General features: G+C 38.0%; 2 protein-coding genes across 2 annotated transcripts; one reads left to right on the forward strand and one right to left on the reverse strand.

The window, feature by feature from the left end:
* Window positions 1-10,766: 10,766 nt before the first annotated feature.
* On the reverse strand, window positions 10,767-19,300 carry LOC139710979 (uncharacterized). Its single transcript, XM_071622894.1, has 6 exons — window positions 18,878-19,300; window positions 18,085-18,182; window positions 13,830-13,896; window positions 12,633-12,925; window positions 11,674-11,821; window positions 10,767-10,816 (listed from the first exon to the last, which is right to left on the reverse strand). Exons 1-6 carry the CDS (start codon window positions 19,101-19,103, stop codon window positions 10,767-10,769), a joined length of 882 nt encoding a protein of 293 aa, XP_071478995.1. The 5' UTR covers window positions 19,104-19,300.
* Window positions 19,301-24,521: 5,221 nt separating this feature from the next.
* On the forward strand, window positions 24,522-44,244 carry LOC139710982 (sorting nexin-2-like). The gene is made up of 15 exons (XM_071622897.1): window positions 24,522-24,599; window positions 27,101-27,149; window positions 27,805-28,016; window positions 29,192-29,212; window positions 30,361-30,430; window positions 31,831-31,874; window positions 32,493-32,634; window positions 33,255-33,415; window positions 34,853-34,966; window positions 37,643-37,736; window positions 39,693-39,898; window positions 40,397-40,540; window positions 41,223-41,303; window positions 43,471-43,542; window positions 44,194-44,244. The coding sequence occupies exons 1-15, from the start codon at window positions 24,522-24,524 to the stop codon at window positions 44,242-44,244; spliced, it is 1,539 nt and encodes a 512-aa protein (XP_071478998.1).
* The last annotated feature ends 27,845 nt before the right edge of the window (window positions 44,245-72,089 follow it).

Below are 72,089 nucleotides of genomic sequence, written 5' to 3' on the forward strand. Positions count from 1 at the left end.
TTCATTTTACTTATTGTTTAGTCATGTCATTACAAACATTCTTCAGTCTATGTTCATATCTACACAATTCAAAACATTGACACATTTATTTCATCTTAATACCTTTTGCTTACAATACTAGTACTTTATGGACCCTACTCTAATATACATGCATACCATGACAACGGTACTCAATGGCAACGAAAGTGGTTTGAGGCGCCTGATACGTTGTAGAGACTACGCGAAGTGCGAACTACGTCACAATCCCGAAATGTGCATTTCTGAGGTACTCTTCGAAGTCTCTAATGAAAAAACAAAAGAACAGAAATTATTCAGTCTTGAAGAAAATAACAAAATAATGGCTCCAATATCTATTTGATATTCAGCATGAAGATTAGAAAAATACAGATTTTGATAAACCCTATTTCAAAGGAAAAGGCAGAAACGAGCCTATCAGGCATCATTGTTTCGTCACACAAGCGCGTAGTGCGCGTTTACATCTCGCGCTATAAATGGAGCACCGTTGCAATGTAAACATTAGTCTATCGATTTTCGTGCGACTTCTCATGCTGGACTTTCCTAGCGTGCTTATTGCCTTTCGGTAAAACTAACTTTATCGACTGTTTTGCATTTCGAACATTCGAAATGGGTTGTCATCTATCAAAGACTGCCCTATTTCCATCACCATCTGGACATCGAGATGGCAAACAACGACAACGAAGACGTCGTCTGTGGTCGGGACGTTTGCCATTCACCAATCGAAATATGGTAGGTCTAGTGAACATTGTTTTATTTGACTTTCTCATATTTTGTTACATTTTGTGGTACATGTAAAAAAAAAAAAAGCCAAATGAAAAATATCAGTTCTAGAGTTATGAACAATACATGTGATGGAAGTTTGTTGTTGGTTTCAAAATTTTCTCTCATTTTTCAGGTGAGACCGATTCATCTCATTCAAGATGAATCTGAAGGCATTATGACGTCATCATCTCAAGTGCCTCAACCACGCGCATCCCCCTCACGCGGCATGTCATCACCATCACCCGTGATCCCCGCGATCTTGGGCAGCACCGCCAAGCCTGCTGCGCATGTCTGTGAGTGGGTAGAGAGTGTGGATGCACGGATGGAGGAATCCTCCAGGGTCGGAGGATGTTCTTCCTTTGGAATCGATGGATGTGCCGGCACCGTTGAGAAGAAGTACTCCCAAAGGGATGTAGACGATGCCATTGAGCGAATCTTGACCCATGTTCCAACAGGTAAATGGTCATTTTCCAAAGAGATCAAACTTCCATGTATGGAAATCTTATCTGACAGATAAATTTATACGGTTTCGCTCATGTTGCTCAAACAATGGAGAAAAAGATATCTTAGTGTCTGATGAATATTTTCAAAGTAAAGAATTGTATAGTAACAATGTGTATGTCCCTCGCAAGAATTGGAGTATTTGATATTTGATTTGAACATTCTTTTGATTCCTTTGTTGTTGGCAGACGTGTTGACATTTGACCACTCAGGAAGCGGTGTCACCACTACTTACCGAGCAAACCCCATCCCCGACATCCCGGGTACCGTGGTCAGCGCTGTCGATGATGTACATCCACCTGTCGAGCCATTCTACCCTTCTCGCGTCAGGACAACTGGACCTCCACCCAAACCCAGAGTCCGATGGCGTTCTTTCCACTATCCAGAGAAGGTTGGAGATATGGCGATTAGCCATAGCCGTGCTTCCGTCCTTAGGGATGGAGGATGCCAGACGCAGATTGAGCATTCCAACGTGATGGAATTCACCGCCAACTCACTAGGACAGCCTCAGGAAGACAAAAAGGTATACGATGTCATTGCAGGTGATCCTTCCTTCAGACATGAAGTCAGTTGTCTTTGCTAAAATTTTTCGAATTAAAGTAAACCTATATGAAAACCAGCATGTCATACTTTGTGTGACCAAGTCTTTCCTTGTTCTCTTTGCTATTGTACAGGTGGAAAGATGGGCAACCAGGAGAAAATTCTTCTGAAACAAGATTGAAAAGGATGGAGTGTCGCCCTCAGCCGTCCCTGTATGAGAGTGAAAGATGAATGAGAGAGTTAAGAAAAAAGGATTCTGGGAGAGGGTACGAGAACAGCACTTGAGTCGATGATTAGCAGACCGGGAAAACTTGAAGGCACAGAACACTCCTGGTCTTGGATGGCGATGACAGTGTTGTGAGGCAGGATATTATAGGGTATAAGACGAGAGAGAGAATTGATCACACACGCGCTGTGAGAAAATAGAAGAAGAATAATTGAATGAAAAGGGAACAGGAACTAATTGAAGAGGGCCGACGGACAGAAGGGCAAGAGACCAAACAATCAGGAGAAAATGTTCGTGAGCTCCTCAGCTCTTTGAGAACACTGGTCTTGGATGGAGATGAGAGAACACTGGCATAGATGGTGATGCTCTAGTGCTATGAGGCAGGAGAACGTAGGGCCTAAGAACAGAAAGAGAATATGGATCGCAAACATGCAGTGAGAAGAAAGAAGGAATGCAATTTGAGGAAAAGGGAACAAGAATTTGAAGATGGCCTTAGGAAAGAACAAGAGCACAAAAAGTCATGGGAGAATTTTCCTGCAGTCCTCAGCTCTTTGAAGAACATCTGTCACGGGCATATGAAAGTAGACTAGAAAGCTGCAAAGTGGTTGGAAGATACAATAAACTTTAATCAAAATTTTTATGCAAGGATGATTCATACACTTTTGTTGTGTTCTCCCAAAAGTTGTGCACTAACTGCTGAAGTATGTACGATTTATATTTTGAAACCAAACTCTCCTTTCAATCCTCTTCCATCTCTCCCTCTCTCTCGTTCTATGTGTGTGTGTGTGTGTGTGTGTGTGTGTGTGTGTGTGCTTTACAAGTACGTGTAGTCATGTTTTTGTTTGTGTAGTTTAGGTGCGTGCAATTGAGTCGCTGTGTGTATCAGTTTACAAACATATATATTTCTAGAATAAATCATTTCCTGTGAAACTGATTACAAAGTTCATACGAAGATTGAGAAATACACACACACACACAAACACACACGCACAAGTACACCATTTTCTCTGTTTCTTTCTCTTTCTATCTCTCTCTCTCTCTCTCTCTTCAAACTCCTCCAACAATCTTATGACAACCCGTATACAAAGTCCCCGCACATTTATATTGTGCAATAACAAGCTATTGTCAAGGCAATTTCATTTACAAATTGTTGTCTTTATTAGAAAGATGTGATGCATTATTCTACTGATTTTAAAAAAAAAAAATGTCTATTTACAAAGACTCGCATTGCAACTATCACAAGATTCATTCCTACACCTGGAGGAATAAATGCTTCATTTCTTCGTTTTCTTTTCTCGATGGGTAGCTGACTGAAACTGACGAACATGGTTACACACACACACACAAACACACATACACACACACACACACACACACATACAAACGAAATCCAAACAAGTGCAGAAATGTTCAGTCTAATTGCAAAAAAAAAAACACATTAAAAATCATACAGCAGGATACAGATTGCTAGAGAGTACTAGCATGCATCATCTTCCATAAATCAATTTATCTTCGTCTTCTTCTATCACCGTATGACATCAATTAAGTCATGATTACTAAAAAAAAACCCCCACAATATTACTCTACCCGCAAATCTTACGCTCTGAAATACAAAACATTTTTCTCCCCCCCCCCCCAAAAAAAGAAGAAGATATATTTCATGCGGTTTTTCGAATTCCTCCAATTCGTTGCGCAATCTTTTGTAATACGTAAGTATAGGCCTATACACGTATGACTATTATCATTTTTTTACGAATATTGCTTATAGCACATGAAATTTCCCTGTCGATAGTAGTCGTTCAGGTGGTTACTAAGTGAATAAATCTCCATGCCAAGTTAGTTTTAATCTAAACATTGGCAATAGGCAAATCATCCCTATGATAAAGAATTTTCAGTTTAGGCGATGGGTAACTATATGTATTATAGTAAGTAAGGTAATTCAAGAAACGTAGATTTCAGTGGAGTAATGACACCAACAATTCATTGAACATACGAGAAATAAGATGTGAAAGTTTCACAAAGCACCCACGATTCGCAAAATGATATAATCTATACATATCGCATGTATGGTTGATGCGATCTCCGGTAAAAGTCTAGTGAAGGTCTCGATAAAAATTTGAAATTTATGTCAAAAATAAGACTCATCCACACGACATCTTTAACAAAGGTGACTTTCCTCAACTATAATTATGTCATCGCATACATTGGGATGATAGCATTTATATCGACATCTCTATTCAAAACTTTAGACGGTAATACTACTTTCATTTATCGATTTATTAATTGACTTATTGACTCATAGCATTTGTTGATTCATGTATTCATTTATTCATTCATTAGTAATCTTTTATCAGGGTTTCCCATTCACCAATAAGTAGTGGTCTTCCATTAGGCCCTGAATAATATTTATAAACATGCTTACATTAAATACCAAAACGTATAATACAGACGAAATTCAAATAGAAGTCCATAATGAAATCTCAGAGATTAATAACAAAGTAACGTTAGTATGCCAAAACATGAGCTCAACAAAATGGCGATAGAAAAAAACAGAGAAAAACATTAATCAAATTGCTACCATGTCCATAAATCATTTAAATATCACAGAATATGCACTACTTGACGTTTAACTGTATCTACAAATTACAACTCTGTTTACACCCAACAATCTTTTAAATGAACCGATGGCAGAAGTTGTTCTGATCGAATCATCTAGCATTCTCCCATTTAAATAAATTGCTTGATATTAAACTACACGAGAGGATAGGTACTTATCTAAAAGGAGATCTTTCATTTTACTTATTGTTTATTTATGTCATTACAAACATTCTTCAGTCTATGTTCGTATCTACACAATTCAAAACACTGACACATTTATTTCATCTTAATACCTATTGCTTACAATACTAGTACTTTATGGACCCTACTCTAATATACATGCATACCATGACAACGGTACTCAATGGCAACGAAAGTGGTTTGAGGCGCCTGATACGCTGTAGAGACTACGCGAAGTGCGAACTACGTCACAATCCCGAAATGTGCATTTCTGAGGTACTCTTCGAAGTCTCTAATGAAAAAAACAAAAGAACAGAAATTATTCAGTCTTGAAGAAAATAACAAAATAATGGCTCCAATATCTATTCGATATTCAGCATGAAGATTAGAAAAAATACAGATTTTGATAAACCCTATTTCAAAGGAAAAGGCAGAAACGAGCCTATCAGGCGTCATTGTTTCGTCACACAAGCGCGTAGTGCGCGTTTACATCTCGCGCTATAAATGGAGCACCGTTGCAATGTAAACATTAGTCTATCGATTTTCGTGCGACTTCTCATGCTGGACTTTCCTAGCGTGCTTATTGCCTTTCGGTAAAACTAACTTTATCGACTGTTTTATATTTCGAATATTCGAAATGGGTTGTCATCTATCAAAGACTGCCCTATTTCCATCACCATCTGGACATCGAGATGGCAAACAACAACGACGACGAAGACGTCGTCTGTGGTCGGGGCGTTTGCCATTCACCAATCGAAATATGGTAGGTCTAGTGAACATTGTTTTATTTGACTTTCTCATATTTTGTTACATTTTGTGGCACATGTAAAAAAAAAAAAAAGGCCAAATGAAAAATATCAGTTCTAGGGAAACAATAGATGTGATGGAAGTTTCTTTTTGGTTTCACTATTTTCTCTCATTTTTCAGGTGAGACCGATTCATCTCATTCAAGATGAATCTGAAGGCATTATGACGTCATCATCTCAAGTGCCTCAACCACGCGCATCCCCCTCACGCGGCATGTCATCACCATCACCCGTGATCCCCGCGATCTTGGGCAGCACCGCCAAGCCTGCTGCGCATGTCTGTGAGTGGGTAGAGAGTGTGGATGCACGGATGGAGGAATCCTCCAGGGTCGGAGGATGTTCTTCCTTTGGAATCGATGGATGTGCCGGCACCGTTGAGAAGAAGTACTCCCAAAGGGATGTAGACGATGCCATTGAGCGAATCTTGACCCATGTTCCAACAGGTAAATGGTCATTTTCCAAAGAGATCAAACTTCCATGTATGGAAATCTTATCTGACAGATAAATTGATACGGTTTCGCTCATGTTGCTCAAACAATGGAGAAAAAGATATCTTAGTGTCTGATGAATATTTTCAAAGTAAAGAATTGTATAGTAACAATGTGTATGTCCTTCGCAAGAATTGGAGTATTTGATATTTGATTTGAACATTCTTTTGATTCCTTTGTTGTTGGCAGACGTGTTGACATTTGACCACTCAGGAAGCGGTGTCACCACTACTTACCGAGCAAACCCCATCCCCGACATCCCGGGTACCGTGGTCAGCCCTGTCGATGATGTACATCCACCTGTCGAGCCATTCTACCCTTCTCGCGTCAGGACAACTGGACCTCCACCCAAACCCAGAGTCCGATGGCGTTCTTTCCACTGTCCAGAGAAGGTCGGAGATATGGCGAGTAGCCAGAGCCGTGCTTCCGTCATCAGAAATGGAGGATGCCAGACGCGGAATAAGCATTGCAACGTGATGAAATTCACCGCCAAACCACCAGGACAGACTCAGGAAGACAAAAAGGTGAGATGTGATTGTAGGTGATATTCCCTTCAGAGATATAAAATCACTTGTCTTAGCTGAAGACTTTCGTATTAAAGTATATCTCTGAAAACTAGCATGATATTGTGTGACCAAGTCTTTGCTTGTTCTCTTTACAGGAGGAACGATGGGCGACCAGGAGAAAATTCTTCTGAAACAAGATTCAGAAGGATGAAGTGTTGCCCTTTTAGCCGTCCCTGTGAGTAAAGAATGACGGAGAGAGTGGTGACAAACAAAATCGGCGAAGGGGAGACGAGACCAGCACTTTTATGATAATTAGCAGACTGTCAAAGCTTGAAGACACAGAACGCTGGTCTTGATTGGAGATGATGGTGCTATGAGGCAGAATAATGAATACTTAGGTCCTATAAGATCGATCAGAAACAGAATGGATCGCACACCCGCAGTGAGAAAAATGAAAGAAGAACAATTTGATGAAAAGGGAACAGAAATTTTAACTGATTGAAGATGACCAATGGAGAGACGGGGCAAGACAATGAAAAAAATCAGACGAGAATTTTCGTGCGCACTTCAGCTCCTTGAGGACACACTGGTCTTGAAGGGAGATGAGAGAACATTGGCTTGGATGGAGATTATAGCGCTGTGAGGCAGGATATTATAGGGTATAAGAGCAGACAGAAAATGGACCGAACACATACAGTGAGAAAGAAGAAATACAATTTGAGGAAAAGGGAAAAGAACTTCAAGATGACCTTAGGAGAGAAGGAGAAGAGAACAAATTAAGGTCATGCGAGAATTGTCGTGCAGTCCTCAGCTCTTCAAGGACAGTTTGTCACATCACGCAGATTAAAGTAGACTGGATTTGGATCGAAAGCTGCAAAGTGGTTTGGGATGCAATAAAACTAGATTCAAACATTTTTGTTCTGCTGTCACAAAGATCTTTCACGAGCTGCTGAACTATGAAGAATTCATACATGTATTCTGAAACCAAACTCTCCTTGCTACCCCCTCCATCTCTCTTTGATCTCTTAGATCTCTCTCCCTCTCTGCATGTTTGTATTTGTGTGCGTGTGTGTGTGTGTGCGTGCGTGTGTGCGTTTGTATGTGTGGGTGAAGTGTTTTCAAGTCCGTGTAGTCATTTTGTTGTTGTGAAGGTGTGAGTGATTGAGTCGCAGTGTGTGTCAGTTTACAAACATATACTTTCCTGCAATAAACCATGTCATGAAAAGCAAATAACAAATTTCATTTGGGGATTGAGAAATACACTCACAAATACACACTCAAACATGCACACATACACACGCACTAACATACCATTTTTCTCTATTTCTTTCACTCTCCACTCCTCCTCTTCCAACCTCTCCCAAATTAAGACAGCTCATATACAAAGTCGTCCTACATCAAATGTTGTGCAAAAAAAAAAGCTATTGTCATGGCAAGTTCATTTACAAATTGTTGTCTTTATTAGAAAGATGTGATGCATCATCTACTGATTTTATACAGAAAATGACTATTCACAATGACTCGCATTGCAACAATCACAAGAATCATTCCTACGCCGGGTGGAATAAATGCTTCAATTCTTATTATTTTCTTTTATCACTGATGAGTAGCTGACCAAAATTGATGTACATGGGTTACACATACACACAAACGAAAACCAAACACACACAGAAATGTTCAGTCTAATTGAAAAAAAAAAAAATCACCTGAAAACTTAAGACAGCAGGATACAGATTACATGAGAACAGGAGAAGGCATCATCTTCCATAAATCAATCAATGAAGTCATGGCAACTCAAAAAGACAATTGGTCACTAATAGTTTAACCTTTATGCTCTTCAATGTGATTTTCTTTTGCAACGCATGGTACAAGAATTCAGCCACTGGCTACGCTTGAAGACCATTCCATGTGCAATTGGCATCTCTGTTCCAAAATTGGAAAACATCAGCAGAATCTGCAGAAACAAGAACCCATTTTTATGTGTTTCTGCCAGCGTGAGCTCCATTTGGCATTAGTTATGTTCGTCACGGATGAACTAGCTGACAAGATCTTTTTTCCCCCTAAAGTTCAAAAGGACAGTGAGCTTTGTGAGCCTAATGTCAGCCCAGGTCCAAAAGCAAAGAAGACTTACACTGTAACTGCTGTCAAGCAGCTTATCAATATTATCACGCAACAACCTGTAAATTTCCTACTGCAATGTACAGTAGTTAAAAAACAACAACACACATACACAATCAGAACCCCTAGTAACAATCTAGTGTCACTCAACCAAGACTGCAAACACACAAAAGTATCTTTAAAACGAGGCCAAAAGTAGAAGTTACAAATGAGGACATACTATCACTTCATTTCACACTTCAGCCTGAGATCAATACTGAAAGAAATAACACCAAATTGTTGAGCAAGATCATAAACATCAGGTTGGACGTATCTCTGTTAGGCTTGGAAAAGAAAAGAAAAAAAAAACAACAACAATGTTTGGCTCTCCAATCAACAGCATATGTGTGCCAGCCAAACATGATAATTGTACACATCCTACGCCTACACACATCTGGCCTTGGAACAGCCATGAAATGAGGTCAATTGTCTTGTAGAGCTTCCTTTTGAAAGCCATTTTCCTACTGGCCATATGGAAAGGAACATTATGAGAGTTTACAGACTATCAATTCTGAGCCTAATTAAGGCTGAACAGTTTGTCCTATTTGTCCTAGCAGGAATCAGTTTTACCCATGTGTCGATTAATGAGTCATTGAAAAGTCCCAGAATGAATCATTAATTTTTCCTAAAACATGGTCATTTTCCTAATTATGCATTTACAACCATGCTAATTCATGCATAGCATTTTTTGTGTATCAAATTTTAAGTTTTAAATCCCTAAAAAAAAGCTTCGAATGGGCTAACTTTTTGGCTGAAAACTCTTTGTAATATTATAAATGAATTTACGTATAAAATTGCCGTATCAAAATAATGTATTTCATTGTCTATAATTTCCTAGGTAATTCATTGTTTTTAGTCTATTATGCATTTCTCTGTTTTTTATTCTTTTTTTTCATCGAGAGTACTTGGTAACGAAATGGGATGTTCTCTGAGAGAAACAAGGATAAAACATTAATCTGACACTTCCTGTAAAACTCATATATTGTACACACAAAAGCCATTGGAGACTACCATTTTGGTGACATTGGTCACGAAAATGTGATATATTTCAGGGGGAAAAAAGAAATGTTTTACAATTATTGCAAAATAGAATTTTACAATAATAGTGAAAAAATTTTCAAGGGGGGGGGGGGGTTCATTTACCTTTACCCCCCCCCCCCCACCCACCTTCAATATAGAACTAGGTATTGCAACAAGAAACCTACAATGTGATAGTGGTTTGTTTGTTTGTTTTTAACTGCCAAGTGGAACAAACCAGAATGAATTTCCTGCTGCCAAAAAGAAATTTTACAGATGAATATGAAAGCATCTATGTCAAAGTCAATAAAATCATGCTGGCAAGTGCAAGTTTGAAAAGGAATTCAAGAAAAGAAACTCTTCAGTTCTTGTTCCTGTTCTCCTTGCCGACATCACCACGCACTCCTGACTTGCAGAAAATCTTGCCTGCAAGCATTGCTTCAGAGTTTGCACCTGATATGGCGTATTCCACATCAGGGACAATGATAACACAATGACCTTGTCCCTGTTGAACAGCTACCAGAATCAAGCTTGTCCTTAATATTCTGGCTGGCTGGACTGAAGTTTGAGCGCTGATGTCCTCTCTGGAGCATCTAGAGATCTTCCAGTCAATTGAAGATGAAGCTTCTGCTCATTACTAGTTTGTGATGGCAGACACTGGCCTACCCTTGTGAAAATCACACAGTCCTCGCTTCATTCGCATCATGCGAACGTCCGCCTGTTCATTCCATTCCTACCACACTCCACCTGTGATCATGACAGGAACACTGGATACCTCGACTGGCAGAGGAGCTATAGAATGGTCCAGACTCGGGAGGTCTTTGGGGCCCTGCAGGTTGTCAGCCAAATTATAGCTAGCACTGCTGCTCAGTGGCAGAAATCGTTGCTTCTCGCCCCGCTCACTACCAGCAGTGCGATGACGTCTCAGAAAAGTCTCCTTCTCATGGTGTACACCATTGATGTACTCCTAGCTGACTTGGAAGAGGGATAACATATGCTGCTCTATCACTCGCTGAACTGTAATGGTGAAAAAGGAAATAACAAATACATTGTATGGGGGATTGTGATATAATCTCACTAACTAAATAATTTCCAACATTGCTGGAAGAGGCTTTTTTTTTTTTCTGTGGGTCAAGTAAATCTTCAAGAATGTGGTGTCATGAAGTGCAGGGAATCAACTTGTCTCATGAGAGTGTACTCTGATCTGTACCTCTTTTCTCATTAGTCTATCGTAGTCCAGGTCTATCCTTAGCCCAGAGTACTGTAAAACGAGGAATGTACGCGCGCATTTTAATTTCACCAATTTCGCGAGAGCCAAGATTCGCGAAATTAAAATGCACACGAAAGTTCTTGTCTACACTATTTGCATCGAATGTTAGAGGCAACTCGCGAATATTTCATGCTGCGAAAAAGGCCATCGGCTCCAATTCGCAAAAATTTCATGCTGTAATTATACCGTGTTATACAGTATTCCCTAGCCCCTTTTCTCACTTGCATTCGCTGCCTTCTGAAGCTTTTAATCATTGCTGTTTACGCTTGCAAATTCTTATCCCTGTACACTATAATGATATTAATAATACTGATAAATGATGCATTGAATTTGCAGTACCCTGGTATATCATACACCACCCATATACAGCCCTAAAGATTGGTCAGTACAAATAAATGGATGGGTAAGATTAAACAAAGATACTAGACTACTTCAAGCTCCTTATTTCATTTTGAGTGCCACAAACACTATACCGGTAACAGCAGTTATACACCCAATGCAACACACAATGAAAACTGCTCAAGAAGTAGTCACATAAAAAAAGAAAAGAAAAGAAGAAATGCACACATTTCAAACTTCACTTTATTTGAGTTGCAATAATGACCTTGTTTATGTCCCAACGCCATGGCCAGACTCAGCGGAGTGTGTCCAGACTCCATCTCGACCGTCATGTCTGCTCCTGAATCAAGAAGTAGCTGGACGACCGCTGGATGGTTGTGGTACACAGCATAGATGAGAGGAGTCCCTCCATTCTGCAATGGTGAAATATTCAAATGCAACATCACTCTACAGTGTAAGGCTAAAATCACTAACGTTTAACACTAAACACTATACAAGTACTGAACACCAAATTACAGCATGCATCTCTAAACTAATATACATTACAGTCACAGACACAAATCATATCACAAATTACGAACAAACTCTTACACTTTTGTTTTAACCAGTACAATGTGCATGTACGTATATTGTACAGATAGACATTAACTTTAAAATTAATAAGATTAGATTAGGACAATTGCACATGAAACTGCCGGTTTTATTAACAGTGTGGATCATAAAGAGCGTCCACATTCAGACTGAACAGACACATTTTTTTTTTTTTTAACCAGACGAGAGCAAGTAAAAACACAAATTTAAGCTATCAGAATGTGTACACACAACCATCACACTTTCCCCCAACCATAAGTACACTAATTGCCCATTTCTATGTTGTACAACAAAAGGAAGTGTACAATAACAGTGATCCTTTACTGTCATTATCTCTGATAAATTCATGACTAACCACACCAGTACAACATCATTATCTCACTTAGAAGATTCTTACAATTCTCAAAGCTTCTCTGCTAAGTGTTAGGTTATCTGTGCAGCAAGTAACAGCTACTTTTTTTTCTTCTTTCTTTTTTTTTTTTTTTGCAGAAAAAAAGTCAAGTGGCCATTTATAATCAATCTTATTTCAATTTGTACAGAGTGCATACATTCAGGGTTCCTAACACTTGCTCTCAGCAGCTGGTTGTTCCTGAGACTGATATAATTATACAAATCCACGCATCAAGTACTCACATAGTCGTAGACATCTACAGAGGCCTTCTTACTGAGCAGGACGTGCACCATTTCCAGGTTGCCGATGCTGCAGGCGAAGGCCAGAGCCGTCTCCCCGTCTGTGCTGGTCTTGCGCGGGTCCGCCCCGTTCTCCAAGAGGAACCTCACAGTGTCCGTCTGGTGGTGTTGACACGCCCACATGAGTGGGGTGTGTCCCTGTGAGTCCGCCTCATCGATGTCCATGCCTGCCTCCAGCTTGTCGGCTATCAGGGTCTGCTCGCCCTGGGCCGACAGCTGGTGAATGTTCTGCTCAACTGCATGAAACAAGAGGTGGGTGGTGAAAAGTCATATAGACAGCATTTCAACAATTTAGGACTGCAGTTGCTGTGGCCACAGCATCTACACATGCCATACTCTTGACGTACGATAATCTTTTTCTGCATGAAATGCTCTTGGTCTTCTTTTTACTCGTGTCCACATGTGTGTTCAAAATTACAATCTTGGTTTTGCACATTGACTCATAATATGCAGACAATGTATACCACTGAGACATCTATTCTGTTTTGGAAATTTGAGCAGTGGCATTTCTTTGGCCAACTGCATTCGCATCTATGTATGCACTAAATTTACGGTGATGTATTTTCTATTTTAAAGACTTGTTACACAGTGTTTGCTACCATTAACTATTGCACACCATACCAAATTACTACAGCTCCTACTACTTCTACTACTTACCACATTACTTCACTATAACTTCTAATTAATTTACGCTGCTGAGATAGCATACTCAACGTCATGCCAAATATCTCTGCCCATCATAACTGTTTGCATACATTAAATTCATGCCTAATATCTTGTGTTAAAATGCAATCAGATTTATACAGGTTCTGGGATATAAACCTATGCAACGCTATGAAGTACATAGCACACAAAGCACGGCTTGGAACTCGCGGTGAGTGTATGTCAGGAAACAAAATGATACATGTACATGTAATGAGTATTAGCATTTCCCATCTCAAAATTTGAACATATTGTTGATAAAAGTTGACAATAATATCCACTCCCTTACATCACAGCCCTGGTGAATGATATTACATATACATGACACTACATCATCAATGATTTGGAACTGAACATAATTCAAATGATCAAAAAGGATTACATTAATGCATAGTATTGGTAGCACTGAAGTGTAACAGAGTACCTGGATCCACTTACCGAGAGTGAATGGTGGCGTAGTGGTCTGTGTATTGCCTCGCTTTGTGTTGGTAAATGTGGTAGATTGCTGCATGGTAAGATAAAGGGGGAAGGATACACAGAAGCCGTAAACTTACAGAGAATATCAGTGAGACTGTTATGTGAGCTTGTGTATACCTGGTAGCCTGGTTCCGACGGATGGCGTACTGAAAACTATACCACCACAGCTGCTGGCAGCAATGCTCCAGCTTACCTGTGTCCTTGGTCCCCATTGAGGGGGCTCCCATTACGGCATCAAACTCCCTGACAAAGTATCAAATTTGACACAAACACACAGGAATAGTGCTGGTGGTACTTTGCAGTACATTACAGACAGTACTGGTAAGTAACCCTCACCTTCATGGATCAAAAAGAAATGACCTCGCTCAGGCAAACAAAGCTGTCAGAAATATTGTACCTTTTATTTGGGGCCCAAAATTAAATTGATGGTAGATATCTAACGTCACTAAGAGTACAGCTATATTTGAGGGCTTCGTTACTGAAGAGCAAATAGAAGACCAATGTGATAAGTGCCAAGTTGATAAAATAATATCTTTGATAACTGTATCAAAATACACACTACAATGGCAGTTACACCCAGTCAGGAGGAGAAAAAAGTTTGTTGTCTCCTAGGTTGTTGCAAAAGCTCTAGATACCATACAAGTTTAAAACTAGCACCGGTCTGACTGTTCCAGACCATTAAAAATTACTGTCAGGCCAGTAACTTTTGGGGAATTGCCAAATTTACTAGTCCGACATGACCAGTAAAAATAAATAAATAAATAAACAAATAACACTGTGTCAAGTCCAGTTGAAAGAAAAAAGGTCTGGTAATTTTTTAATTAAATGCAACTGCTTGACAAATTGCCCTATATGATACTACATCTACATATTATAAGCACCAAATTAATGAGTATTAATCAATTCAACATTAAAGTTTCATGAATTTGAAGGACCAACTGGTATACTTAAGGTTCGGACGAGTACAACAATTGAAAACCAGGTTATCTTCTGGTCTGACAAGGACAGGTCGGACCAGCAGAAAAAAAAAATGACTACTGTGCAGCTCTGCATACAGTAGTTTGATTTGTCTGTGATAAACATCTGTACAAAATTACAGAACAAAATCCTTCAGGTAGAAAGCTCACAAGCAGACCCTCAAAAGTCAAGCTTTCTGTGTGTCAAGGCAGAGCAAGGGAGGGCGCTATCACCAAATGTTAAAGAGAGCTAGATTTTTTTTTTTTTTTAATGATACATCTTAACAATAAATTTGAATGGAATCCGTCAAGGGATGCATCCCATATATCACACACAAAATGACATGAATATAATGACCTTTGACTGTATAAAAAAAAAAAAGGCGGAAGTGTTGGGGGCAGAATCATCAAAAACACTAAGGGAGTCCAATTTAAGTTTCATCATTATGCATATATCCATGAGAGTTCTGGAAAACAAGGGACCCAGGGGTCTCATGCTCACTTGAGTATCTGAAGTTCACTTTCCATATATTTTTACAGACTGTTACCCAAGAAGAATAAACAGTAATGTAGCAAACCTGGGGAGCTTTAGGGGACCTCCAGGAGGGCATGGTGTCCATTTTAGAAAATTTGACAATGCATTTTCAAGAAGATTGAAATGTGAAAACTGGCCCCAGTGGCGGATCCAGGGGGGGGGGGGGGGGCGCACCCCTTGGTTTGTTTTTTGTTAAAGCAAAAGGAATAAAAAGAAAATGGGGGGGGGGGGGATTGGTTATTGGAGTTTCAGATTTGTTCATGGAGGATCCAGGAATGCCCCACCATGGTCGAGGGACCTCAAGTTAAAGCCCCAAGCTGAGTCCTAATTTTTACATCGTATCATCCACTTCTTGAAAATGCATGATCCAATTTTCACCATACGTGGTAGGACTTTCAGCTAGGATGATAAGACTTTGCACAAACAGGCACTATGCCCCACTTGGGGGCCCCCATTGGCCAAAAAACACCCAATTTGAGAATCTCTTATTAAAAAAAAAAAAAAATCTTAATCATAAAACCAGAAATACTGTGAGTACAAGTAAGTGCAAATGTATGTGCACATGAGTGAATAGCACTTTCTGTGTGGAGTTTTTTTCTTTCAGGCCCAGGGGTGGCCCAGCTGGGGTCTGGGGGCTTGGGGCTTCAACTCGAGGTCCCTCGACCATGGTGGGGCATTCCTGGATCCTCCATGAACAAATCTGAAACTACAATAACCAATGTATTTCAAAGCGTCTATCCCTTTTGGTTCAAGTGATTAAGATATTTTTCAAAAGGACACCATGCCCCTCCCCACTCCTTAATGGGGGGGGGGGCAGTTTGACCAACAGGGGGCCTCCTAGGGGGTGTAGTGCCAAACAAATTAAGATCCTATCACCTTGGGAATGCTACCTTCCATGTTACGTAAAAATGCAGTAATTGAGTTTTCATGAAGAAAACCCTGGATCTGTCATGAACAAACTTAAGACTAGGAAAAGTCACCAATGTACTACTCACTCATAGCACCAACTATTACAACCTCCAACACTTCTGGTCCTTAAGAAAATTTCGAAAGATTCTTAATGCCAGGGGGTGGGGGTAGGGTGCCCATTTGAACAAATAAAGTTCCTATCCCGCAGGGGATGCTACCTGCCAGGTTTGGCGAAAATCTGTCATGGGGTTTTCAAGAAGTTAAATATGCACAATGGACGTCAGACGATGAATAATCGCAATAGCTCACTTGAGCCTTTGGCTCAGGTTAAAGGCTCAAGTGAGCTAAAAATCCATACAGAAATGTTGAAGGTACAGTTGTAGGGCATACAAAAGAAATATTGATGGTGGCAACCTTTGACCCTGTAAAAGGCAAAACATTGGGAGCAGCACTACCAAAATTACAGAATTTTAAGATATGTTTATGAAAAATATCTGTACCACAATTTGAACAAAATCTATTGAGAACTGTTGCAAGTAGAGCGAACAAAAGCACACCCTAAAAAATCAATCTATGCCTGTATACAAACAGAACAAGGAAGGGCACCATCACCAAAAGATATGATTTTTCACAAAACACACCTCCATATGAATTTGAAGAAAATCTATCAAGGGAAATGGCCAGTATCATGTACACAAATGTGGCACCGTGGCAGCATAAAAGCTGCGTAACATTAATAAAGCCCTTTTTACACTTTCACGGATCGCATCACAAATTTTCACGGATTGTCGATCCGGGATCATCCGTACAGTTTCCGGCATGACCGTGTTTACTCCATGAAGTCATCAGGCATTATCCTTGATCTTCCAGCATGTACATATGGAAAAAATCAAGCTTGCTTAATTTTTCATCCTGGAGATCACGGATGAAAATCAGTCCGCACTCTTCATTGTAGACACCGTCTACTCAGTGTTGCCTCTGTGTTCATTTCGGGACAATCCATATAGACACAGTGTTGTAGGGACGTCCGTACTAGCATTGGCTCTGTCTGGGATAAGAATTATATGTGTTGTCAATGCGAAGGAACATCTGACCATATACATTGGCATGTGACAGGCACAGTACTTTGAAGATAGCAACAGACGTGTCAAGATGTCCACAACCAGAATGGCCACCGAATCCATCTCCATCTCATCTGTGAGTGAACAGGATGATGGAACGGATGAAGAGGAAGAACCCACAAAACAGATAGCGACGGAACAGCCAGCTGCAAGTCACCCTTGTAACAGATGGAAAAAGACACTACCCCTGTTCCTTTCCGATGTACAGGAGCAGGACATCATACAATGGTTCAGGTCAAATGAGATGTTGTATAACAGGCGGATGAAGGAGTACAAACACTTGGGACGTGAAAAATAGATTGTACAAGAAGACTGCTGGCCTGGATTCTCCATGCACCTCAAAACAGCTAAGAATGTGGCTTAATTCAATGCGTACACACCTGGGCAAATCGACAAAAGAGAAAGTCTGGACAAGGAGTCAAAGACTACACAGATAGAGAGAAATGGATTCTTGAGAACTCTGGATACCTCACAGATCACATCAGACGTAATGACTCGAAACAACAATCCTCTGATTACTTAACTAGTCAAACTTGAGCATGTATGTCCTTGATTTTTTTTTTCATGGCTACTATTAAAACACTGAAGAGGGCAATTTGTCAACCTGTTCCAATAGTTTATACATGTCAAGAGTCTGTAACAACATGCATAAAAAAAAAAAAACTGCACTGATCATTATTCCAAGAAAGACTTACCCTCATTGGAGAATAACTAGATTTGCTGGAAGCTTTGCTCGAAGATGATGACCTACTTGGGCAGATTCTCTTCACCGTTGGGAGCAACCCTCGGCTCTCTGCAGCAGAAAATGACAACAAATTCTGGTAACTTTATGAATTACGATCTCACAGACATTGTAGTGACACATTCAAGTATGTTGTGTGTGTCTGTGTCTGCGTGTGTGTGTGTGTGTGTGTGTGTGTGTGTGTGTGTCATTACTGTTGTTGCTGTTGCTGTGTTTGTTGTTGTTGATGATGTTTATTGTTGTTGTCATTTTAATATAAAGGGTTAGGAAAATGGGATGTTGGTCTGGTGATACCTTTAGCTTTCACTTTCTGAAATCTTGGACATTCATTCAGCTGCACATTTATGCCATTTGGGGCACTCAGAAATGAGTGAACTAGTAAGACAAGCAACTGATTTAAGGAGACATCAAAGGAAGAAACAGAATGTGGATTGATTGTATCAACGAACATGAAAAAGGAGTATGCCTAGTACATGTAAAGGCTGGTGATGGGCAAACAGGAGGAAAAGTTGACAAAGAGACAAGACCTCCAACACTGATGGGGTTCAAAAATTGATAGCATACAACCCACACCTGCAGCTACACAAATGCTGTGTAGCAAATTCTTTCTACGAATACCAAGCTTAACTTGATCATAAACATTTTTTCCCCTCCTGAAGGAACACTGCTACAATATTCACTGGTGAAATCAGTCTTGGTCTGGGCAATTAAATTGTATTCTGAAGTCCAAAATTGCAACTACAAACCTGGAAACATCACAGCCTGGACCTCCAGATCCATGCTTGCCTGGTCTTGGTCAGAGAACGAGTTGAGCACACTGGAGTACTGGGACATGTTCAATCTGGACTCCTCTTGGTGGCTCTCGCTTAGATCTGCATCCCTCCTTGTCGCCATGACAAGTGATGATGGATTCCCCCTCTCGGATATCTGCTGGATGGGGGTAGTCGTGCCGGCATCTCTTGTTGTTACCATGACTACGTTGGCTGGGGTGACCGACTCTGATGCCAGCTGAATGGTAGCAGCATTGGCATCGGCTTGGATGTTCCCTTGCGTTGTGATGAAGACGCCCGCTTGCTGGATCAAGTCGCTGGACAGGTGGATTGGGTTGGTGGGACCTCCGTGGCCAACTGATGCGGGGTTGAAAGTCAGCGTGGTGCCAGTGACCACTGGGATTGCTGCATTCAATTTCTGGATGGGTGAGTGGCTGGTCACTCCTCCCAAGATGGGGCTTGAGTTGGCTTGGACTGGAATGTATGTTATCTGAGTGGCACTGTTCTGAAGTTGTGCTGTATCCATGGTGCAGTCTGCATGGGGATATGTGAATATTAAAATTTTTGAAGAGCCAAAAACTGTGGTATGATCCAAGCTTCTCAAGGGAAAGTGTTATGTACAGCCATCTTTAGCAGTATCAGAAAAGTGAAGACTGTTTTGTGTCAACATATTTAGAATTTTCCATCTTTTCTACCCACTGTGACTTTACACATTTAGAGTTCATTTAAGAAAAAAATTAACATGTTAAGGATTGTTTCATAGATAAGTTGACATAGACAAAAGCTACACGTATCAATGTAGCATAATCAATGATATCCATCGTGATCTAGTTTCTATCATCATTGTCATTTTGTATGAATTCAAATTACAAAATAAAATCTGCCATGCACTTTCCTGCTTTACAATGTAATCAATCCAAACAAGCTACTTTGAACACCGTCTGTATTTCATGAACCACGCAGTAAGAATAGACAGCCTAGCTCAATGACATATCAATTGTTAATATCCTTCCAAAGAAGGTAGGGTCTAAATGCAAGGCTGGGACTTCCCTGGCTTGGAATCATTTGTGACCTGTCTGAACACAAAACCAACAAAAAGTTACCAAGCAGCATTTTTGTTGTTGTTGTTGTTGTTTCACTTTGGTTTGATTTTATTAAGATTTTCAGCTTAACATTAATCAATTGACTTAATGTTCTCAAGTTTCAACCGTAGGCCCCTACTAATTGAGTTAAACGTATAACTTATAAAACATGTGTGGTACAAATAGGCCTAACGTTAGGACCTAACTTGTAACAAGTTATTTGTTGTAAGTTAAATCTCATGTCAAAGGGCAATGAAATGTTTCTAACCCTAGGCCTAGACTAGTGTAAGTTTAGTGAGTAGTGTAGTAATTAATGTAGTAACTAGATCTAGTATGACATCAAAATCATCAATCATCATCCTGATCATATCAACCGTTTGAATAACCATGATAACGTTAGCTAGATTCTATAACAATCAATGCAAATGTACATCTGCAGAGGGTCTTTAGACGGACTTTTTAAAAGTTTTAATATGGGTATTTATTGTACCACCAGCTTGCAGTATGAAGGCCCCTGCCCCGGGGCCCTGCCTATCGTTAGGCAGCGTGGGCCCTGGACGCCACCCTACCTGGCAAAAAGTGCTAGGTGACAGAGCAGAGGTGTGCAGCAGAAATCGCTACTTGAATTAGCTGGACACCTGCACGTACCTTGCAAGTCTACTTTGTTTTTCTATAACCATGATAACTGTGGGTTAGTACATGTGGGGGCAATTGTAGGCCTACTAGTACTACTTACCATCAGTTCGATTGGTTGCTGGTAACAGAGAGATCTAAGCCAACTTCTAGCCTGGGAATTCAGTTAGTACCGTACCGACGTTACAGGAACATGATCACGCGACTCATGTTTCTAAACATGCAATCTCATAGCATCATCATGCTACCTCGAGCGAGAGAGCCCTCTCGCGGTAGCGACCCTCAAACCCGGTTGAGCCGGGACAAGTCCACATCAAAACAATTCGGCATTATGATTTCGGCGCATGAGCACAGGACACAGAATGTCAGATCAGGTGCGGATCCAGGAATTCTGTAAAAAAAAAGGGGGGGGGGGGGGCGCAACTATTATTTCTGGTGCTACTGCCGGGTTTCATTTTCCTTTTTTTTTTCTCTCTCTTGTTTTTAACGAAAAATAAAGGGGAGCATGCACCAGTTGCGCCCCCATCCCCCCTGCAGATAATTCCCCAGCTAACATTTGGACGTTTTCTGAACGTTCTTGAAATTAATGTTCCAAATTCGTTATTTGGACATTTTATCAAAACGTTTTCTGAACATCTTTTTGTGGAAGGTTTTCGACGTATTTAAACCGTTTCAAATGGACGTTATAAAAACGTTTTTTAAATGTTTAAAAAACCAATAAAAAACCTTTCGGAATTTTTAAGGACCTGCAGAAAACCTTTTGGACGTTATAGACGTCAGTAAAACCTTTTAAGAATATTCAAAACGTTTTGTGGACGTTCTGCGGACGTCCAGAAAACCTTTGAAAACCGTCTAGAACGTTCAAAAATGTTTTAAGAACGTCTGAAAAGTCTTGACCCGTTCCAGAACTTATAGAGAACCTTTTATATCCGTCTAGAACGTCCAGAAAATCTTTTAAGAACGTTGGTACGGGACTATAGCCCACTTTCTGTTTGCACTCGTTTTGCCAAAGTGGGCTAGCCCCACCGATAGTCCGGTACTATCTGGCCCTGCAAAATAGCAGGGTTAACACCGCAATTGCGGTGCCAAGCAAGTGAGTGTAAACAGAACGAAAAATAATCCTGGGCTAAGCGACGGAGACGAAGTCCGACCCTCACTGACCAATCAGAAACGAGGTAATGAAGTGCTGCCGGTGCGTGCGTGTACGTGTACAGTACACAGCGTAATCATGAATAATGGTTTGGAAAGTACCGGACTAAGAAATACGAGTGTAAAAAGGTCAGTTTTCTCCTTAGCCCCGGACAAGAGATAGTACGGGACTAATTGGCCAGTGTAAAAAGCTGAAAAAATTGGTACGGTATAGTCCTGGGTCAGAGAAAGTCCGGGGTTAAGAAACACAAGTGTAAAAAGGGCTTTTGTGGAACCCATCTACCCTGAAATCTTCCTACACACATGCATATGCCATGGGGGGGGGGGGGGGGGGAGCTTGACCGCTCAAAGGTCTCCCTGCCCCGGCCTCCCCTCGCCCCCGCGGACCCGTATTTGCGTGTATGTGTGTGTGTGTGGGGGGGGGGGGGGGGGGGGGTGGGGAGCAGGGGGCAACATAGGCCTAGGCTGGTTCAGTGCCACGCCCATAGAATACAAAATCATTTTTGAAGTCTTGAAGGCACAATCTATTCACTTTACAGAAAAAAAAAATACAGTATAGGCCTACTTTCGTTCTGTTTTTTAAACACTGGTGAAAAATATGTTTGTCTATAATCGATAGGTAGATTATTACAAAAATTTAGTCGACTCAGTCAAATTTAATTCCCGATCCAGCAAATATACTACTCACTCGCCCTTGGTGACGTAACCCGCTATATCCACGTGTAGAGGCCTATAATGTGCTTTAAAAAAAAGAAGAAGAAAGAAATACACACACACACACACACACACACACACACACAGACGGAAACGAAATACTAATTTGTGCATTTCTGCATGTGCTCGACGTTGTGTCTGATGTGAGATATTCCAAATCATGCATATAAAGCGTTCCCAACAAAATTAAGTTATTGGTGCAGGGATACTGCAGCTCCCTATTTATAGATGCTGAAATCCAGAATGCAGGTAAATTTTTTAATACCTCATGGGCCAAACCTCTCGTAAGTTTTCTGATTGCATGTACACATGAGGTTTGATTATATCGTTTTATGGATTACATTTTGTTGCCTGCAAACTTCTTTATGCAAATCAGCAAATCAGGGAAGACACAGAGGCCGGGGAACAGGAGGTGGGAGCCTGCAGATCTAGACCCCTACACAATAGCAGCCCCCACCCCGACTTTTTTGGGTTGTAAAAAAAAAATGGGGAAAATCAGGAAATGAAAGAAAATTATAACAACACCCAAGAGTAGTTCAAAAGGCTTCGCCTTATAGAAAGGGAGGGGTAGGCCTAACATACCTTGACCACCACCCCCCCCCCCGTCCCTCCTCCTCCTCCCTCGCCAACACACACACACACACACAGACAGTTATAATACAGTGACTGAAAGACTTTCCGCGGCCCCCGAATATTTAGCTTCCCGGGACCAGGGGCAGATCCAGGAATTCTGTAAAGGGGGAGGGGGGGGGGTGGGGTGCAACTATATTTCTGGTGCCACTTCCGGGTTTCATTTCATTTTTTTCTTTTTATTTCTTTTGTTTTTAACAAAAATAAGGGGGCGTGCGCCGGTTGCGCCCCCCTCTGGATCCGCCACTGTATAATGTGACTTGAGTTGTTCCTGCAGTAGGGCCTAATACACTACTTTTGATTTGCAAAAAAGTGCCTGAAATCCGGGAAAAGCTTTCATGGATTGTTTTTACCAATTGTTCTTCAAGAATAGGCCTATATCGGGACTCTGGATACGCATCGTCACTTGAGCTGGACAGTAACCACAAAACAATGCCAATACACAGGCGGCAAAGTCATGTGACAAAAATCTTTTGGGCTTGAGAGTGTCCACATTCAATGAGTAGAAAAAAAAGTTATCATAGCCAGTCCAAAAAAAAAAAATAAATAAAACCGATTGAAGCTCTGTTTCTTGTTATTGTTGTTGTTGTTTTCACAGTTCTTTGAAATATGCAGGCCCTAGGTAAAGCCTGATGACAGACTTTGAGAGCTAATAACCAGGACAATAAACAGTTAAATTGCAAAAAAAAAAAAGAGATAAACAATATTTCTGCATGGTTAAAGTAATGTCATCATCAAAGAAAGAAAAATATAATTTTTCAATGATACTGCATTCTATAAGGTCTGCTGGCAATAAATATTTTATCACAAATGTTTTCATTATTTTCATTATTTTCCAGCAGCTTTAATCTCAAATATTTGAAATTGGTACATAATTAAGGGGCCTGTGTTTTTCTAATTCAGACTCTTCAAACAGTTTGCTACTATTGGGCCTATTCATCCCCGCGTTATCACGCATTCGTCTGACAAAGGCTTTTGATTCAAATGTCACTACGTTTGAGCAGTGCCGATGTGTTTTAATAAAGGCCGACAATTTGGAGGCCGACTGGTACGGCATCTTCGCGATGGATAACTATCGGATTTCCACACAGACACGCATTACACAGCAGCAGCACACATTTCTGCACTAAAGGTGAGGCATACACACATACAGTACACAGAAGTGTTGTGTAGTCTCATCTGACACATACATTAAACCATATCTCCATCATTTGATTTTGAATTTAATATAGATGCACCTTCATGTGCTCATAATATTTTTTTTTATTGCACTGAAGTGGAGTATTCATGCGAGTACGAAAGGTACATTTTCTAATCCAATTTAATCAAATATTTGTACAGGACGACTGTAATTAGACAACGCCCCCAATCTTGCCTTGTTCTTGTAGAATTGTCACATACTCGTGAGCAACATGGCTGACGACAGGGAACCTCCTCCCCTTTTCGACGACGACGAAAAGAGTGAAGAAAAAGTGGCAGAAACAAACAAGGTTTGAAAACGATAACCAGCATCAGCAACCTTTTGAAATTATGAGATTGTAAGGAATGTATGTGCGTTTGTAAAACAATATGTTGAGGTGCGCGGTGCGAAGTGAAGTGCAGTGGAGTGCAGTATGACTGTGTCTGTGAATGATGAGGTGAATCATTATTGCTATTCATTGCAACTGGCAGCGCTGCGCTGCTGGTGCATAAGTAGTAACGTTAGACAAACGAACGTTAACTGTAGGAGTATTAAAAAGTTGGAAGAATTTGTCCAGATTTTGTAAGATAATTATGTCGAAGTTTGACTAGAATCATTTTTAGTAGTGTCAAAACTGTGAAGTGTGTCAGTTCAGTTGACACAGTACACTAGACCTCTAATATGCTCTAACCTATTTGTTGTTAAATCTTACCGATATTACATGTAATATAGGCCTATTGTTAGACTAACGTTAGAGTAAAATATCCCGTTTGCGGCAGTTTAAGCATTGTTAAGGGTTTTTCCAGCTTGTAAACAAATCAGGCAAATTATTTTCAACCATTTCATATACCATAGACAAGATTATTTATTAACGCAATCGTTTTCATAAAAGAAATTTACCATCGACCAACGCAGTTTTCATGATTTACCAGGGCAAAACCCGGCACAATTTTCGCCAATAAGGGCGATATGCGACGTAGTATTTCTGCTTACGGCACGATGTACAATCCCTATGCAATACACGCGTGCGCTGCGATCTTTAGCTGAACGCCTTCACATGTCTCGCGAACATTGCATAAGCGCCATTTCCCATTGCGAAAGCACGTGAAAATAGCGGGCGCACATGCATTGGCCGCAAACAAGATCGCAATTCTGGCGGTGTTGTTGATGTCTTTCTCGTGTTTTTCTGAATTTTTTCGATGGTAACATCCACTTTCCGAACAAAAATGGCGGCCCACATCGGCTCGCGAAAGCTCAATATGTGAGGATATGTTTTCAAAATCCATGAGCATCGGGAAAACGACAAAAAAATCAAGTTTCTTGGACCATTATTTCTTAATTGTTATGTTAAGAAGTACCGAAAATTTTATTTTGGATGCGATATGTTGTCATTTAGGTGAGAAAATTTCACTTTCGTCAGAGATCGTGCCCATTTTATCGGTTGGTTTTTGTTGATTGCTAGTGTGTTAGTATATGTGTAGTGTGCATGTAACAGTGCAATGCTGTGTTTAGCAGTATATTACCGTGTATGTTGTAGTTAGAATGTACCTGCCGCGAACGGCTGCACGGCCGCTTACTGCCGCAGTTACTCTATGGGCCTAGCAGTTAAACTTAAAGTTACATGTTATTGTATTCAAATTTTATGTGTTGTGACTGCCAAAGATTTAATCTTTCTTATTGTGTGTCTTATACTGATTTTATTTCTTCCATGCCCCGGGAGGGGCGTTTTAAGAAATAAAATTCGTTGTCATTGTCATTGCCACATTATCATGACATGATTATAGGTTTTGTCCTGTATTCCAAATGAGTGGAACTGTTGTAACGTACATTAGTGTCTGCAATTTTGTACTTGTGTAACGTTAGTAGTGTTGTCTTATTGACGTAATAATGGTAGGGTTCCAAATGGAAAAAGACTTCCTTACTTCCCCCATCCCCTACTAGTGTCTACTAAAAGTGGTAATTTTTGTGGTGTGGAAATTTTGCGCTTTTTGCGCAACCAGAGCCTTCCTAGAGGCAGAACAGAAATATTGTTGTGCTCTTTTTTATTTTTGTGCTATAAATAGCATCTCTGTGGAGATGCTATCGGAGATGCTATAGCACAAAAATAAAAAAGAGCACACAAATATTTTTACATGTCATGTTACAGTAATCAACATCCTGACTCCATAAAATCAATGTAGAAATTCATAGTCAATAATGTATAAAATTATGTGATTTTACATGCGATGCTTATTGTTATGTTATTATTAGGATGCCAAGGTAGATACAATTGATACAATCTACACTGTAGCCCATCACCCATCATGGTATAAATAGAGCCATATAACGTTTGTTAGATGTTCAACTTACCTAACAACTAAAAACAAAAAAGGCAATTGTTGGATTTTTAGGTCAAGGGGGTAACAGAAAGGAAGAAACACAGTGTTACATATATAGTACTATTAGAATGTTTATTCTCACATTTCAGCTCCTACACTGTCCATTGTCCAACTTTGGCATTCAATAATGGAATTGTAGATGATAAAGAGGCTAGATAGTTAAAATATTTCATTATAGAAATATTGTAAGGTCATAATTGTCGAACAACTTCTGAATTTCAGTCACCAAAATGTGAAACAATGTTCTATCATAATGTCATTCCCCCCCCCCACTCCCATTTTGAATAGAAAAGGAAGAAGGGCCTTGAACAGAAATGTTTCTCTGTAAAAGTATTTTCATTTACATGTACTTCGTTTCTAAATGTAATCTAGCTTTTCCTTTATCAATTTGGACATTATTTGTATCTTCTTTTATCCTTTTTGAATTTTCAAGGAGTCTTCAGAACCTGCAGCTCTCGAAGAAGATGATGATCTCTTTGCAGGTGTGTACACCGTGTATGTTATTAACCCATTGAGGAGTGGCTGATTTTGCTACAACAAGCATTTCCCATCTATAGGCACCTGCCCGAGTATACTCGGGACTCGCTCTCAACGGGTTAAACTGCTGAATAAGATATCTTGAGCCAAAGCAAAAGCAGCAAGTGACATACATGGTACAACGTACAGCAGCTGTATATATATGTAAATATACTGCATCTAATGTACTGTGTGTTGATGGAATTGAGATCAACAAAAAGATTACTCATGTTTACAATCATTCTAGGGACTCCCCCCCCCCCCCCCCCCCCCGAACAAATTCAAAATCATACAAGTGTTTTATGCGGTCTTCATTGTGTCAACTTTTGTCACTGAGAAAAATTTTTGTGTGTACTTGATAAGGGCTTTGATGTTCTTACTGGACATGACTAAAGATGTCAGACTTTTTGAATACAGATGCCCTATCATTTTATATGATGCTATAAAACGATATTCATATCTACATGTACAGTATCTCTTCTGATCTCTGTATACAATGTTGAGAAATATCAATCGGGTGTTTAAACTACATAATTCTGTCACCACACTATCATTCTGGGAAATGAAGGAATTCTCATAACTTACAAGAAATTGTCAATGATCCTTTCATTCTGTATGAAGGTGGTGGAACTGAGGTTTCCCTAGATGACCCCCCAGAAGGGGACTCGTCGGAGCCAGCCAAGCTGGATTCCGAACCAGCCAAGCTGGACGCGGAGCCCTCGTCTCCTCTCGCCAAAGACACGGAGCCATCTGACGCTGCTGCAGTGAAGGAGCCTGAGGGAGCTGCTGGGGGAGATGGAGATGGTGGCCAGACCAAGATGGAGGAAGAGGATGTGAGTTGTGCCCTTCTTCCGGTGTTTTCTGTCCTTTCAAAGGAGCATGAACCATGCACTTCCATCTGCATCAGTTGGCATTGCTAGACTTTGCATTTTGAACCTGATTAAGTAGCATTACTGTATCCAAATATTGGACACTTCCACTCCATTTTTTGTTCATTTGTTTGGTATTTTTTTAAGGTCATGAACCATATTATGCCTCTCTTTGCATAGACATAACAATTTTCACCTATTTCAGTGGCATTACAATCCAAATGTGGACTCTACCAGACTGTAGTTTACATGTACAACATACCTTTTTTCTCTTGCCCTTTTACAAGATCATGAAATGTATGCTTCCGTTTGCATTGTTGGTGAAGTTGGTGAAGTGAGATGTTACATTTCTTCCGTGATAGAGTGGCATTATATCCAAATTACCAATGAGAATGTTGCACTTAACAAAGTCACACAATAACATACAGTTACAGCAGGGCTCGACACTAACGGTGGCCCGGTGGCCCAGGGCCACCAAAAATGAAAGTCGGGCCACCAAATTTTTAAAAAGGGCAAATTTGGTGGCCCGCCTCGGGCCACCAAAATTTTTTGAAAAGTATGTCAATAAATTCATAACTTTTTGCGCCGGAAATTAGCAGTCAAATTTGTTTAAAGGATGGATGAAAAGGACTGAATGAGTGCCTGAGAGTGAGTGTTGCAAGTTTGTTGAAGTTTATTTATGAGTAGATATGTCTAACTTCTAATTCTTACTATCATAAAACTTAAATATTTGACTCATTAAAAAAAGAAGGACTTTTAATGTTTTTTATTGTTTTTTTTTCCAGGACACCAAATTTTTCTCTCGGGCCACCAAAAATTTGAAATTTAGGATTTTGGTGGCCCCATCGGGCCACCAAACAAAAAAGTTAGTGTCGAGCCATGGTTACAGTACCTTTCACACAAACAGCATGCACAATATATTCACATTATATTGTACAAGTATACAGTACCTGCGCAACCACCTGACTTGTTCAGACATAATCTGTACAGAAGTCTTATAGTTTCCCCAGTGTTTCATAAATTTATCAGATAGAACTCAGCATTAGATTGAGAGAAAGTAGTCTTTCAGTACTGAATTAAAAACCATCAGAAAAAAAAAAACAAATACATTTGTAATCAACTCTCCTCTCTTTCTTCAGAAGAAACCGCTTGCACGCAAGGTAATGTATCTTTGCTGTGTGTAAGGAACAATGCAGGAGTGTATGGTGATGGTTAACACATGCTAGTGCTGAGTCACAATACAGTTTGTGACTCTGGGATATATTACTGCAGTGCTGTGGTATTGAATCTGACACATTACTATGTTGACCTCTAGAATAATGCTTAACCTGTGACTTTACTCTAAACATTTTCTGAAATGTTGATAATTAACAACTTATTTTTTTATAGTGCTTGCTGTGATGTTTGTTGTAAAAAAAAAAAAATGATAATGATATAGATATGAAATGCATTGAATATATTTCCTTTAATGAAAGACACTACCCCACAAAGAGGCGAAGACACTTTACTGTACTTTCGTCAGCCTACTTATCTCACTTGATAAGAATATGTTGCCCTGCAGTAACTCTTATGGTTATATTAAACCTTAACCTTGGAAAGAGTACAGCATGCATTTAATGCGAGGACCATAACCTCAACCATACCGATTGTACAGTCCCATTTCACTCCCATTAAATGCCTGAATCTGGTGGTATAGGAACTGCCAGTGCAACTAACACAAAAATAGGACTAACAGACACCTTGTTTGTTCCTTTAGGAAGCTTTGTTGTGTGTGTGCAATCTTCTCTGAAACATGTTTGGTTTGAGAACTAATCATAATTTCCTTGACAAAGTGGCTCTTCCAAATGTAGTTTAATAAGATACTTTGTATGCTGCCAATAAGCACCAACACATTGACTTAAACAGTCAAGCTAACTGTATTTCTCCGATGTTGTATTTGAGCAGAAGTATGAGTAAATACAAGTGTATGCTATATTTCATATCAATTGTGTTGTTTTCTGAATATAATGAATCCAAATTGTGAAGATTTTATATATGCTCCAGATAGAGATACCTCAAAGCTGATGCTAATAATATATATTAAAAAAATCCACACATTTTCCTGTTCAAGCAAACATCAATATCTCCTATAAACACATTTTTTATTCGTTCACAGCCACTCATCTCCATATGGAGCAGGTCTCTCAGTGTGTGTTAGCATGACTCATTTCGTAAAGGTAACAGTTCTTGCTATTTGATGACATCTACTTGCATGTATACTTTGGGACCAATCTTTATTTCATTCTGATGTACTTTTTGTATTATGCAGGAAGTGGATGACGATGAGAGCAGGGATAAATTTGACCTAGAAATTACCATAACAGAACCACAGAAGATGGGTAAGTACCGTCCTGTTTAATCCATGTTATAATATCCCTACCTTTGTAAGTAGTTATAACTGTTTCCCCCTGTAAGGGAGTAAATGTAGTGCAACAATTTAAGCTTAAGTCGGGTGTGCTAATATCAAGATCATATCACAGCTTAGATGTTTTTTATGCTTTAGATTTGAATGCGATATAAACTTGCAGTTTACACGTACATAGTTTGATGTGAAAGTACCCGTATACCACAGTCAGAGCATTGCGACTCAAATTTAGTTCATGAGAATTAATCATAGCAAGGGTTTGTGAAATCTTGATTTGGCAGTACAAGAACTGTATCTCTCATGTATCCTTAAAGGGCTGTGTGAGAAGGCTCTTACATGGCAAGTGCCTTTTCATATTTTCTTGCCTAAATGAGTTCTACTTCAGGAAAGTGGCCTTCTAATACCCATCTGGTGTTATATATGCATGATGATTGGCGACATAGTATTGATACTTTTTAGAAGTTGGGGGTAACATGTAAGAAGGTGTCCTTGTATAGTAGGGAACTCTTGAGAAAGGGACACACAAGGTACAATGTATGTATGTGTACCAGGTATTAGATATCATCAGGATGATTAAGTACATGTATACTTGGCTGTCATCTTGGTATATGAAAACAGATCAATAATCTGAATGATGTTGAAGGAGCTATAGGAAAGTTGAGTAAAACCTGTTCAAAATGTAGTGTGTCATCTGACACTGTTTTGAGAGCCCCCCCCCCCCCATAATGTCACACGTGGTCATGTGCCTTTTGTATCTCACATATAATAACCTATATTACTTTGCACACAAAATGACCCCCCAAAATGTGATTGAATATCTCAAATTGCACATTTCCTTCTTCACAACATGACACTTGTCTTTGATTTGTGCAACATGTTGTGGGATTCTTAACTATTTAATCCATGATGAATTCATAGGCTTTCAAAAGGCATGACCCTCACTGTGCCAAGTATACAGAGCGCTTCATCCAGTTTTTAGAACAGTGTGACATCACTATTTTTCTTTGAGAAAGTACAGTGATCTTTTGATAATTAGTGTCTGATCATCCCTTTTCATGCATTCCTGCATATTAGTCCAGATCTGAATTAATAAATTCACTCAGTCAATAACAACACATTTTCAGCTGAAGACCATAAAGAATTAATTGTTTCAAATGTAAATTGGTTTGAATACATGTCACACTTAGCAATAGCTCCATCAAATCTGCATCCAAGGTTAACTTTTGAAAGTTTGTGTAACTAGTAGTAATGAGCCACTATATTACACACTTCCCCAGATATAGCCTGCAATCTGCAATGAGCTGTTCAGCAGTGCGCTGCATACAGTTTATGTGTGACTACTTGAGGACACATGTTTGTTTTGCTTGTTTACAGGTGATGGAATGAGTGCATATATGGCTTATAAGGTTACCACAAAGGTAAGGGTGCCACATGTGATTTGTGTTCATTATGCATGTATTCCATGTGTTCATATTACATACTTGTATCGCGACTAAGCATGCAGGCTCCACATTATAACTAGCGTTTTAGCATATGCATACCAATCACGTCATACCATTTATTTTACTGAACAGTTTGCCATGTTACATCGGCTGAATATAGTGCATACTGAAACATCATTTCTTCTATGTTCAGCAATTATAGTATAGTGGTGGCTAAAAAGACAAATCTATAGCTTAAATTGCTTTGCTGCAAAATACATGAGACAGCAAGAAATACAACGTCGAAATTGAGGGGGAAAAAGCATAAGAAATGGAGATTTTCAACACAATTGAATCTGTACCCACTATATGATGATAAGTTTGGGAGAGGACTTACAAAGAAAATTTGAATGTAAAGTAGAAGTTCTTTTAAGAAATCATTGGTACAATGTATTTAGAGGCATTGGCCAGTATTTCATTATGTTTAGATACTTCAATGTATATAGATGTAGGCAATGTTAATGCACTTGTATTGCTACGAGAGTGACATTCATCCTCTGTGGAAATGTTGATCACCATTGTTCTGTAATTTTTGCTGTATCTTCTACCTGGTAGACTAATGACCCATCATTCAAAGGCAAGGAGATGTGTGTCACAAGGCGCTTCAGCGATTTCCTTGGCCTTCACCAGAAACTGGTTGAGAAGCACACATGCAAAGGTCGCATTGTACCCCCAGCTCCAGAGAAGAGTGTCGTAGGTCAGTTCACAAAGTTGGTATTTCATGATACTATACCAACACAAGAGCACAGAAATAACATAGTGGCGCACATAAATATCGAATAGGTCAGTATGTGATGTGATGAACACATTAGCATCATTTATTTGTGGCTGTCTTTGTCTCAAGTCTGGCAATTTTTGAATGTTGGGTATTCAGGTATATCTGCTTGGATTTAGATGTAAAAATTTGGTGAGAGTGCAAAGTGAATGCATAGCCTCTGAAATGCCAAAAGAAATGAGATTTTGATTTTATTTATTTATTTATTCATTTTTTAGATGGGGGGATCAAAATGTTGATTGTACATATGATTACAAGGTAAATGGGGAATCAGAGTCATGATTGTATGCTTGATAGTGGGAAATTAGCATCCTTATTCAAAATTGCGTCGCATAACAAATTACACTACGAAGAAACTTGATACAATTTGTAGCTTATTGCACTGTCTGTGTATGCACTTGATGTTTAAACAATATGGGAGCTGAATAGTATCAGCATGCCACAAAAACCCTGCCATTCACCCAGTGACCTTAAAGAAGCTGAGAAACTACCAAGCACAGCCAAACTTTAAATAGCGAGTATCTTTGCTTCCTTGCTTCCAGGAATGACCAAAGTGAAGATGTCCAAGTCGCAGGAACAGACCAACTCCATGGAGTTTATCGGGAAGAGGAGGGCGGCGCTGGAGCGGTTTCTCAATCGCACTGCGGCTCACCCCATCCTCTACACCGACTCTGACTTCAGAGAGTTCCTTGAGAAGGATGATGTAAGTCATACTGGAATGCATAGCTACCAAGTGTCCTGGATTTTGGAGGAGGCTCCCAGGGGGTGGGGGGATATTATTTCTTCATGTCCAGGCAAATGATGTGAAACTTTCCCTGATTGTGAAATTATATTTGCCAATTGAGATTTATGTAGATTACAAGTGTTAGAATGTTACAAAATGTTTGAAGCTAGTGAATTACTAGATTGGAATGTGAGTTGAAAATGTTGTAGGCAGGGCTGCACACTAACCCATTTTTTTTTCTTCTTGTGTGACCTGTTGGTCGGGCCGGTAGGTACCCATTTTTTCATTTACTGGTCCATTCCTGTTACTGGTCATGGACCGACAGACCAGTGCCATTGTGCAGCGTTGTTGTAAGAAAGTGTTCCCATGCTATGTAAAAAAAAAAAACCACACACACACAGTGCTATTTTTCTGTCATTAGTGTAGAGTTCATGAGGAAGTATGCTGATAATGTAGTCACTTGGAGTGACAAACTTCATTGAAGACATGACTATACGGTCCAGGTCTATATGTAGGTGGAAGTTTGCCAAAGAGCAGTCTCAGTCCAATGTACAGCAAGACACTTTGAAATGCAAGGAATATGGTAAAACCAATGAAAACTTGCATGTACATGTAGGAGCTGTGTATGTGCCAAAGCCACTCAGCAAAAAAAAGAAAGGAAAAAAACCAACAATGCCACATGACTTTTTTCATGAAAGCCTTTCCACTCATTTAAAATGCAAAGAATTTTAGTGATATTTGATCATAATGAATCTTATGTGAATTGTTTTTAGATGAATTGGATATAGTGTACTCCCGTTATACCAAAATTCCAGTTACAATGAAGTAACAATTCAGGCCGCAGCATTATCAACTCTATGTAGTTTCATTGTTTATTTGTTCAGTTATAACGAAATTTCGATATAACAAAAGAAAAATGGCAGTCTCATCTCGAGGAGTTCGTTGTAATGGGAGTCCACTGTATTGTAAAGGTTTAAATGTAGGGTAACATGTAGACAATAGTCAAGATATCTAAGTGTAAGTATGTAAAGTACCATGTGGCTTAGTAATACCAGAAATGGTTTGCTGTTATAATCAAACACCATATTTGATCTTTATTGTTTTTTTCATGTTGCAGAGAAAATAATTGAAATGTCTTTACATATTCCTGTGTCAAACACAGTGGCCAACATAATAGAGGAGGAAAACATAGCATACATTAGCCTGTGTAGACAAGTACACTATACACAAGTAAGATAAGAAAATTATTTAGGCTGAGAAAGAGGGAGAGAGAACATAATATTACGAGGGAGCCTATTAAATAGTCCAGCTTGTAAGCTGTAAGTTCCTTTTGGAGAGAACCAGAAGTCTCTGTTCAGTTGATGTGGTGTGTGGATCAAGTGATATCTCTTTTCTCTTACTCTTTGTAACCCCCAGCTGCCCAAGGCCACCAGTACGTCGGCTCTGAGTGGGGCTGGAGTCATGAGAGCTTTCACCAAGGTGGTTGACAGCGCCTCCAAGGTCGTCTCAAGGATGAACGAATCCGATCAGGCAAGCTTGCTCTAGAGGAAATTTTGTGTTTATGGATTATGTGGAATTTGTATTTATTACCTCTTCTAGGGAGGTTATGTTTTTGCTACCATAAGTTTGTTTTCCTGTCTGCAAAAATAACTCTTTTTTTGGGGGGGGGGGGGGACAGATATGCATGAAATTTTCAAGTAAAGTTGAAAATGACAAAAGGAACAAATGATTGCACTTTGGTGTTGATCTGGGTCAATATAGGGATCCTGTTGGTGGAAATGAGCTGCTTGGCAGATGTCTGTACTCATTGAGTGCTAAAGTCTACTTAGCATTTTGATAATCGCCTATAATGTACATTTTACTTTGGGTGTATTTGAATAAATTGTATCGTAGAAAGAGATGCTATTTGGTTCTTTGTCAAAACGTTTACCTAGAAGTACAACTGTATGCAACAAAGTTTTGATAATTATGTCATTGACTTCAAAGTGAGTAGTTTAAAATCAAATCAACGATTGAAATTTATTCCATGGACTAAAACAAGAGAGTGTATATTAAGCATGCATGGGATACACATTTTTTAGGGTGTTAGCATGCCTTGCTTAACCCTAAAAAGACGGGGGGGGGGGGGGGGGGGGGGGCTTTGAGGGCCCCCCCTCGACATTTTTCGTGATAAATCTGGAACGTAAAAATTTCGCGCCGCGACGTTTAATAACATTTTTCTTTTAAGTCTTGCACAACTTTTGAGACCAAATTCGCGTCGCCCAGGTACGCGGTTCTGAAGTTTTGCAATATTTTGTAAGTGCATGTCAGACCCGAAATTGCTTAAAAACGTGATTTCATGTACAAATCCAATGCAAATTCTGTTTCTGACCAAAATTCATAAATGTATCATTATTTTTACTTTTACTCATCAAAATCAATTAATTTCATGTTCTTTATGATCGAAATAGTGTTGCCGATGATGTCCATCAAATAGAAAACAATAAAAAACCAAAAGTCGAAAACAATGAAATACATAAGAAATTTTAAAAACAATAAAATACATAAGAAAAAAAGTTTGATGCCGCCGTTTTTTTGATGTACATTCAGTAAGAATCCTACACAGAGTACCTAAACCAAAAATTAGCAGTTTTGGACCTTTAATTACTGATTTACAGCCATTTTTTTAAATTCATGCATAAATTAGCATAGTTAATTTATTAAAGGGGACAAGTCCACCTTCATAAACATTAGGATTGAGAGAATGCAGCAATATTAGTAGAACACATCAGTGAAATTTTGAGGAAATTTGGACAATCTGTTCAAAAATTATGAATATTTTCAGTATCTGCGCAGTCACTGCTGGATGAGGAGACTAATACAGTGTATGATGTCACATGCGTACAGCTATATGTGACCGTGCATCACAAAACGAACAAAAAGTCGCACCCCTTGATTTTACGTGAGGACTCAAGAAAGGTGAAATGGGTGAACCGGGTCAATTTTTAGTTTTCCATATTTTCTGAAAGAGCTATTCTTCTTCTACATTATTCCTGAGTGTGGGATCATAAATTGAATGGGGAATGGGAAAGTGGGTTTTTCAGCAGTTTTTCTACAACCCTTTTTTGGTAGAGTATTGTGATCAGGTTTTTCTTAGAGCCACCTTTTATTTCTTGAAAATCCTTTGCACCCTCTTCACTTTCAACTCTTGAAAGGATGATGCTACTGCTCTGAAAGTTGACGTTTATCATGGTCAGAATGTGGTAATACACCATGCTCAATTTCAGCTTAATCTGATAATCCCTTAATTATTGGTGCTATACAGTGGTTAACATCATGTTTATGCCCCATTCGTGGCACAGGTAACACGGCTTAGTAAAGATTAAGCACTTGAATAGACCCTGTACTTCAGAGCCTATTTTCTCAGTTAACACTTTCCAGAGTGTGTATAGGTTAAGAGAATCCATTTGAATTGAGTTATACATCATTTTAAAGCTTAGAGTCTGCTCTTTCAGAATCTACCCTCAACTAAAAATCCATGTCTGGCGACTTTTTGTTTCTTTTGTGGTGCAGGGTCACATATAAGGAAAATAAAAAGAGAATTTCACAAAACTTTACTATTTGAATAAAGTGCACATTTCTTCGACTTGCTACTGATGTATGTTAAGGGTAATATTATTCCCCCTGCCTTCTGAAAGAGAGAAGTCGAGTGTTCTTTTGTTATGCGAGAAAAATGGAAATATGTTGAATTTTCTTTGTGAATTGAAGAAAAACTTTCCTCACTGTTTTCCAGAGTTTGATCTTTAAAAATGTCCACTGTTTTACAATGCATTATCTGTTGAACAGCTGCATTCAGCAGAATTACGTAGGAAGCTCACACATGAACAAATAGCTGTTGAAGCTAGCACAATACAAAGGAGCAGAATACAGTAGATAATTATGATCGTGTGAACATCACAATGTTATGCAAGTTGTGTCCCATGAGTTTTTCAAAAGGATATTCTAAGTTTTCGACTGAAGGATTTATTCATCTCTTTAGAACCTTATTCATGGTCATCTTTAATCAAGGTAAACTCTTAGGAAGTGCTTTATTTGTGTCTATGCTAAAGCTTAAGCTTTGTCAATGTACTGTATGAATGAAAAGAGCTCTCTGATAGAATTTATTACTTTAGATTTTATTTAGTATAATCTGTAACTGTGTTTATGTTTCATGGTTTCAATTGTTAGTGGTTTGAAGAGAAGCAGCACATGATTGACAGCCTGGACGCACAGCTAAAGAAGCTTCATACCAGTGTAGAGAGCATGGTCACTGGACGGAAAGGTGAGAAGAGTTCATCCAACTTTTCTGATCCTGATATGCCAGGTTTATATAAATGGGGGGAAAAAATCCATCTGAATTACAGGCATGCATGGAATTGGGAAATCAAAATCCCTGTAAACATTTGTGACCCGCTACAACAAAAGGATCCGAAAGTCGGAGGAGGACATTTTTCTGAAAATGGCATGGCATTATTCCCTTACTCTTCTACTTTAATTTCATATATAACACAACTCATAAAAGTACTCGGTTGCAGAGATACCGATGATTTTATTAGCGCATGTCAAGTGGTTGAGGAAATCAGAGTTTCGAGAAAAACGCCTTCAAAGTTTACTTTCCAACGCTAGCATGATCAAGTGGAGGCGAGACAGTTTTCACCGCTTGACAATCGAAGGCATGCTCCTAGAGACCTTCGCGATGTTCATTCAAGCTTAACACCAGCTGTCTACGCACGACCAATCAGTAATCAGGATGCCACGCACTGACCAATAAGATCATTCCCTCGTTGCTAGGGGCGGAGTCTAGCTGCGGCGCTAAATCCAAATCTTTGGACATGTCTCTGTTACGTTGAAAGTCAGAAAATCATGGCCCAGAAAAACGCTGATTTCTTGCCTGTCCTTTGATCATTTAGCTTTGAAATTTCGCCAGATGATAGACAAAACATTAGTCTACAAAATTATGCCAAAAATAGAAATCTGATTGTTTTGACCAATTTTGATGATGTGACTTCAATCTCGATTTTCTCGGCTCAGCCGTCAGCGACTTTAGGATCCTTTTGTTGTAGCGGGTCACATTTGAACAGAATGTGTGCCCACATGCTATAAGAAAGTCTTACTAGTACCTGAATGGACACCATCAGGCCGTTTGACTGAGGTACAGAGATGTGTACAGAATAAAGTGCAGAGCAAGAAACTCTCTGTATTTTCAGGACAGTAAAAATTGTTGTGAGAGATGTACACTCTGCTTTTACTGATGGAGTTTGAATGTGTTCTTGTCCTTGGCACCATTGCTTGGAAATGAACATCCTAGCAAATCTGATTTTTTTTTTTCCCCTTTTGTCTATCAATATCAGACTTAAAGGGACTGTACAGTACTGGTTGAGGTAGGGATTCATGTTTTGAACATTCCTAAGTGAGATAATGAGAAGCCTCTTTAAAGATATGAAAGAGCATGTAATTGTAAGAAGGATTCAACGTTTATTTGATGAAAATTGGTTTTCAAATGGCTGAGATATCCAAAAAAGTGCTAATGATAAAAGGCGACATGCCACAACTTTATCAGGATCTCTTTGTTTCACCTTGTGTTTGGATATCTCAGCCATTTCAAAACCGATTTTCATCAAATAAACTTTTGATGCCCCTTAGAACTGCATGCTCTTTGACATCTCATAGAGTGGTTTCTGAATATCTCGCAAAATGTTAAAAGCTAAATCTACACCTCGACCAGAACTGTACACACCCTTTAATGTATACCAGTTCAATCTTGGTTTTGTGTAGAGTCATGCCCTCTCTTTCTACACAGTAGCTCTAGTTTTCTTGTTCCATACACTGCGTGTGGTTAATTTCTTGCCGCACCTTGATTATTATTAAGGATGGCTTTAACCTGTCACTATTATTAGTATCTCATCAAGAGCTTGGGAGGAATGGGAAGAAGCAAGGGCAGGAGATATATATAGCTAGATTGAGCAGTCTCTCCAAAGCAATTAAGACACATTTTAACATTGTTGATGCTCCAGTGAAGAAAACATACGTGTATATATTTCTAAACTTAAACCAAAGGTCACCAGGGGTTATGCCAGTGTGTATCGTTTGTTTCATGCTGTCATATATAGAGATGTGGAAATTAAAAGAGCAGTCAGTATACAGTATTTAGCCCTTTTCTATGCTGAGAGGAGTACTGTTACAATGTATAATTACTTAATTTGTGATATTCCCCTCTCCCTTTCTCCATTTTTATCAGAGCTGGCCAACACCACCTCAAGCTTTGCCAAGAGTGCAGCCATGCTGGGCAACTCGGAGGAGCATACTGCCCTCTCCCGGGCCATCTCCCAACTAGCTGAGACGGAGGAGAAGATTGAGGCGTTGCATAGCAACCAGGCTGCCACAGACTTCTATGTACTCTCAGAGCTCCTCAAGGACTACATTGGACTTCTTGCAGCAGTGAGGGTGAGTATAAGGCTATCCTTTTAAAATTTGCATACATGTAGCTTCCATTTGGTTCATACCTGCACCTTCTTTTAGGGGATTTTATTTTGTTATGTAAAGAGGGGCCAACAGTGCATGAAATATTCTGCTTGATTTCTGTCTAGTAAAGTATGATTTATCTTTTTCAGCAAAGAGTATTCTTGCATTTAGTATGATCCTACAACATTGTCATTTTACAATATTTATCATTATTGTTGTAAGTTATTATCACTGCAGTTGTCCAAAGGTTATTTTATGTGTTCTCTTTTCTGAATGTTATATTTATATATTTATATGGTTATATATAATTCATAATTATGTGTAATTTCTTGACCAGAGGATCAAATAAGTCTTCCTCATGAAAGAAAGCTGTGTATTTCTACCATTTCTTTTATCTATTTCATTTTTTTTAAATCCAAAGTAAACATGTACCATTTCTGTGTGACTGAATCCAACCTCACTCATATTTATAAATCTTAGGAGGCATTCCGTGAGCGTGAGAAATCTTACCTGACATGGCAGAATGCCCAGACAACGCTGTCCAAGAAGCGAGATTTGGAGGCCAAGCTCAAGGTCAGCGGCAAACCTGAGAAGCTTCAGCAAGTCCAGGAAGAAATCAAAGATGTAAGTTTTTTTGTTTGTTTGTTTGTTCATGTTTCCTTTCTTTCAGTACACAAACAAAAAAATTGAGATGAATACAAACTGTATAAGTACTTTCAATGTAAGTGTAATAGTGAAATAATTCAAAATATTTGTTTTCACACTACGTATCTGAATACAAGTGATTCATTTGTACATGTGTAACTTTCCAGGGATGTGATTTTTTCCCTTTTTTTTTCTTTTTTTTTTAAATTCTGTTTTGAAAGGAGAGATACAATCTGTGATGAAGCCTTTCTGAACAAATATCATAAATACTCATGTATAATGTAGTCATATTTGCATGTAGAGCGCTTTGGGATTTATGCTTTCATAAAGTTTAAAAAAAAAGTACTGAAGATGAGTCCATCAGAAAGAATGCCTTAGAGGATGATTGTAGCATTTATTTTATTGGAAGTCCCTTTCCGTATTGCTAAAAGGGAAATAAAATAAGAGAGAGTGCGATATGAGCAGGGGAAGTTCAGCAGTAGTGCTCTAAAATCTATCATTATCTCTGTATGGCCCTGCCATTTTTTGAAAGGTTAGTATACCAAATGGCAGATGGCAGTTGACTGTGTGATAAAAGAGATGACTGTCAACCAACACTTTGTGTGGCTGTTAGTAGTGTTCAAAATTCTATTGATGTTTTTTTTTTCTCTCTCTCCTGCAGTGGACAAATAAGGAGGTGAAGGGTCAGGAAGACTTTGAAACGGTTTCCAAAACACTACGAAGAGAGATCAAGAGGTTTGAGGTAAGGTTGCGATGAGCCAATCCATCAGCTGTGCCAAAACTCATTAAGTGATGTACAGTAAACATGTTAGTTTAAAATTTTGCTGTTATTTACAGAGAGCATCCATTTACAGAATCTAGGCCAATATGCTCTGCTTGAAAGCTGACGTGTGATGTTATGAAGACTCTTGAACACATGCTCTTGATTTTTCAATGAATTAAAATCAGAGTCATTTAATTGAAAACTTGGGGTACCAGAGGGAACATTCATTTTAGTGTGTGTGTTCCTCGGAAATGCAAGTCAATTTCATCAGACCATAACTGTTACAGCAGGGCTCGACATTAACGGTGGCCCGGTGGCCCGGGGCCACCAAAAATGAAAGTCGGGCCACCAAATTTCAAAAAAGGGCAAATTTGGTGGCCCGCCTCGAGCCACCAAAATTCTTTGAAAAGTATGTCAATAAATTCGTAAATTTTTGCGCCGGAAATTAGCAGTTAAATTTGTATAAAGGATAGATGACAAGGACTGAATGAGTGCCTGAGAGTGAGTGTTGCAAGTTTGTTGAAGTTTATTTATGAGTAGATATGTCCAACTTCTAATTCTTACTATCATAAAACTGAAATATGTGACTCATTAAAACAAAGGGCTTTTAACGTTTTTTATTGTTTTTCTCGGGACACCAAATTTTTCTCTCGGGCCACCAAAAATTTGAAATTTAGGATTTTGGTGGCCCCATTGGGCCACCAAACAAAAAAGTTAGTGTCAAGCCATAGTTACAGTGTAGTGTTTTTGTACCATTTTTGCTTTGGCCGAGTTTCTGCATCCAAGTTGTGCAATTGTCAGTCCATTGAGGATTGTTATTTGTGACCCGCTGCAACAAAAGGATCCGAAAGTTGGGGAGGACAATTTTCTGAAAATGACATGACATTATTCCCTTACTCTTCCTTTTTTAATGTCATATATAACATGACTCATAAAAGTACTCGGTTGCGGAGATATCAATGATTTTATTAGCGCATGTCGAGTGGTTTAAGAAATCAGCGTTTCAAGAAAACCGCCTTCAAAGTTTCCCTTCCAACGCTATCATGATCAAGGGGAAGCAAGACAGTTTTCACCATCTGACAATAGAAGGTACGCTCCTAGCAACCTCAGCAATGTTCATTCAAGCTTAGCGCTAGCGGTCTACGCACGACCAATCAGTAACCAGGATGCCACGCACTGACCAATGAGATCACTCCCTCATTGCTAGGGGCGGAGTCTAGCTGTGGCGCTAAATCCAAATCTTCGGACACGTTTCTGTTCCGTTGAAAGTCGGAAAATCATGGCCCAAGAAAATGTCATTTTCTTACCTTTCCTTTGATCATTTAGCTTCGAAATTTCTGCAGATGATAGAAGATACATTAGACTACAAAACTGTGTCAAAAACAGAAATCCAAAAGTTTTGACGGATTTTGATGATCTGACTCAAACTCGATTTTCTCGGCTCACCCGTCAGCGACTTTAGGATCTTTTTGTTGTAGCGGGTCACATTTATGCCTGAGATTGCATGACATATCCACTTAACATGATATCTTCATGTACATTTTGAGTACTAGTTGAAACTATGCCACCTAGATGCCTTAAAAAGATGATGACTAGCATGGGAGAGAACATGTAGATGATGTACTAGTATGGTAAAGGTGGATATTTTCCATGGGAGTAATTTTTCGCGCTTTCAAGTATTTGATTTGGCAGATTCAAGAAATGAACACACTGGAGCATATAGCAAGCAAGAATATTTGCATGCTTTTACTTTCGGCAAGTTTCTGGTTGCGCAAATGCGATAGAATTCCAACATGGAGAAAATTTCCACGTTTACACTATGAAAAGTATTTTTATATGCTATTGAGGAATGTTACAGCTGCAAAGTCCAGAGGTGAACTGATGGGGTTTGCAATCTTCCCTGAATGTACTTTTCTTTCACTAACCCATGTAATATTCATGTACCTAGTTGTAATTTGACCTGTCATTAGCAACTTTATTTAGTACTAGGTATGGATAGATCATGTAGAATTGAGAATTCTAAGTAGACTCTGAACATGAAATTCACCCATGTCAGTCACACCTGATTTTATGACTTGAATGATGTGAATTAGCTTTGTTTACACTCCAAAAGTAACAAGTCTTTTCTGTCTGCTTGCATCCTCAGAGCAACCGTGTGCGTGATTTCCGTACAGTGGTCATCAAGTACCTCGAATCACTGATGAACCATCAGCAACAAGTAGGTGGTTCAGATTAGTCTGAAAGTGCATCTCCCCAACAATGTTCACCTTAGCTTGATGACATAGAATGAAGTAGAGCAGTAGAATAATAGGTGCTTCCTCAAAATCAGGCTAAATGCAGAATTGATGGAATTTTAAAGCTACTCATATATTTTCGTGTGCTGATGTTAAAGTTAAGTACAGATCTTTAAAATTAGAAAAGGTTATAATGTCATTACCTAACAAGCCTGCCATTGAACTGCATGCAATCCGTACTGAATTGCAATCCGTACTGCATGCAATACGTACTTGTCACATCAAGCGTTTGTGAAATGCAAGAACTTTACAATGATAAGTTTTAAGGAGAATGGGTTACAACTGCTATATCAACCCAAAACGTGAGTTTTGCTTCCTTCACGGAATGATCTCCCAACTTGAAGTCTCATATTTACCATTGTCTGTGATACTGAATTTCTGCAGCCCCAGCTTGATTTGTCCTGTCTGTTCACAGTTTACTGGGGCATTTCGAATTGATGGATGTTCTATGTGACAAAACATTTATCATTTTGTTACAATGCAAATAACAAAGTAGTTTGATATAATTTGGCCCAGTACAGCTTTCTCCTACTGTAAACTCTTTTTTTCTCTTTGTCTGTTAAATTCATCTCCAGCTCATCCAATATTGGGAAGCTTTCCTCCCTGAAGCCACAGCCATCGCATGATTGAGTCCCACCTGGCGAGGCCGAGTTGTGCACACCCTTCTTTCGTAATGGAAGAAGCCAGAGACAACTTTGCACAAAGTGGACAGGAGCGAAACTGGACACATCCATTTCTTTCATGGGGGAGGGAAGGGGCTGGGATTGCCATCATAGTGAGTAATATAATGCTCACAGCAGTGTTTTCAAGGACTGCACAGTGCAGAAAAAACACCTCACTTTATAACCATCACCAATGTATCAAAGACAGGTTGCAAAAAGAAAAATGTTTCCAATAGAATTACATGTGTCTTTGTAGAATGATTCCAGGAAAGGGACATTGATTACATGTGCTGTAACTCTTGAAAATCATTTCTGTGAAATTGCTGTGGAAGAAAATAACAGAAAACATATCCTATGTACATATCAGCATTGAAAGATAACTATATTCTTGCATCTTTTATTTACAAGTTTGATTTCAAATATAGTCTTTTTTTCCCCTCCATTTTTCTAAAAGTAGCTATGGTACCTTCCACAATCACACAAGTTGTCTATATTACCTGTAAAAATAATGTGTGGTATTTTGCCTTCAAGTTTCTGTAATGTAGAGGAAAAATTAAATCTGCTCTGAATGTGCATGATCCAATGAAAGGATGTGTATTTTGTGGAATAAATGTGAATCACTGAATAAAGAATTATTAGTATGTCACACATTTCGCCTTGCAAGTTGGTGATACTGTTTGGTCACAAAATAGTGTGGTAGGCAATATGTCATATAATTGTGGAAACACTTGTCACTGTTATGTGTCTTCTTCTACAACAGTCATAAATTATTGCATTGAGGTTGTGTATGCCGAGAAACCATATATGCTATGACTGTTAGTGGATCACATATTCATAGCCTGATGTTCGGAAGGAAAAATAGAACAGAAAACCTGTAGCTCACTTTCATATCTAATCTAAAGAGTAGCAAGTCGGTTTATTAGTTGTTGTTTTTTTTAGATGTTGATAGCTTTTGGAAAGGGAACATGACCTATGTTCACACCTTTAATTGACGAATGTCCATTCCAAGGCTGTAGCTGTCTGCAAGTGCTCTCTACCATGTTCTATTTCTCGCATACACCACTTGATTCACTCACCAGCATGCTAACTTTTTGAATAAAATGTCCTCTTAAAACCCTCATCATGAATGGATAGTGCATGGTTCAGTGGCATGATGCACAATAATGATATTGCTTTGCGTCAGTCCTGCACTCTTTTCTCATTCCTTCAAGTGGAGCATGCGATTTTAGTTGACTGAATGCCAACTGCTTTTTCTGCAGTAACTCGGCAGTTTGGGAAATTCATTCTTACATGTACACTGTACCCCATTATTCACGAGGTAATGCGGCTTATAAAAAAATGAAGACGACAAACGAAAGCACATAGTATATGCACCACACTCGCATGTACTGTATGTACACAAACTCTGACATGAAATCATGGTCATGCACCAATTACACATCAATAGTCCTGATCCACACAAAATGTTAGGGGGCAAACATTCTGAACTGACACTACACTGGGTCACATTGAGTGCAAGAGTGGTGATCGCATGAACCTAGGTGTAATGAAGTTCTCGTGTGTCGAGTTTCACTGACAAATACACTGAATATATCTCTTTAACTCTTTATGTGCCACGTTCGCACCTCCGACTCAGTCGACGGCGTGCCAACTTCGCATATTCTGCTCAACAAACAAAGCCGCCAAAACCGATCGATAAATCGGCTAATCACTGCTAATCCCGCGGCACAATGAAAGCGTTTCTCGTGCTTTTGTTCCTCTCATATACGGCTTGCATTCTATGTGGTGATTGACTATCAAGCGGTGTTCCCAACTAGATTTGCTCGTACATTCTAAGTTACTGTCACGGTTTTATATGCAAAAGTCATGCCTTTACAGTAATGCAGCAAGTGGTAATTCAAAAGAAAAATTGAAAATAGATTCGTCATACAATTTATATCGAAACAAAGCTTGGCATTCCTCATTAACTTTGCCTGGTATTATGCATATCTTAACAGAAATTTGTAGAAGTTATACACATTGGAAAAACAGAATTCTTTCTCAAAGCATGACTAACTTCCTGTCTCAGAATAACGTGGCACACAGGGGGTTTCCACCGTGGCACATAAAGAGTTAAGTGGAAGACGGAGATGTTTACATATGCCATATTTTTTTCTCAGACGTGTTTCCTTGGCATGTTTTGTGAGTGCATGTTTGTATGCATTATGTCTTTGTTTTCATCTGATTTTTTTCCCTCAGTATGTTGCTGAGAGATGTTAAACAATCCTGTATGTGTTTGTGTGAATGTTGGCAGTTGATGAACAGTTATTAATCTGAAAATGTTGTGACAATTCTGCTTGTAAGCAGAGGTCACAGTGAGGCAAGCTTGTGTGGTAGATAACAGACCATTTCTCTCCTGCATGCATGCAGTGCTTGTAAGACAATTGTGCCGGGCTGTGTGCTCCACTCTACTGTCTAATGTCTGAGAATTGCACTGAGATTTCCAATTTGGAAGTGCAAACGTAGCATAAATGCATTGATAGATTCATTATGTTACGCGTACATCAACCCTCCCACCCAGTTTTGATGAATAAGTGGAAAATGACCATGAGGTGTACTGTTCTCTTTGTGCAAAGTCTTTATGCATTTGTGAGAGATTTCTGTTGACACAGGTGGCAAGATAGTTGCTTCAGTCCAAACTGATTTATATATTCATACTAATTTGATGCACCTCAGTATGAAAAATGAATTGAAAAGTGAATGTTTCATGAAGATTTCCACACCTCTTTGAAGGTTACACACATATTCACGTGGTCTCATTTATCAGTCCAGGGAGAACCACTTCACACTTCAATATTAACACTGATTCACAATTTCGTAGAAGTTAATCATGTCCTTTGAAAGGCTACATTATTAGCTGTGTGATAACCCGTATAAATCTAAAAGGCTCTTTATTGCCACACTGTCATGAAATTAGATCTAGATACGTTTGTAGTTTTCTTTTTTAAAGTCATTTTTGTTACCACATTCCATCATTATTCTCAGTCATACATTATTGAACACTGAATTCTGTGTTTTCTGAATTTTTGTGCTGCCATTGTAGTTCTGTTCAGAACCCATTTTCCTTTTGATAAGGCAGAAATGTGTCATGATATTTCATGTTCTTGTCTGCTCATTTGAATTTAATTTTATACAATCCATGTTTGTTTGTTTTTTTCACTGATGCATTCAGTTCCATATGTGTTCCATTCTTTGTATTTTTTTTTTGTCTCGATTGCCTCAGAAGCTTCCAGACACACAAGAAGGGAAGAGCAAAAGCAGTGTCAGTGTTGGTGCAAATAAGAAATTTATATCCCTGTAACATTGTAAGTAATTTCAAGGTGGAAGTGCTCAAAAGAATACAAACATCGGATTGTTTTAAGAATTAGCTTGGCCCTTCTGATACTGGAATTGGAGACACATTTCAGGACATAAACCGTATGTCAAATTTATACTTTGTCTCAAGATTATGTCAAAGTGTTTTGTAGTTAAGTAGGTACGTATTGTATGGTTGTTTTGTTTTTTTTTTAGTTTTATTTTGCACATATCTTGTAAAGGAAGAGGAAAATGTTTATGACAGAGAATGAAACCATGTTTTTGCTTATGTAGTAAACTTTGAATAAACTGTGGTAATACAAATGTTGTGCATTGATAGTTTGATTCACGCTTCCTTTCCTTTCCACATTATGGAGATCCCGTATTGCCTTCAATTGTGTATTTGCTGTGGCATGTTGAATACATTGCAGCAAGTTGGTAGACCAAATCAGATGTTGAACTGTTAAAATATCAATCAGTTTTGGCATATTATTGATGTGTGTCTTTTATGTAGCATTCATGTATTGGGGTGCTTGTTAGGATTTGTATACGTGTGTGTGTATGTGTGTGTGTGTGTGTGTGTGTGTGTGTGTGTGTGTGTGTGTGTGCATGAGAGAGAGAAAGAGAAAGAAAGAAATGCATATTGATTTCTTTTTTAAGAATTTGAACTTGAAATTGAGTATATTTTCAGCATTGAAAGATACCTTTATTCTTGCATTTACACTCAGCAAAAAAAGTGAAGAAAGAAAGTAAACACTTTTTCGAGTTCATAATTTTCATAGAAGATTTGATTGAAAAGCAATGTATAATATACCATATCAAAGGTAATTTCATCGGCTATCAACCTAGTAGGTCAATATAAAGAGAAACTTTATGCATGAAGGAACACATTTGTTTTTGTCCTCCAAGGCACAAAAGTGAAAATTGCAAAAACTGACATACACTGTATTGTCTTTCATTTGCAAATGCCCTTCAGGATAACAATGGCAGCAAAAGACCAGTTTAACACTATGAGAGACGTGATCGAAATAGCAAAAACAAGTTTTTGTTCTCTCTATCTCTTTATTACCTCAAACAAAATCAAAGTGGGAAACTTAAGAGGGAAAATAAGAATATTCTGTCAACTCGAGCTTCAAATGATAGAGAGTAAGGGCACAAAGATGATTAAATAAACAGATTATATTTACTTCATTCTTCAATGTAGTAATTTAAGAATTCAATACACAAATTCAGGAACCAAGTATTTTTTAACAATCTTCCTAATTTGAGAAATCAATTAAAATCCTAACGATTTTGTTAGCATTGCTTCTTCTCTCATTGCATTTGAATTTGGATTTGACTGATAATTCTTAATTTTCGTCCATTATTTTTAGCCTTTGTTGATTTTTTGGATATAGAGATCATGGGAAGATTTTTGCAACTGGATTCCTGTTTTTTATTGTGTTAAATTTATCTTTTGTTCTTATTGTTAAATGGAAGAACCATTACGCATCAATGATTCGCTCATTTTAGCAATTTTTACTTTTGTGCCTTGGAAGAGAAAAACAAAGGTGTTCACTCGTGCATAAAAGTCCCTTTTATTGACTTTAATACCAAGTTGATAGCCAATGAAATTCCATTAAATTTCATATTATGGTATATAATGCATTAATATTTAGCCCGAAATTCTGTGAGTAATATAAACTTGAAAAGGTGTTTACTTTTTTCTTTTCTCTTTTGCTGAGTGTATACATTATGTACCTTGTATTACAACTGTATGTACATTGTCTAAGAGTACAGGTATTATGTACCCTTGTATTATGTACATTGTCTAAGAGTACAGGTATTTGGGGACTTGAGGATTTTTCCTTGACTTTTGATCCTCTTATAAGTTTAAGAAGTGAAATTTAGCACTTTCACTTGACCTTTGACCTTTTGGCAAGAAACTTCCAAGAGAATTTCGGGTGATATTTGCCTATACACTAAGTTTCAAGAAAAATCCTGCAGGAATTGCCAAGATAAGAGGGGAATAGTGAAATTTTGAGGAGTTGACGTTGATCTTTGACCCCCATGACCTTTTACCATGACCCCTAAATTCCCTAGATAATTACTGCCAGTCAGTACATGCATATGTAATAAGTCCATTGAAGATACCTTGAACCATTTGTGAGATATGGAGAAAAAAGTGAACATTCAAAATTTTCACTCGACCTTTGAACTTTGACCTCACGACTCGAAACTCTCTCTGGAGAATCTTTATTTGGTAGTTCGTGTCTACACTAAGTTTCAAGAAAATGTCTTCAGGCATTGCATAGATATGGGGGAATCGTTAAATTTTAAGCATGTCACCTTGACCTGTTGACATTTGACCTTGGGCATGTGCGCTCTGAAGTTAAAAGACACCTCCCCCACTCAAAAATATACATGCCAAGTTTCATTAGGATATCTTTTTTTTCTTTTTTTCTTTTTTAGTTACGCTGTCCACAAAATCGATTACACACGGCAGAACGGACGGACGGACAGAAGGACGGACGGACGGACTGACAACCCGAAAACATAATGTCTCCGGCGACACTTCGTAGCGGAGGCATAAAAACTGTCATGGTCAATGGTCAGGGTCAACTCCTCAAAATGTCGATCATTATTTCTCTCTTTTCTATGCAATGCTTTCAGGATTTTTTTTTTGAAACGTAGAGTAGGCCTATGCATCATGTATACCCAATAGAGATTATCATGGAAATTTCTTACCAAAAGTTCAAAGGTCAAGTGAAAGTGCCAAATTTCACCTTACCTTAAAGTTATAAAAGGGTTAAAAGTCAAATAAAAATCCTCAAATCCCCAAATACCTGCATGCACTCTCAGACAATGCAGCCATTCAGCCGATCAAACCTGGTTCAAGTAAAATGAACATTCAACACATTTGTGACTTACCTGTCATTTTGATATTTTGCCAATTATGTGAAACTGTCATTTCATTATTATTGTCAAGACATTGTACTATAGACCAGTTAGGAGGACCATTCATCATGGCGGTGGCATACCAGTCGCCATAGCGACATTTCTGGGTTTTGATATGCCAATGACTATTGGAGGGAGAGCATGGCCTATGTTTACCTTTAATTGACTATAGTGTCCATTTTCAGGCTGTAGCCGTTGCCAGTGCACTTTGTCGTGTGCATACACCACTTGATTAACTCACCAGCATATTATATTTTTGAATAAAATGTCCTCTAAAATCATAATCGTGAATGGATAGTGCATGATTTAGTGGCATGATGAACAACGATGATTATCAGTGCTTTGCTTCAGTCGTGCTCGTTGTGATGCGATCTTGACCGCCAACTGCTCTTTTCTGTAATAACTCGACAGTTTGATTTTTTGATCCGTTCGGTGTACTATGTTATTTAGTTTAATGTGGAATGCGAAAATAACAATGACAACAAACACACACATACACACTATACTCACAAGCAAGTACACATACTCTGACATGAAATCATGGTCATAGACCTATTGCCACACATGTTTTATAGTGGCAAACATTCAGAAGCACTTGTCACATTGAGTGTGATAGTCGAGATTCCACCTAACTAGTTGTGTTGGGGTTCCCATGTCTCGAGTTCTACACCACACAGACACAGACACACACACACACACACACACACACACACACACACACACACACACACACACACACACACTAGGATGTCTCTTTACCCAATTGGAAGGAGATCTGACATCTGACATTCATAATTTCCCCATATGCAGACATAATCATTGTGTCTCATTTTTGTATGTGCATATATTCGACTACATGCATGTGTCTCTGTTCTCGTCTGATTTTCTTCTCTCAGTACCGTATACTGCTGAGAAAGATTCAACAATCCAGTTTTGATCGTGTGTATGTGTGTAACTAATGGATAATTACTAATCTTCACATGAAGCACAATTTTGCTTATATGTTCACATGATAGCACAATTTTGCTTGTAAGCAGTAGGGTACAGCGAGGCAAACTTTTGTGGTAGATAACGCAGACGTCCTGTATGCATGTAGTCATGGTAATGCTTGATGACAATAGTGCCCGGCAGTCTGCTCAAGTTGGGGGCTCCAGTCTTTTGTTATGTCTGAATATTACAGTGAAGTTTTCAATTTGGAAGTGCATTGAAGGCATTGGATATAAATGCATGAATGGTTGTGATATGTATCGTCTACCCCCACCCAGCTTAGATGAATGAGTGACAATAATAATGGTGTACCATTCCCTTTGTTCAAAGCATCACGCAGTGATTTGTGAAAGATTTCTTTGTGTACACAGGTGGCACTATGATCTATTTACTCGACTAAAAAATGCTTAACATATTAATTATTGTGAGCATCTTCGAACGAAGAATGAAGTCATCCAATTTCCTCACCTCTTTGAAGGTGACATACACACATTACGTTCACTCTGTCAAATTTCTCAGTCCAGGAAGGCCCGTATACTGCACACCTCGATATTAACACTTACTCATGAAGGCCCTTTCACACTTTCGTAGAAAAGAAACACATCATGGCCTTTTACCGGCCGCAGTAGAAATCATTTGATGATGTGATAAAATTCTTAATGGCTCCCCATTGTCACATTGTCATGAAATAAAGTCTCTTCATATGTTTGAAATTTTCTCTTCATTTTTTTTTCAACCACATTCCATCAATATTCTCAGTCACATATATAGTTGCATACTGACTTATACAGTATTATATTTTCCAATTTTTTATTTATTACCATATTTCCATTCAGAGCCCTTATTTTTGTTTAAAAGGCAGTCAAAATGTGTCATGATATTGCATACTCTTTACACAGTTGAATTTGATTTGATACATATCGTTATCATGTTTTTCCCCACTCTGCATTCAGTTCCAAATGTATTATGTTTGTTGTGTGTCTTTGTGTGTTGTTTCTCTTTATTGCCTCAGAAATTTTCAGATGCATGAAAAAGGAAGAGCAAAAGCTGTGTCATTCTTTGTGCAAATTAATATGGATTTGATATCCTGTAACATTGTAATTAGAATAAAAGCATAAGTGCACATAGGAAGATAAACATCAGATTGTTTTAAATAGATTTGCCCGTCTGATAATTGCAGAGAAATTTCATGATATGAAATTATGTCAATATCATACTTTATATTGTCTCAAGATTACGTCTATATCAAAGTGTTAGTTCAGCACAGAGGCTTTATTAATATATTATTATGAGGATTTCTATTTTTTGTTTTGCATATAATTATCTTGTAAAGAAAAAGAAAAATGGCTATGACAGAGAATGACAACATCTTTTCACCCATGAAGAAAATTTTTGATAAACTATAGTAAAACTAATGTTGTACATTGGCAGTTTATGAATTGATGCATCCTTTTCTAACCACAGTAATGGAAATCCTGTATTGCTTTCAACGTGCTGTCGTCACCGGATTGTATGTTGATATATTTCTGTACCTGCTGTGTAAATGAAGCGGAATCCGTTTCCTTTTCGCTGCGTTACATCAAAACTTTTACCAAAAGGTGATCACCTAGCTCGCGTATATGTACGAGTAGGCACGTGTGTCTCTTTTTCTTACTTGCCTCAATTGTTTATTCTTGGTTCTTCATTCGTGCTATTCCTCCTTTTACATACTACTAAGGCCTACGTTATACTGCGAAACGGTTTCCTATACTCATATTTCTATAGAGATAACTTTAGGTATGTCACTTCTATAAGAATTACACTTGTCATTGATCACATTAGTATGAAGAGTTAGATTCAGATATAAGTTTTTGGAATAACCGAAACCTTGATTCTAATTATCATTCAAGTGAGGAGTTTGCTAGTAAATACAATGATGCTGCTGATCTTTCTAGTTTTTCGTGTATACATTTCAATTCTAGGAGATTGTATAAAAACATTTGTACAATGTCTACTTATTTTAACCTCCAAGACTATGAATCTGGTGCAATTGGGCTTTCAGAAACCTGATTACAGGATAATGATAATGATCAAGTTCCAACTTTAGCCACCTATTAATTCTTCAGTATAAATAATCGAAAAGAAATAACAGGTACAACGTGGTTATTAATCACGTTAATGAATTTCCATAAGATACATTAAAGTATTTTCTAGGAACAAGCTTAGAGCTTGAATAGAGCTTGATGAAAATGCCTACTTCAAGTTGTATATTGTAAAGACCTACTAAAATTTCAGATGATTTATCCATTTTTCAAATAACATCTTTTGATATAAACACGTGGATGTAGCACAAAACAAAACTCAGAGAAGAGAATATTTTCCACCAGGCAAAACAATGATCCTTTTGGAAACACGCTTAAAGCCTGCGTCTGTAATGTTGCAACTGATTGACAAATTGCCCTATACATCGACGTGAATAATCAATTCAGTGTTTATTTACGTTGATGTAGAGCAACTTGTCAATTAGTTGCAAGAAGAAAAGAAAAAAAAACACACTTCAACGGAAAATTTTCATGAATTTGAATAATTACGCAGTACCCAGTGCATTCTATATGGATTAAAAAGAACACTTGCTGTCGGGCGAAAGCTCGGTGGTCTAGTGGATATGACGTCTGCCCAGAGATCAGGAGGTCGTGGGTTCGAATCCTGCTCGAGTACGTACGCCCATGATTTTTTATCACGGCAACTACTAAAACACTTAACAATTCTGTGCTTTTTCAGCGCGATGTAGGGCAATTTGTCAATCAGTTGCAATAAAAACACCTCGACGGAAGAATTTCATGAATTTGAATGATAAGAATGTTGTTTTACACTATGAAGAGGTGGATTCCACCTAAAATTAGTTTGAGAGTAGATTGCGAGATTAAATTGTGTGAAACAAAATCCACTGCAATCAATACACCAAACCTACCAAACACAAAAGAAATTAAAGCCTTGGATGACTGAGACTCTTCTGAAGTTAATAAGGCACAAGAACAGGATGATATAAAATATACTTGCGTAAACCCAGTGAAGCCAATGGCAAACAATATATGCAGTGTAGACACAAATTAAATGCTCACATAGGAAAGTTAAAAAGGATTATCATCAAGAGGTATGTATTAATGTAAAAGATGATATCAAAATAATGTACATGGAAAGAGATTGATTCACTGATAGGTTGGAAAGTTGACAGTGAGAAAACCCTGATTAAATATGACGGAATATTGACGGAAAAAAACACATGACATCGTAAATGTATTTACGTTTAATTTGAGTGGAATTAGATCATAATTGGCCCAATGAAGGATCCTGAAACTCGTTTTGAAGATTATTTGTCCAGCCCCATCAGTGCAAGCATTCTCTCCCACAAATGAAACTGATATGTGCAATATAACTAGACTGTTTAAGAGTAATAAAGCACCGGGTTTAGATGATTTTAGACCTAACGTAACGTATTCTTGATGAAATCACTGAACCACTATGTCAAATAAGTCATTTTTCTCGAGATAAAGGCGTTTTCCATAAAAATTGAAAATCTCCAGAGTTTTCCCGATTTCAAAATGATAATAACAATAATGATAGCATATTCTTATATAGCGCATTTCAAACTTAAAAAGAATGTAAATGCTCTTTACAAACAAAGCTTACCATAATACAAAATAGTATAACAACAAGAAGTGCAATTCACCAAACACAATACATTACTCTACAATATACTTCTTATACGTACATGAAAGGTCAGAGTTGGCAATTGATATTGATATTTAGCATTGATAAGTTCAAATTCATCAAACATATGCTATTTTATTTGGATGAGTTTTGAGTTTTTGTTTGAATTTGCCTATTAGCATCTGACTTCTCGGTATAGGTCTGGCAGAGAATTTTATAAAATAGGTGCGGCAATAGAAAAATCCCTCGCACCATTAGACTTTGTTCTGACGGTAGGTACAACAAGTAAGTTTCGAGCAGAGGATTAGTTCCGTAATGTAGTGCGGGGATGTTTCCAACAACAAAAAAGTAACAAAAGCGAAGTAAGTTGTTACCGCTTCATTTCGGTTCTTCATGTTTTCTAAGATATCTGAAAGGATCATTTATAAACGAGTGATAACATTTGTACATAAAAATGATATATTGAGTATCAATCAATTTGGATCCCCGTATCAAGTACTCAAATCGATGGCAATGATGGTTAATATATTATATATCACTGTATAAAGTACGATTGTGAGTACATTTGAAGAGAACTCCCTGATGATTTGTATTTCAATAGATTTATCAAATGCCCAGTATTAAGTTATCAAAACTGAGACACCCTGATATGGTATTCGTGAAATTATTTATGATTAGTTCAATAGTTATCTCTCAAATCGCTTTCAATACACTACACTACGTTTAAATCGTCGGTTTCAAGTCCAAGTTAATTTCCTGTAGTGTTCCTCAGTTCATTCCCAGTGCTTTCTTTTCTTCATTATGCAGACTAATATCATTCATGAAAACAAAGATTTGAATGAGCTTCAAGACAGGCAAATGATAATGTGCAAGAGGTGAGTGTGTATGGTTTCGTGCCAATAAACTGTCAATTAATCCGAAAAAAATGTAACTTCATGATATTTAGCATTGTAATAGATTCTATTATTTCAATTAAATTGAATTGTGTAAGAATACCTATGGTTTGAGTACATCGAGTTCCTTGGGGTTTATGTATACGCAACACTGCTCAAAGTTAAGTTTGAAATATCACATAAGAAAAGTAAAGAAAATGTATAAAAAAGCAGTGGTATTTAGACTTATACGTCCCATTTTGTAACGAAATGTCTTGCGAATGTTGTATTGTATACACTCACCACCCCCCCCCCAATTCTCTTTCTGCAATTTGGTATGGGCAAATAACACATGCCCGGCGTCGCACCTTGAAATAACAAAGTGCCAAATCATTCGAATAATTGGTGCGTTCCCTATAAGTAATGCGATAATATTGTGCAGGCCCTCATGTCACCATCTTACATGATTTTCATCCCTTGCAAGTCGAGATTATTAATGACAAAAACTGTTTACCTTATTATTACTTTCATTTAGGAACACTGTGTAGCTGTCGTGTTCCATGTAAATGTATCTTTGTATTTGATTTTGATTTGATTTGATTTGATTTATTTCTGCTTAATTCCGTTACATCAGATATGATTATGTACATGTCATTTATGACAAACAGTATATCGACACATAGTTTTTAGTACAATTATACAAGACAAATACAAACAGCTTATGGAAGTTAAACAGAAGGGTCTCCAAAATAAGCCGAGGCTTGACGGTATGGAGACTATATGCTTACCTACTCTGAATAGAATAGGGAATAGAGAAAGAGAGAAATAAGGAAGGGTAGGGGGAAAAGGGAAAGTTACAGAGTGTATGGGTACCACTCCAACTACTTTACAATAATAGTAATGATGATAAATACAGTATGATAATGATATTAAAGTTAACACGTTCAGTTGCATTTCCCGGAGTAATGACCGAATATGCACTATGGAAATAATAATGTGTGAATACAAAATATCCTATACATATTGTTATCTGATATGGGATGAAATATATCGTGCTTATTTTATGTACGCAGTAATGGTAAGGCACATCGTACACATACATTTCGTATTGATCTGAGTGGAATAGAATTGTATCTGAATTGAATTGAGCTGAATTGAATGTGGTCTAACAAAAGAGTGTTCATTTTGAAAGACTGATGAAGAAGAAGAGAGGGGCAAACAACACTTGATAATGCATGCTAACCCGACGTTCGAACAATACCTATTCGATCCCCAGTCTCGAGTCTGATTTAGGTCTAACGTACAATATTGTAGCTCAAAGGTTATTTTTGGTTCTTTCATACCGAGCGGGAAGGACGGGCACATACATAATTTTCATTTCGCTCTGCTTTTTTTTTTTTTTTTGAAGATACGGTGTAGGGCCTTCTACCTCATGTACAGTACAGGTTTCAGCTAAAACTGTATTATGGCTGCGAGTAACCTTGAAAAAGATATCTTGGAACTCCGGAAGAAAGTGGAAACTTACAAACCAGGCAGCAATATTACCTGCCCAGACACAATTGCATTTCCTAACAAGGTATTCATTGGTCTGTTTGGGAGGACGGGATGTGGCAAGACGTCACTAATAAACTCTCTGAAGTATGCAGTAAAGGGAAAATTGCGGGGGGCGAAATGGCTGCTGGTTGCAAGCCAAGAAAAAGCCGGAGGTCACACCATGTTTCGCAAGCTCGCGGACCTGACAAGTTCCATCTACGTTACTGACAACCGCGGGCTGGACAATCCGAACACCAAACAAGCAATGGCGGAGATCACTGCCCAGCTTGGTAAGGATCATGTCTGCCCATGAGAGAGAGACGTGTTTTCATGAACTTATTTATGTGTCCTTTTTTCCTCCGTATATAGGCCTATGGGAAAAGTTAAATTCTATGTTTGACCAGAGTTAAGTGTTCTATGATTTGCACACATAAACCAAGTCTTAATGTTGGACCATGACACAGTTTACTGCAATAATGATTGATTTTCTTATCTTTTTGTTATACCAAATTGATATGTTTATTTCTATTGTATTAACAGTAATCGTTATGTTTTGTAATACAGTGTACCATGACAGTTGTGTCGATTTTGTGACGACACGAATTACCACCTATCCCTGTTGTCTTGTTCGTTTTAGAATAAGAAAGGAGATAAAAATGGACTTGATCAAGATAATCTTTCCCAGACAATACTGACATAAAATGGAACCACCATGAATCTTAAACAAATAAAACATCATCATTTATTAGGTTATATCCCTGATGGCAGAGACTGGCAATAATTACGTCAAATTTAAGTTAGTTTTTTTTTTTTTTTACGTTACCACAGACGTCATATTCACGTAATATATTTACGTCTTATAGTCGACAGTTTGCACCACCACAAGATGTAAAATAAAACGTCATATTCTGACGTCTTTTTGACGTCTTATTGGTTTAAAAATAAAGTCATTCTGACGTCTTAACGACCAGAATTTTGCGTTCACATCGGTACAAATCACGTTATATCCACATCTTTTTGGTCGTGTTGCAGTTATAATATTGTCGTCATTTATGACGTTTTTACGTCTCCATGGACGTCATATTCCCGTCATATAGTTACGTCTTTAAGATGTCAGTTAGCACCAGCACAAGACGTTAAGACGTCATATCTTTCGATTTAATGACGTATTATTGGTTTTAGAATAACGCCTTTATAAAGTCTTTACTGAACAGAATTTTGCATTCACACTGGTAAAAATCACGTCATATTTACGTTTTCCACCCGATATATTGACTTTTTTAAACTAATTTTTGTCACATTCATTTGAGCAAAAAAAAAAATCGACTGGTAAGTGTCACGTCATATTTAAGATTAATTTCATGTCATACACCTTAAAAGTTCATGTGCTCAGTCGTGCAAGACATTAATCCTTTGTCAACACTAATGGAAAGAGGAAGAGTTCCTCCATTCCTCACAACCATTATTGAGCTCTCCGTATAGGTGACAATTATGAAATACCAGCCCTTCAAAGTTGGATTACCTTTTCTTTTTTGATACGCACTGCATAGTGGCTTGTTGGACTTGTGGACTGTAGGCCTACCGTATAAACTCATCAGCTGTATAGCCTCTTGTGTGTCGGTCTCGTGATGTGCACCCGTAAGGCGTGAATAACTCGAAGTTTAACATCGCGCAAGCGTTGAGTCGGGTGGGGGGTAGATCGAGAAGTTATAATTTCTCTTGAGAAGAAGCACTCTCTTCGGTCCCCATGACTTCTGAAGTTTGCTGCATGTATATAGTGCGTATATTCATGTATACATGTCTTTACTAGCATTATAGTTAGGAACATATGCTGTGGATGCACAGTATAGATGTTTAATTTTTCAAACCAGCAAAAGATTACAGGGACTGGACGTGATAACAATGCGTTCATATCTCTACATTACTTATATCTATACCAATTTCTTTTAAATATTTTTTTTTCTTTTCAGATGGCAGGAGAGGATACGGCGAGAAAGTGTTGTGGGACGGATACTCTCCTGACAAGGAAGGTTTAGAGGCAGGCTTCGAGATAAGCTGTGCACTACTTGTTGTGAGGTGATATGAATTATTGTTTGTTAGGATCATTATCGTAATGACACAAAGTCTGTGTTCACGTTATAAATGCTTTCATAATGTTAAGATTATTAGACATCTAATCAATGTATACGGACGGTATAAAAAGGTCAACACTTCCTTTATTTCATATGCCTGTAAATCAAGTACGTCACTTACTTTTTACCACTAAAGGCATGACCGGCGCCACGTTTTCAAATGAAATAGATGAATGTGAAATAGCTCTTAATATGTAGATTCCATACGCATTCGGTTAGAACTTGTTTTCACTCTTTTAACATCTAATGTTGTTTTATTCTGTAAGTTGCATTGTCAATAAATCCCAAATGTCTTATTATTTCATGTTACCTATTAGATGAATGCAACACCTTGTATCTTTCTCCACTTTTAATATTGCCAAATATCGTATTATCGTTGAGAGAAAAGTATATTTGACTGTCTGATATGTGATTATTTACATCTTTTTATTTTTTGTTTACTATTAAATAAAAGTAGGTTTTCCCGGCCAATTTCGCACTTTTGTCAGTCCATTTGATAAAAGGTTCATTCAATTTAGCGAAAATCCTCGTCACTGCACATTCTGTCATTCAAAATTGCAAGTTGGTCGTTCAATTTAGCATTTCGATCAATGAAATTTGCACATGTGCCTTTCGAATTCGTAAAATGAGCATTCAAATTGGCACGTGCTCTTCAGTCATTCAAATTCGCCAACACTGGCCAAGAGGGGTATTTCAGTCATTCAATTTTGCGTATGGGCAGTCAAATTCCTAACATGTTCATTCATATTAACGTCATGTTATTTCTTTTTTTGAAAAGGTGATAACATTTAAACGCGTATTTCTATGTGACGTTTTGTTTCATCCACGCACTGTTAAACAGTAAAATTATCATATTTTTTTAAACCATATATAACTCGAGTTTGTTGTTCTGTAACGCCCCTTTTCTTTCATACATGTCATTTTAGGCCTACATGTACCAATACTACAGATTACAAAGTTGTAACTTCATCTTCTTACAGTCATGACAGCACAAGTTAGATACAGACGTATTTCTCAAGAAGACAGAAAAAGAATTGTAGGAACATTTAATGATCATAACCTTGACTTCCTAGAACTGGCCGACACACTCGGAATAAAGCACTCAACGGCCAGATAAGTTGTGGCCACATGATACTGGAAGAAGCACTAAGCACATTGAAGGGAAAAAAACTGTTGCCAAAATCTCTAAAATAAGTACGAAAATATGAAATGTAATGACGCTTGCAAAACAACAACTATGTTGACCGAAAAAAAAATAAAGAAAGAATCAAAGCATAAACATGCGTGCTAAATTGACTGCAAAAGATGTTAAATTGGATGCCCAAAAATGAATTTGAATGAACGAGTGCGGCATGTTCGTGATCACGTGACTATATCATTCTAAATTGAATAAACGAATAACGAAATGGTGCTTGTTTTACGAATTTCAATTGAAAAAGTGTTAAATAGATTGAGGCTAAAGGTAATTTGAATGCTCCAAAATGAATTTGAATGAAGAGATCATAAAATTGAACTACCGAACATGTCATCTACGCTAAATTTTGCTAAATTGAATGCAGCAATTAGGAATTGGACTGACAAAAGTGCGAAATTGGCCGGGAAAACCTATTTACAACCATTCTTGATAGTCAACGTTACTGAGTCAGTGCGCTCCAACGAAAAATAAAGAGAAAGAAAATGAACACTTGGCATCTGACGACCCAAAAAATAGTGACTGGCGAATCACCCCTGATTTCGTGCGCCTGTAATTCTATTCTCTGTTTTACAACTTCGTTTTTGTTTTCTTTTTCTCAGTGACCATCTATATTGTGTAGTCAATATCGATTTCCAAAGATTATCGTTGCTGCGTTATCTATGATATTTCATAGATCCGACAGTGTGTTTCCATGAAATGGCCATACGTGTTATCATCTTAAACAAGAATGAATGTTGCAAAATGTCACAATGTAAGAGGAGCAATATTTTGTGCTTTTGGTACAGAAGATTGTTAATTTTTTTTTGAAATTTTCTCACGTATTTAAAATCTGCTTGTGCTTCATGTATTCTTTTATTGTTATAATATAATATAGACTCATATGTGCTAATGTTCCGATGGTCATGCTGATGCTTGGTGAGGAAAATTTTACATTTCTCCAATTTGGTAACTCAGAATGTCACTCAATGAGAACGACAGCAACAATGCAAAACTGTTTTTTTTTAAACATTAGGCGGACTCATCTCTAACACAAGTGATCATATTTGTATATATTTATATTATATATTTTATAGTCTTATACATTTATAATGCTACTCATGGGAGTGGCAAACCGGATTTCATTTCAATTCTTTCCGTCATAAATTATCTCATGTTTGCCGAAGTGCGGTTCATGACATCGCTATGAATGATCTGAAAGACTTAGTCATCCTTCTCCGCCAACATCAAGGTATGTTCAGGCTTAATCACGAACTTCCACTTTTGTCACCCACTAGCAGTTTCTAGAGTGTATGTGTTTGTGCATGTCACTGAATGTGTGCGTTTGTGCGAATGACTGTAAACCTGAAAGGACACCGAATTTTGTTTTAATTGTACGACTTAGTTCATTATCATCTTTCGAGATCCGAAAATCCCGTTAGTGATGACAGCCTCGCTTGAAATTAATGAAAGGGACAACCTTCGCGCAAATGCAGCTGACGACTTGATGGTTGTTGGGGTAATTCCAGACATGAGAACTTCGAAAGCGAACTTGTGAGCCTCATTCATGTTGTAACAAAATCTCTACAGCAATTCCTGTCGATATTTACAAAGAAAGAAAGAAAGAAAGAAAGAAAGAAAGAAAGAAAGAAAGAAAGAAAAAGCCGGTCTTGTGACCCATACATTGAATTGTTCTTCATGTTCCAGGTCACTATCCAGTAGCGGTAATCACACACGTCGATGTCGCCGAAAGGCAGTCAGTGCAAAATATGACAGCCGTTCTCCGGGCATCCAGGATAAGATTCATCTATGAAGTCGCCTATATCACCCGTGAGAAACAGTGCTTGGAAGAAGTCTATCAACTGAATCTTCTGTTGCTGCTCCAAATGTGTGTGAAACACAGCGATGATAATGTGATCTTTAGGCACTACCGTGCAAAAAGTGAAAGGGAAGCAAATATGTTGATGTGGATGTTGGATGAAAGAGATGGAGATGAGGAAAGAAGAAGAGAAAATGAAGTTCACGCTGAACAAAAGAGGAAAGAAAAAGAGCAGAAGAGGGAGGAGGAAAGAGAGCAACGTCACAGAGAAGTTATAGAGCAGATCAAAAGGGAACAGGCGAAGAGAGATAAAAGGAAGGACGAGGACAGAGAACAACCTTTGACCCTTGACCTTGTACCCATGACCCTAAAATTCCCAAGAGAGTCACTGTCAGGCAGTACATGCATGAATATGAATCAAGTTTCATTAAGTTAATGAATTAAGATATGGAGTAAGAAGTGAAATTTAGCATCTTTACTTGAGCTGTAACCTTTGCCCTCTTGGCAAAAAAAGAATCCTTCAGGCCTTGCATATGAAGGAAAGTGCAATTTTAGGGAGTTGATCTTGACCTTTGACCTTTGATCCTTGACCTGATAACCCTCAAATCCTCAAGATAATCACTACCAGTCAGTACATACATACGTTTCATGAAGATACTTTGAATCATTTTCGAGATATATAGAAAAAAGTGAAATGTAAAATTTTTTATTTGACCTCTGACCAGATGGCCAGAAACTTTCTCTAGAGAATCTTAATGGGGTAATACCTGCATACACTAAGTTTCAAAGAAATACCTTGCATTGCATGGAGGAATAGTGAAGTTTTGAGCACCTTTAATCTCTACATGTGCACCGAAATGCCGATAGGTACAACTCATAAATATGTGTGTATTCAAACATCATATTATTATACATGTCAATTTTCATAAGGATCCCCAAAACCTTTCTTAAATAGAGCCGTCCACAAAACTGGATACAGACGGACTAACAAACGGAAAAGAACCGTCGACTACGTAATTGAGGTACATAGGGAAATCTAAATATGAAAACAGTTCTAAAAGCGGCTGACTTTTCGAGCTGTCGTCTTGCACGCCAAATACGTTTTCTACCGTTTCCTCTGACGTCACTCCTCATTTTTTTCTCTCACTGTGTTTTGTGTGTGTATGGGTTACGTCTCTCTTCCCGCAGATTGCAAAGATACCGTTATACACCATTATGACAATTGTTTATTGGTTTATCTATCTATCGTATAACACTATATGTGTGCGTGTGTTTGTGACTAATCTATTAAATTCGTGATATTATCAATTATGAAATTATGCATTTATGAAATTACGAATTTCGTTCGCTAGTTCAAAATATGGTTTGTGTAAAATGTGGTCTTTGATTTCGTGTGATTAGGCAAATGTTGATGATCTGATTAAGTTAATCAAGGGTCGTGAGTTTTGTTATTATTAGATTTATCAAGGATTTTGTATCACTTTTGTATAAGCCTGCAGCGTTATGGTATGAATTTGCATCACTTCGCTTATTTCATTGCATGTTAGACAAGTGTGATTGGGCAGCACGAGTTAGAAGAATATAACTGCTTAAATGTGTTTTTATTAGTTTCATTGTGAATATATTGACATCGAATGAAATTCAAATAAAGAACATCATAAAAAGTGTTCGTGTATGTGTGTGTGTGTACGTGTGTGTGTTAACTGTGACAACTAACTAATATTTTTAACAAAAAGGCACAGATTTCTCAAAATAACAACTGGAGCATAATATTATACAGTATACCCTCTAGGCCTCCTCATTTCACTTCCTCCGTTGAACAAACGGATTTCTTGATTAGCTACTGTAAAAGCATTGTGGTTTGGTATTTATGCACTTTGCCACAGTTCACCATTATAATGCCGATAATAATAAGGTCGTATTTACCCATGATAGCACCTCTTCATTGTTGCCACTGCTCTCCCAGAGGGCCCTGCTATTATTATAACCCTATAGCGTTGCCAGGTACCCACTTATACACATGAGTCGAGAAGGACATAGCAGGTAAAAACATAATGTAAGCACTTGGAGGCATTTAAACTCGGTTCATCCGAACTTACGGGAGTCGGGAGTCTTATCCACTATACCACAGGGCCCCCCACGATGGTTTAGGTTAACGAGTGAAAAAGTGTAGGGGTACAAAGTCAAGTTATAAATTAATGTCAAGGGAAAATAGTTGCGGGTAAAAGTGTCGGTAAAAATTTGTCAGGTGTGAAAATGTCAAGTAAAACACACACACACACACACACACACACACACACACATACAGCTTGTATACATAGAAGCTATATATATCCAAGAAAGTTCTTTGATTTTGAAAATTATTTATACTAGTCGATAATTTAACCTGTATAATGGCCATGCTGGCAGTGACCTTTACTCTGTATGCAGTGCAAGGATGCCTCTAACGGAGATGTCTTGAACACATTCGGGGACAAAGCCTATATAGTAAATCACGTGGAGATCATTACCCAAATCATATCCAAGCGATAACGTCATTTTTTTTTTAAGTATACATAAAAAAATGCGGGGGATGGTTGTGGGGGGGGGGGGGGTCTGTACCCCCTCCTGTAGGCCTACCTGATGCTCGACACTCCGTAATATGCATGTCTTATTTTGAAGGATGATTTCAACTGTGGAATATCATTATCAATAATGTTTCATTATTCCTCACATAGAGCAGTACCTCACCACTGCCCTGATACCCGGCCTTCCTGATCTACATTCAACACTGTTCAAAGGGCCTTTCTACCTACCCTCGAGCTTTACAACTGGCTGTAGGAATTACAGTCACAAAAGGATGCATTTGTTTGGTTTCTCTTCCAAGTTTTACTTGAAATTTGTGAAACAAGCAAATATCTACAACACTTTCTCTTTTTCTTCTTTCACCTTTATGTTACTAATATGATTAACATTGTATTGCATGGAAACATACAAGTTATGCTCAGTTTGGTGGAAGGTGGATTCCGATGTCCTTTCTTATCATCAGTCAGTATATTAGCAGTGATTGGCAAATAATATCATCGATCGACATAATCTTGGTTTGGAAGGTCTATTGTGTCTCTATCCAAGTTGCCCGATGATAATATGCGGCACATATATAGTAGATATTCGAATATAACATAAACTGCATTTCATTGGCTTTGCAATAACTATTTATATGAACTCAAATTCTTATAAAGGAATACACATTTAAGATATGAAAGCTTAAGGGTACATTTTCTTTGATATCGTGATAATTACAACGTACGCAAACTTGCCCGTTTATCAAGTAAGTCATTTAGCAATATGAATTGCATTTCCTATGTTCTTCTTATATTTGATGGGGTTGCAATCAACACAAAGCAACATGTATTTGCGTAACAAAGGTCCTAGTCACATTTATTTCGTGGCATCTTGTCCTCCCAGAAAAAAAAAAAAAAAATGCTTCTGAACGCATTTGCATGTTACATACAAGCATTCAAAGCTGCGTATGGCCGCGCTATTCTATTATACCAAGCATTCAATCAGAAAGCTGCAGGAGGCAACATTGCGCCGCTTCAAGTCAACAACATCTTTATGAAATATTCAAGTTTGGAACCTTGCCAAAAGACTCTGCCCTGGCTAACTATAGGGTCTAAGTCGTAATCTATAGTTCTATCAACTCCGCCATAGACGATGGAGCGCAGTGGAAGCTTGGATCGCAGCAAACTCACAGTTGGTTTTCTCTCTGAGTCATCAGAAAAAGAGACAGTTAACTTCATTTCCCATTTTCAGAGGTCGAGACCTGCCCTGACGTGTGTATTTGAGGAGCTATCGGCATATGATTGTACCGATGAATTCATGTATCATGAAGCCTTCGATGCTGTGGTGCTCATGCACGCCATCACACAGCGTCAGGACTTCACAACTGTAGTGGAGGGTATAACGGAACTGCAGCACCTCAAAATAGAGTTAGGTGAGTTTATGATCAAGTGATTCTCTGATCCTCTCCCCCTGCTTTTTCCCCTCTGCGCGGAATCTATCATTATACATTTTATTAGAGCCACTATAGGCTTTCAAATGTCTGCACATATACAGCGAAATAGCATGCGCAAAACTGACCAGTGAAAGCCATAATTATTGATGCAATATTCACTGAATATGGTATGTCCATGTCCAAAGCACTTTCTTTTTTGACTCCAAATGAACCCATGTGATAACATTATTCAATTGATGTTAATAGCATGTATTAAAGAAATAAAAGAAAATGATACAAATATCATCACATATAGGCCTAGAATAGGAATGTAATGAATGGTAAGTAAAGTATACAGCGATATCCACATAAAACTGAAATATCATTTTCCAAAATATATTGTTATTTCCACTCAAAAGCATATGATGGAGCACATAAAAAGTACATCATTATCATGATACATTTCCTATTAATCTGTATACATTTTTCAGATTTTTTTGTGTGTGATTTCATGGATCAATTATGTATCAAAGTAGAGTCATTGTCGATACTCATATGAAGGGTATTTCATGTCTTTGAATGCCGATATTGTATTGTACACAAACGGAATGAGCTAAGAAAAACCGCTTCGTTCAGCGCAGCGTTTAGTTAGAAAAAGGAAGAACATCTTGCATGAAATGGCTTTTGTGATAATGGTCTTAAACAAAATATACTACATCTTACATATTACACCTTTTTTCACCAGCGTGTTCACTGTTAATATGATACCACTTTCGTCATGGAAAAACGATCATGCAATCATTAAACTCTTTTTTTTTACACGTAGACCATAAATACCAAAAGAATAACAGCAGTATACTGTACAAGAACAGGAAATTGTGACAGAAAAAAAAAATCATTCAATTAAAATGTAAGAAATAACTTAAAACACACACACACACACACACACGTTGGATTTTGCATTGGTGGTATGGAAATAGAGAACAGTTATATACCGATTCAAGACACAGCTGGGAGACACAAATGTTGGAATACAGGACAATTCAAACATATCACCTGCAGCTTCATTTTGACGAAATCAAATAATTATCAAAGTTTGTTTTTATGATTTCTCAGCACAATGCAGAAAAAACGATATTATGGAAAATGCACGTATTATTGAAGGCAGATTTTATGTGAGAACAAAAAAGCGATTCTGCCTTAAATCTGTGAACAAGTGTGCTTCTTCGATGTAATAAAGTTCTTCATAATAGCATTATGATGGATTGAGAGTAATTCAATTCAAAAAATTCAAAACAAACCTTTGATTGATAAATCGATTTGGAATGTAATTGTTTCATATTCGATCCGCGAACCATTTAGTTTTGTGAAAGAATGTCATAATGAAAAATAAGTTACTTTAGGTTATACTCTCCTCTCTCCCGTTTAAGTTGCTGATGCAGACGGTAATAACTGTATTTTTTTTTCCTAACCACGCAGGACCCAACCGAGTTGGAGTTATCTTTCATTCTATACCAAGTTTCGACCCCTCAACCACGAATACCTTGCAACCGACGATCGACTGCTCTGCCTGCGTCATCCAATGTGGCAACCTAAGTGAAATGCAGGAGGAAGACTTCAACAGGTTGGTGGAATTTCTCGACGATGTGGAAAATCATCCGCTACCCACACCAGTGGCATCCCTTGATAACCCGGAAGAACCAAAGATAGTCCCAAATCTCTCTTTAAATTGTCAAGAGACCACAAGTGACAGTCATCAAGAGGATAGGACATGTGAGGATGGTGTTGCTTCGACAGAAAGTGGCGATGCAGTTCCTTCGTCTGAAGAGAAAGATAGCACTGGAGCTATGACGTTCAGCCCGCCAAAGAAGCGTCGAAATGATTACACTCTTCCAGTTGCCTTCATAGACTTGATGAGGCCTGAGCTGAGAAGTCATTTACCAATCCGTCATTACCTATCTGGAAGAAGTATGATACGCTCTCCTGATCTTGACATATTTCAGAAAAACTGGCATCTGTTTGAGATCTTCATCGTACATGGTACAGAATTGCTAAGCGGTAAAGCGAATGGGAAGCCGATTGACCTGATTGTTCAAACCATCACAGAAGAGCTCATAGGTATATGCGTGGTTGTTTGGGTTTATTTTCTCATTTCTATCAGTATGTAGTAGCTTTTCACAAAAACACTGCCGAGGTTTGATTCGGAATTAATACACACAACCCCCCCCCACACACACACATACAGTGTATATATATATATATATATATATATATATATATATGCTTGCATATGTAATTGTACGCGTATATACATTAATCCTCTCTGTTCTGATGTTATCATTTTTTTCCCTTTCATTGTTGAGTTTTCTAATCAGCTAATGGATTTAAGTGCTGCATCCAGCAATAAATATTTAACGCTGTTAGCGCAGGGGCTTGTGTTGACATCAGTCATTATATGGGGTTAACTATATTGTACATCTCTCTTGCAGATATCGGACGTGATACAATTTCCGAAAACATATGTGTTTTACTTTCCGATGAGTCCCAGACACTACAGGACCTGCAGATTGAAGGTATGCATTGCCTTCATTCATGAGGCTGTCTGTCAATGCAAGTTGATATTAACAACGTTAATTTTTACATGTCCTGTTGAATGTCAATTGACTACATCCCATATGTAGGTTGTCAAAATATTCGTTTATCGCCTTGCAAGGTCGGAACAATACACTCGGAAGGGACGGGAAAAAAATAGGAAGTGGATCCCTGCTCAGTTGTAGGACTGCCTGGATCGTACAGTTTAAAAAGATTAGGGGAGCAAAAGATGTTTCACAAAGTAATCAAGAAAAAATTATTGCCATTTGATCATATTCTGCAGGAAACCCCGATGAAACCAGAGGAAATACGAGAAAGATACGAGAACATTTCACTTCCAGTTTCAAAATATTGTGATCATTCTGTTCTCGTGACTCATGCTGAAACTAGATTTTTATAGTTTATCACTTGTGTCTTACATGTGTCAGGCCTAACCCTGTGGTATCAGAACATTATGCTTCCATATTTAACTGTTGGATCGCCAACCAGGAAATCCATGAGGGGTTGGCGTCTATCTCCCGATATTTGTATTGAAAGACTATTTAAATCCGCGAGCGTAAGGATTTCCTGTTTATAATGATATTATGGCTAGTTACATGATAAAACACAATAATACACAGTCACATGTTTGAAATTATATTCTCCTTCCTGTCAATCTGCCATAAATATAAATGCCCCATGTATTTACATATAAATTTATATGTATATCATATATATATGTATATACGAGTTCATAGGTTTTCTAAATGTGTGAGTGAGTGTAGTTGTGTTTTTGTTTGTGCGTACACATCGGATTAAGTGTTGATTGTTAGAATGTTTTTTTGTAACACTAAAGGATATCATTTGGAAAGCGTACCTGAAACGTTACATGAGACGAAAAAAAAAAATCTGTGCTTCTTTGATCAAGAGCTACTGATTTCTGTGTCTTTTATGACATCAATTTCAGTGTAAGAGAAATACATATGAAATATTTATGAATTGTAACGTGATTACAAGTAATTGCATACATGCGAATATATTTGTATGCCCGTCATGCCCATAACACATGGATGAAATTAGATAATATTATTATGCTTTCAATTTGTATTTGCAGAGCTGGAGCGCAGGTATGGTGTGCGAGTTTTTACATACGTCCAAGCCAAGTCTTCGTCCGAAATTCTTCTCCATGACATGGGAGACAGACCCTTTGAGAAGTGGATACAAGACTGCCACTGGAGATTCATACTCTCCCAGCAGACATTAAAAATGAAAAGACTGCATGATCGTTAAGTTTGTTTACCCTTTTTTTTTAATGCACCCACCACAAAGCGTCACCGGAGACCAAATGTTTACGGGTTGTCCGTCCTTCCGTAATCGATTTTTAGGTATCCAAATAAGAAATGGCGTACGTATTATATGCATGATGTTCATAAAGCTGCTCCTATCAACTGAATTAACCCCAAAAATAAATAAACTTCAAAAGAAAGAGAAAAATATTCCCACAGCATGATAAAAAATGGAAAAAAAATCGCATAAGAAATTAGGAAGATATGATATTTTGAAATTTCACCTTTTTTCCGGAAAACATCTCTTGGCCAGTCCTTATGAATATTCAAATTAGTGAGTTGATGATGACATATACCGTCACAAATTTTCATGCATGTTGTATGAAATTCGGAAAATTTGTGATTTTTGGCTAATATAAGTAAACGCATGAAGATATATCAGACTGAATATTTAATTGTTATCGTTTTATCTGGGGTGTGTATACAGGTGAAATATGAGATTTTGTCATTTCTGTATATGAAATGATAAGGATATTGTGAGTGAATGTTCTGTGACTAAGAAAATTAGATCCTGATAAAGACCACAGACCGAAACCATTAATCAAGGGACAGTATAGAAAGAAGATGTTCGTCTTGGTGGGATATGATTTCTTAAGTATATCACAGCGTGTGTATATATATATATATATATATATATATATATATAAATATATATATATATATAAGTAATATACATTTAATGACATATATATGTGTCTGTATGTGTATGTCAATATAATTTTTTATATGGACACATGTATAATACATTATGTAAATTGATAAATAAACAAATTGACGTATTTTACAAAAATTTATAAAGATATGAAAGTATATTATGTCATGTACCAGGAAGAATATACACAAAAGTGAAAGTACCACGTGACAAATGTCACCTATACTGGCCTCTGAGCACACTAGAATCTTGTTTTTATTATCCTAGGTTTTGCGCCGAGTTCCTATACTTTAGTAGCATTTATTAAACTTGATGCAGAATAGACGTACGAAAATGACATGTAGACACTCATGAGGAAGAAATAGAAAATGATAATGAAGGTGATTAGTGCACCCTGCGTTGGTTTCTGTTATATTGTACGTACATGATTTTAAGGGGCAAACGCAAAATGAATGATGAATAGCTTGATAAACTACTTCTTTTGCCCGTCTTCAAAGAGCATCGGTTACATACCCGGTGGAAGTGATTCCCCCAGCCGTCATGACGAAATATATATATATATATATATATATATATATATATATATATATATATATGTATATATATATATATATATATATATATATATATATATATATATATATATTGCCGGGTGCGAGGCCAGGTCTTTGAAACAATATTCAAGGGGTTGGTTTTCCTTTCGTCTTCCTTTTCTTCACCTCCTCCTCCTGTCTTTCTTTCCTTTTCCTTTTCACTTTGGTCTCTTTCTTTTTTCCTTTCTTTTCTCTGA

This window comes from Diadema antillarum, unplaced genomic scaffold (assembly GCF_040938485.1).
Source record: "Diadema antillarum isolate AM-2024a unplaced genomic scaffold, OU_Dant_1.0 seq00001597_RagTag, whole genome shotgun sequence".
NCBI lineage: Eukaryota > Metazoa > Echinodermata > Echinoidea > Diadematoida > Diadematidae > Diadema > Diadema antillarum.

What these genes read in the sequence shown, in the direction of transcription:
- LOC139710979 (XM_071622894.1), bottom strand. Translation starts at nt 19,103, where the DNA reads ATGGTAACAACAAGAGATGCCGGCACGACTACCCCCATCCAGCAGATA. An exon ending in CCAGGCTGTGATGTTTCCAG is followed by an intron (nt 18,183 to 18,877) that starts GTTTGTAGTTGC and finishes TTTCTGCTGCAG; the next exon opens with AGAGCCGAGGGTTGCTCCCA. An exon ending in CTAGTTATTCTCCAATGAGG is followed by an intron (nt 13,897 to 18,084) that starts GTAAGTCTTTCT and finishes CTTACCATGCAG; the next exon opens with CAATCTACCACATTTACCAA.
- LOC139710982 (XM_071622897.1), top strand. Translation starts at nt 24,522, where the DNA reads ATGGCTGACGACAGGGAACCTCCTCCCCTTTTCGACGACGACGAAAAG. An exon ending in CTTATAAGGTTACCACAAAG is followed by an intron (nt 31,875 to 32,492) that starts GTAAGGGTGCCA and finishes TCTACCTGGTAG; the next exon opens with ACTAATGACCCATCATTCAA. An exon ending in GAGAGATCAAGAGGTTTGAG is followed by an intron (nt 41,304 to 43,470) that starts GTAAGGTTGCGA and finishes TTGCATCCTCAG; the next exon opens with AGCAACCGTGTGCGTGATTT.